At 38.5% G+C, this 56,125-nt stretch overlaps 3 protein-coding genes across 4 annotated transcripts; 1 reads left to right on the top strand and 2 right to left on the bottom strand.

The window, feature by feature from the left end:
* Positions 1-1,537: 1,537 nt before the first annotated feature.
* Positions 1,538-8,285, bottom strand: LOC140930935 (protein obstructor-E-like). Its single transcript, XM_073380650.1, has 7 exons — positions 8,148-8,285; positions 6,586-6,670; positions 5,599-5,763; positions 4,248-4,418; positions 3,596-3,760; positions 2,678-2,854; positions 1,538-2,247 (listed from the first exon to the last, which is right to left on the bottom strand). The coding sequence occupies exons 2-7, from the start codon at positions 6,650-6,652 to the stop codon at positions 2,084-2,086; spliced, it is 909 nt and encodes a 302-aa protein (XP_073236751.1). The 5' UTR covers positions 6,653-6,670; positions 8,148-8,285; the 3' UTR covers positions 1,538-2,083.
* A 3,419-nt stretch (positions 8,286-11,704) lies between these two features.
* LOC140932159 (chondroitin proteoglycan 2-like) lies at positions 11,705-29,018 on the bottom strand. The gene is made up of 12 exons (XM_073381804.1): positions 28,808-29,018; positions 28,051-28,227; positions 27,040-27,204; positions 24,943-25,119; positions 24,278-24,443; positions 21,314-21,331; positions 20,855-20,919; positions 15,831-16,009; positions 15,029-15,245; positions 14,045-14,209; positions 12,755-12,931; positions 11,705-12,174 (listed from the first exon to the last, which is right to left on the bottom strand). Exons 1-12 carry the CDS (start codon positions 28,878-28,880, stop codon positions 12,008-12,010), a joined length of 1,746 nt encoding a protein of 581 aa, XP_073237905.1. The 5' UTR covers positions 28,881-29,018; the 3' UTR covers positions 11,705-12,007.
* A 13,412-nt stretch (positions 29,019-42,430) lies between these two features.
* Positions 42,431-51,606, top strand: LOC140930937 (carbohydrate sulfotransferase 1-like). Of its 2 annotated transcripts, none has more exons than XM_073380651.1 (2): positions 42,431-42,486; positions 49,579-51,606. In XM_073380651.1, exon 2 carries the CDS (start codon positions 49,631-49,633, stop codon positions 50,831-50,833), a length of 1,203 nt encoding a protein of 400 aa, XP_073236752.1. In that variant the 5' UTR covers positions 42,431-42,486; positions 49,579-49,630; the 3' UTR covers positions 50,834-51,606. The 2 variants fall into 2 exon arrangements, with proteins under 2 accessions (XP_073236752.1, XP_073236753.1); XM_073380652.1 differs by lacking the exon at positions 42,431-42,486 and adding an exon at positions 48,625-48,645.
* Positions 51,607-56,125: the final 4,519 nt, after the last annotated feature.

Here is a 56,125-nt window from a genome sequence, read left to right on the forward strand (position 1 = left end):
GAAGATTCTCGGTTAAAAAATCAGAAAGTGGTTGTTTATTAAATTTAACAATAAGCTCGCATTGACCGCATTACATTCCACCGCTTGAAACCACATTGATAAGGTCAGGATGCATAAATAAAAAGTGACTAAGTTGGGATCGCGAAAATTACATTTGGCAAAAAGTGACTAAGACAGGGTCTATAATTGGCCAAAAAATAGACTATAGTGGGGTAGGGGCTCTGAGAGGACAGCGGCACATACCCAGCAAGCATTAATCCAAGTACTCCCCCCCCCCTCCCCCCACCTGGGTTACGGCAGACTCTCCAACCTCTCCACGGCAGCCGTGGCTTGAGATTTCTCTACCATCTTGTGAAAATTTAATTTGAAATCGATAAGTAAGCGTTTCTGGACTTCATTCTAAACACTCTAAGCTTTGTAAAGTGATTAGAACAAGTAGAACTGTACTCAAAACAAAGAACATGTGAATCGTTCATACCGCCGCGCCATGATTGTTCTGTTGACTTCCGTTGCCATAGAAACGGTGCTTATTTACGGTAATCTGTCAGCGGCCGGCCATATCTTGTTAGGCTCGCAATCAGTGCAAAACGTGCAAAAGCAAATAGCGACTTCAAAGAACGGGAATCGCCACCGCATCCTCAGGACTTTTTCCCTTACTGAGACCTGAAGCTTGATATTTCGCTGTTAAAACGGAAAGCGAACTGATTTAAAAGTTTATGTTCCTGTCGAAAGACCTCATCACTTGAAAGCACTACATAGGCGATAGATAACTTCCGCCCAGTTGTTCGAAGGCCGATTAGCGCTGACTGGGGCTAAGTTTTATCCGACTTTTCTTTTCTTTTGTTTAAAAGCATTTTATCGGATAACTGTCTCTATTCTTTTTAGAGCATCCAATCATAAAAATGTAGACAAAGAGAATCAAAGTTAGTGCTAATTTGAAGCTGTCATATCTCAATTCAAATTCCACACACTATCCCCGCTGGGTTATCTTTTGTGAGACAGTCCATGCTCAATAACTAATCACGATCCCATATTCGCCACACCGTTCAGTTGAAACATCAACGTTTCGCCCGAAACCAAGTCATATTACAACAAGGAGCTTCAATTCTATGCTTATATTTCGCAAGTACCTTGGACGGTGTGTTTTGAACGTTTTCGACAATCCTAAAGACAAACTGAATGCATAATTTCAATCTATTATTCAATAATGTAATAGACAAGCATACTCCTTAAACGACAGTCAAACTTCGTGGGTGCCCAAACTCCTTTGTAACGAGCGAAATACGGAACCTTATGGGATAAGTGGAAGAAAGTAGCCAAATATACAAAAGATCCCCTGGGGAGGAATTCGGGACGAGCCGAAGGAAATTCCGAGCCGGAGGTTAGAAAAATCTCACAAGGAGCCCCTGGTTAATGGTAATTGCATAAAATCTCTGATAATTAAAGACATATTTCCGATGATTAGAAATTATTCTTTCAATAAATGAAATTTGAAAAAAAAAATTAAAATAAAAATAACAGGTAAATACATAAGAGATGAAGCGTTAAAGAATAGGCTTTATTTTTTGTTGATATTCTCCATTACACATTTATTGACCCTTGTAGGAATGACTATTTAAGGAGACCTAAACCATTTAAAACGCCTATGCTCGCTTACTTCCATGAGGATGATAAAACTATTGCACAAAGCATTTAAAACTTCTTCATTAAAGCAATGAAATTCTGAAATTAAAGCGGGAATCTGAATCAAGCAGATTTGGTTCTATTTTACGTGCTTTTGTATTTTGAAGCAGTAGCGCTACACTGAATATATTTTTTTAAACTCCTTTGTTTTACTAAATTATCTATCAGAAGAAAAAAAAAGGAATCATTTAAGAATAAGATTTAGCAGTTCAGGGAAAGAAAGGGAAGCAGAAAAGCTAAAGAAAAAAAAACTAACTAAACAAATGAATTTAACAAAAAACATGCATGCTATTTAAAATATTGACGCTGCAGGTTGCTTCTCCACCTTTTCTAACCCCTGATAACATTAGCCGTTTGCCGTTTGCCGTTTCGATTCCATGGCCGGTCACAAAAGCTTCACTTAACACTTCACGAATTGGGGCCAATCACACTTATCCAAGGCTGCATTGAATCTAAGGCCAGCTGGACATTGCATATAATACGCTATACCATTACTGCAGCTTATGAACCCATAGCAGTTGTTGGGATCCTTGTAATCTCCATTTGGTTTTCCTCGGCAAGTGACTGAAAGGAAACGCAGATTGGAAAATCACATAATTATGGGTCACTTTGAAAAAAATACCATAATACTCTCAAATTGTCGTTTGGGCGGAGCTTCGTGTGGACTTGAAGTTCGAATTATCCTTTGTTCTCCCATCACGTAAGTTGCACGAACTGCATGTTTAATGGCCGATTTCCAAAATGAGTACCATTGTAATATAGAATGTCTTATTATTATTATTTTTTGGTTACAATGGTACAGACAAGTTTAGAGTACATATAGGGGGCTGGTAGTAGAACCTATAACCTTGTCTCTTGTCTAAGTCATTAAACTGCTATCCTTTAGCCAACGCTGAACGTTAAAACGTTAGGACCCGATGTCGTGTCACAGAAATAACAAAACGAGGTTATAAAGATAAATTTACCTGCACAATTGCTACTGTTCAATACTTACAGGGGCAATGTTGCTGGTTGCAAGCTCTCGACTCCACGCTCGGGCCACAGCAAGGCTTTCCACCGTAAGACGGAGGGGGGTTGGTGCAAGTGCGGACCCTGATTTGGATGCCTCCCCCACATGAAACAGAACAGGGATACCAAGGGCTCCAGGGAGACCAACCACCATCAACTGGATCTATACGGAGGTACACAGGAAAGTATGTACAATGCGGGCTAAAGTGATAGACAATAGGACAATTGCACGATGACGTCATTTTACTACAACTACCAGAATCCTTGAGTTTGTTGTTCTCTTGTGCAAATTAAGGCTATTGTTCTTTAATCCTCAGCGGGATTGACAAATTTAAATAACAAAGAAAAACCGAAATGAATTCTGTTAGTTGTAGTCAAATATCGTCATCGTGCAATTGTCCTATTTGCATGTCCGGAAAAAGTGATTTTAACTGGTTAGGTAAAACAGCTAGACTAGTGGGCCAAGTTTCAGTATATGTCAGTTTTGTTAGCAAAATCTAAGACACGCAAGTGCTAATTCTGCATTATGTATCCCTACTCTAACTCACAAAGGTGACAATGCAAGATGGCTGTTTCACATGATCGTCGTCGAAAGCTGCCATGACAACTAGCGCACACATTTTCATTAAGCGGTGGTAAGCTCGAAAGCTAAGCTAATCTGACCGCCGTACACCTCTAGCAAAGCCATTAATTTCTTCCTTTTCGTTTCTTCTCCTGTTCGTTGTTTCATTCCTACGTTACTATATGCAATGTCAGAATGTGATAAATATTAAAGTGTAAATGAAAAACTGAACTGAACTGAACTATTCTGCGAATGTTTTTGTTCTCAGGAGAGGCTGTAGTCCACAGTCCCCAATTTTGAACTGCTGACCGCGATAATGGTGAATAAAAATTAAAGGCTTACCACATGGCACGTTTTTACAGTAGTCACATTGATCCTTTCTTTCATTAAAGCACAGGTTAGCTGGACAAGGCATTTTGTACGGAATCCCATTTGAACATGAGATAAAACCATGGCAGGTATCGGGGTCTTTGTAGTCACCATTAGGTTTTCCATCACAGAAATTATCTAAAAGGAGGAGCATAATACATGTCTCAGTTAGTTCAAGAAGGCAAGGTATGCTAAGAATGAACTATGTCTATTAACCAGGGGCGGATCTAGGGGGAGGGTGCAGGGGTTGCGCACCCCACCCCCCCGCCCCCCACCTGAGATGACCTGTCGTTTTCTAATACAACTGGTATTCTGCCAAAAAAAAAAAAAAACTATGCGGTTTATTGGTGTTGAAGTAGAGCAAGTTAGAGACGAGTGCAGCCCCTCCTAATCTCTAAAATAGAACGTTTTCTAGAGTTTATAAAGCTATAAAATTCATCTGCCAGCCCTTTTGGGCCCTTCACAGACCAAAATGACAGATTTCCCTACCCTTTTATATACTTCAACTAATAAAATCCCTACCCTTTCATAAACCTGAAGCCTGAAAAAGATGTCCCTTTCGGGCGGAGCCTCCCTGTAAAGGCCAACATAGGGAGTATCCCCCAGAAGGGTGGCGTAGACTTACCACACGCAACTTTAAATGGGTAGTCACACTGGTGCGTCAATATGTTGAACCGCCAACCTGATGGGCAAAGCATTTTGTATGCCCTCCCGTTGTCGCATCTGATAAAACCATAACAGTTGTTGGGATCTTTATAGTCTCCATTGGATTTTCCATCGCAAAAATGTCTCAAAGCTACAAGAGAAACTTATTGTTAGACCTCTTGTTAGATCAGAGCTTTCGTTCGTTTCGTTAAAAAATTCCAAGACAGTCTTGCATTCTGGATTTCACGCTGTGCATTCCGGAATCAAGGTACTGCATTCTGGATTCTTTTTCAGTGAAACTTAGATTTTGGATTCGAATCGTTAGTTGAGCTGTATTCTCGGTTTTCACTCACGTGAGGAAAGCAGAAATAAAAATGGAAACCTTTTAATACAGAAAGTCTAGAATCTGGGAAATGAATAAAGATAAATATACAAAAAGCCTCGTCAAGAATCACGTCTATGCAATAGTTCATATGCGAGATATTCGGAAAAACGTTTTACCCAAATTTACAAAGCTTTGTATGGAGACGCCGTGTTTGTGTCCCTTTCAGGGGCACAAATATGGCCGCCGGGAACCAACAGAAACATCTGTTTTTGAGTTTTCCTACTTATGCGTGAATTCTTTGCTTGAGGAACTCATAAATACTAAGGCAATATTTATTCTAAGACAAGGAATGTTCAGATAGCAAAATCTCCAAAAATCCGTAATGTCATTAACCCACATAAGAGCTTTCCCGGCCGCCAGCTAAATGCCGCGTCACGCAAAAGCCTGGAAATTCAAGAGTCATGTATCGCAAAACAAAGAACCCTTTTGAACCGAAAATTTGTTTGTATGAAGGTTTTAAGGTGCTCTAAAATCACATGAAAGTAGAAACTCAGAAGAAGCGATAGTTTCTTAGTTTTAATTTTGGTGACGTCATGTGAAAACCAAGAATTCGGTATTCCAAAGCCCAGTATTCCTGATTTTACAGCAAACATTTTCTGGATTCTGGAATTCTGATTCACTTACGTTGTACATGGGACGATTTCGTCACAATAATGCGAGAACTCAAGAAGCCGTCTATCTTAAAATCGTCACGATGCTCACTTGCATGTCTACATTACCTATAGTTCCTCATGCCATTACCAAGGGTATCTTCTTTCTCCCACTGCCCTTTTTTTTTCCTAGGCAAAAATGCTCCCATAGGTTTATAGTTGATTAACAGCATTTCTTTTGGAGCATGGGTAAGGCCCATGTTTGGGAGCTAAAAGTGCGCATAAGAGGAACCATCAATATCAGTGATGATATGATAATGATGATGATGATGATGATGATTGACTTTAATACTTACGACATTGCACGTTTTCTGGGTAGTCGCACTTATCTTCTTTTTCATTAAACATTAGGCCTGCTGGACATGGCATTTTATATGGAATTCCGTTGGAGCATGCGATGAAACCATAACAAGTATCAGGATCGCTGTAATCACCATTGGGCCTTGCATCGCAAAAACGCCCTGTATCCGAACAGAAAATTTCAGTTAATAGAAAATAGGAGAATAGATTGTGCATCTATGTCTTTTTTTTTTTCCTCTCAATTTTTTTTTTTTTTTGCCATGTTGTATGGTATTTCTGCCTCTCACTCAGATATCCATCTAAACAGGAGACTGGATAAATAATTGTAATAAAAAATAATAACATATAAAAATAAAAATTTGTAGAAATGCATGAACTTTGGACAAGGATGGATTTAAGCAGATGGAAATTTTGAGTTGGTCTCAAGTTTCGCACGGAGTGGAGGGATAATCACATCCCCCTGTAGCAGACCCAATGAAACCCAACCAAGTAGTTTAATTTAGTCTAGCCATCAATAATTTAGCCTTCCCGATACCTGGCGAATAGTTTTTTTCTACCCGGCTATTTTTCTTTGTTTTTTTTTGTTGTTGTTTTTTTTTGTTGTTGTTGTTGTTTCCTCCGTGACTTTCATAGTGACCTTTTCAAAACCAGTGTATTTTGTTATTCATATTTATTTAAAAGAAGCAAAAATATAAAACATTATTACCACTTACCAAAAAAAAAAAAGGAAAGGAAAAAGAAAAACATCAGAGAGTAAATGTAATCGATCTCGCATAAAAAAAGTGTACATCTTTTAGTGCTTTCGTTAGAGTGATGTAATGTAATGTATAAATGATATCACTGCTTTGTTTTACAAGGCTTTTGTAGAGATCGTGACGCACTGGCGAGATACAGTGCCCTTGAACTGAGACCTTTTTTTTTACACCGCCCTCCCAAGTGCATTTTTACTCAAATAAGGCTAAAATAAGTAAAAATAACTGGACCTGTTATAGGCTGTACATGGCACAACACTGTGCTTATGAAGATGAAACCAACAATGTTCGCAATCATATTCACTTGGTTAATGTCCTGTGTAAGAAAGAAGAAATAAATGTTGAAATAAATGATGATAAACGATTTTTTACGCGGTGTGCATAGTGCAATGATCAGATCATATAAATATTTTACGTTGTAACTTATCAAATGTTTACTTTCAAAATATAGTCTACCCCCTCCCCACCCCTCTTCCTCTACCACACTACCTACTACCAAGGAGAGTAGAGTAGATAGGCAAGTCTCGACAGGCATTAAGTCTGAATGTATTAACATTGTATTTGGCGGGAAATGATTCATCGGTAATGTAAGCAGCTCGTTAGGTTGATTCAGTATTACTTTTAATTTTGTTTCGGCCGATAGCCGCATAACAACTGGCCGTAATCAATAATTTTTTTCACTTCTACTCATCTTCTGCCGGTAGCTCTCGGCCAAAGTTACTTTGTTTTGGTTTTGATCTCAACCAATCACAACGCACGATACCTATATCCAGAAATGGTTATTTCCCCGACTGTTAACATAGGACAGAGTAAAATTTTCCCCAAATGACTAGCCTGAAGTGTCTTGATATCTGCCTCAATGTGCAATTGGTGTCACGTTAGGAAAGAATGGACACGCAGTAATCCTGCTGGCAAGAAATTCTTTGCATTCGACTTTGCCAATATCCTTTTAACTTATACATAAACCATTTTTCTTAGTTGCTAACCAGATTTAAATTGCGTGAGCGCCAACACTGACTTCGGCCAGAAAGAAAGAAAAAAGGGATAAACAAGAGCAACATCTTCAACTCGTGACACAGCGGAAATGCGGAAGTAACAACCTGAAAGGAGACTATTGCGTTCCAAAAGAAGCAGTGCAAGAAATCGAGAGACCAGAACTCAGCAATTTAGCAGCTGAAAATATGGTCAACAAAACTAATTCGGAAGAGAATGATTCGGCCCAGAAGACTTGAAATCAAAATGAAACCCGCTAAGTCGATCAAGATCGCGAAGGACTTCAATTCCTAGGCTCAAAAGGTTAAGGGGGCGTATCCTTTGATTTTACTTCTATTTGTTTGCAGCTAGGGGAAATGGATAGGAAGGTGGGTCTAGCTTATTCAGGACAGGCTCAATCACCACACTGAGATAAATTAGAATTTAGCTCATCCATTTTTTTGCACGCGCTAGGGATAAAACGATAACACGAGCCAACGTCGAACCACGCAGGCCTTCTCGTACTATATGGTGTCCTTGCCACCATCATCCGCCTCCCCCTTTCCAGGGGTGCGATTTGTCACACTAACCAGATTGTTGCGTACTCCATACAGTAGATTTAAAAAAATAAGTGAGCACTGGATGTACGTTCTTAAATCTCATCTACATGGCCATGGTTAATGTTGACCAGCAGGGCTTGAGCAATCACAATCCCGTTGCTAATAATGATTGTCTAGCTGTTAAATACGACAATACGAAAAATGTATTTGTAGTTTAAGAGTGCAGAGAGCTGGCGTGAAAGAAAATCTGATTAGACTTACCTTTCAAAATGTTGGTGCAGCTCTGAAGTTGTAGTCTATCTGTAGATGATCACAAGGAGCGACAAAAAGCTGCTGGAGAATCAGCCGTCCTTTTATAATCTATCTTGAGCTCCACGGATCAGCAATTCTTGGAAGACTTTGGCTCGATGCCCTTCCGTTGTGTTTTCTTTGTGACAAGAGGTCTAAAAATATATTATTATGTTTCAAATAACCCTTGCTTTCGTAAGTTGCTATATGTGTATATATAGCAAGGCATATACTAAAATAATACATGTAGATACGTAAATTGTGTCTTTAATATTTTAAATTTAACGGTGATCGGCATCAAAAGGTAAAACGCATAGACGATCACACATATAATATTTCGAGTGTATCACTTTTTATACGAAAGTAGATCCTCTTCAATTTTTGTTTTTGTTTGTCTGTTTGTTTAGTTATTTGTTTTTTTCAAATTTTTTTTTCCCTAGAAAGAAATTGATCATGCCACTTTGTCAGGAACAATCACCTGACCCATAAGACCACAACATATATTTGTTTATCAGATGGTTTCAAAAAGTGCTCTTGGACAATTAATTTGTAAATAAAATAAATTAAACTGGTTTTCATTTCAATGCAGTACCGATAAATCCATTTCGTGACTCACATGTCGACTTGATCTGGGAAAGACTTTAAATTCTTCAAGAAGGTAATAAAAACATACGTGATTAATTGCAATGACCTTCCAACCCGAAGAGGTTAGGAAACCAGCCGAAGTTCCATTTATTAAAAGCCTTTTACATTGGTAGACCCGAAATCTAAAATGGCAACTCAGGACGCGGGTTACCCTAATAAAGGAAATTTCTACCTGTCTACCTGCATATCTTCCTCGTATATTTCAAATAAAGTTCATGAGAATAACAATTTATCAACTACACAGTTTCACTTTGTGTGTCTTATTTTTAGTCGATCTAATTACATTTCTGTGTACTCGGACGTTTCAACGGGCTATAACCACGTTACAAAAAGGGAAAATATACCTAACACGCCATAAAAATGATAATCAATATATTAAACTTGTCTGAAATCAGTTTTTTTCGAGTGAAAATAGGGTCATGTTGGTATTGAATCACCCTCTTCTAAAGACACATACACAGAATGTGAGGGTTTGCACGTTTGGGGTTACATACCACGTGGTCGCTTGCATTGAGTGCCATATAATATAACGTTTCTTGGAATAGCCGCAGCTGTGACAAAGACACGCTCACAAGCACATCACATGATTTGTTTTTAAGGGGAAATACCGGTTTCGTCGGATGATACTTTCGAAAACGTCACAGAGTTATTTGCAGCATACCATGAAGTATCTCGGAGCTGTGATGGAGTGGGAGGGGCGAGCCCCTGGCCCTATGTTTTAGAGCAATAACAGCAATAACAGCAAAAGCCAAAAGCTTAACGCGGTCATGGATAACAACTAAGCAAATAGCATATACTGGTTTTAATGGGGAGAGAGTGAAAGTAAAATGAATCTGAGGTCTATAACCCTCTTCTCTCTTTTAAGAGATCGTCGAGCCCTCGTACGAAAAAAAATAAATAAATAAAAAATAGACAGCGGGGGAGTTATTGACTGCTAGAGCACCGATTTTGCCAATCGTCAGAATGAAAGAATGAATGAATGAATCAATCAATCAATCAATAAATGATTCTGTGGACAGGCTACATTGGCCACTTAGATTAAAGGCAAGACTGATCGGACAGCCATGGATGAGTAATTTATTAGCCCCCATAATTTTCCCACGGAAAGAGTCACTGCATTCACACCCCCAAACTGAAAATCCTCCGATTTTTTAAGGCTAACGAATTTGGCGGACTTTTGTCTTGAACCAATCAGTATAAAGCCACTTAGTAGCTCTGGACAGGAGCCTATCAAATGGAGCCTCCATCTCCCATACAAGCCCTTGGAGTCAACCCTTTCCCGAGTAGATTTATAATTAGAACGGTTCCCAGGGGAGACTTCGCGCGCCGACGGTGGGAAGAGCCAATCACAACGACGAAATGACACTGCTATTGTACTTCATCAAACAGCAGGAAATTCGGTGTTGACAAGCCAAACACAATCATAAGCTAGTGAAACGTGACTTTAGCGTTTTCATTTTTGTTTTCGTTTTACACTCTGACTATGTAAACTTAATTTTGGTAGCTTGTCTCACATTAAGAGGCCATGAAGCTGATCTGTTACATGCATAATGATTAACTACTTCCTGCAGTCTGTAGTTCTGACAGGATTCGTTTTCTTTAGCCAATTTTTTTGAGCGTTAAGGTTCTTATTTCGGCTAAATGACTCAATATTAATCAACTTTCTAGTTTTTCAAGGTTTTTTTTTCCGAAATGCGTTTATCTAAATAAATACTTGTAGTCCTTGTGGTTGTATTGTCCGGCAGCTAGTGTGATGATTCCATGCTATATTTTGTAACGCCGGGCCCCGGCCATTGTTTTCTCGCAAAAAAGTGATCTACAGATGCGAATTCGAAGGAAGGAATTGAGCCTAAACTTCTACATTAACTGTTGAGAATTGTCCTGTTAGTCAGTCATAATTGTTTTGGCGCAGATACAATCCATTTTGTTTTTCTTGAGATAAGTGGGTCTTTGGACTGGAGCGCGATGTCACAAATTCCTTCGTTAGCAAATTACTTTTGAGTTAGCTTCACGGTCGAGCAACTATTGTCTTCTGTTCAACTTTTCAAGTGCCAGTTTTATCAGGCAACTCTAATGGTGATACAAGTCAGTTGTAAAGGAAGACTGCAATTTCTCAAATTTCGGAACTGAAGCATTCCTCGTTAGTTGCTACTTAGGTCATCGCTTTTGCACGCGGTGCTTAACTGGCGAAATCCACTCCACGGTGATGACAAAAATCAAATGATCCTGGCACTTTTTCGGCGCTGATCATCGAAAACTTCCAAATCGTCCACAGAAGGCTTAATCGTCGACTCTTTTCTAGGTGCATGCTTAAATGTGGGATGTATGGCAGCCAAAACAAAAAAAGAAATACTCGCAAAGATAACCTTTCCGTGATCCTCAGTTCGCTGCCTTTGTCCCATCACCTCATGCTCAGTCTCAGTCGGGTAATTCATTAACTTTTATTTCATGATACCCAGATCCCAGCGGCCGTAAAATTGTGAAAATGGACGTAATTAAGAGAAAAAGGAAAACGGTCAAAGGACGGGCTTCTGAGTTCGACTTCATCCAATTGTATTTTTTCACCGTGACATACGAGACTTACGGAAATATGACACTTTTCGCGGTAAACAAGCCGTTCTATTTATAAATCTACTCGGGAAAGGGTTGACTCAAGAAATTAATGGAGATGGAGGCTCCATTTGATGGGCTCCTGCTCTGGAAAACCTTTTATATAGATTGTTGTCTGAGAACGACTACTAAAAGACGATTGAAACAGAACCGGGGCATCCCATTGTTTATACCCAAAGCGCATGTGTACACCAAAGGTAGGAAAAGAAACAAACAAAAATAATAAAATAAAATAAAATAAAAAACAGCAACAACAACAACAACAAAGCTCAGCATAAGGAGATAACTTAATGAATTTTATTTTCTCAATATTAAACTTGATGGAAATGTTAATAGTGGTTTATTGTAAAAGGTAGATGGAACTTTTTTAATTAAGACTCAGACGTATTTAAAACCACCAATTAAAAGCAGCAAGCTTATTACATTCAATGACTTAATTTGTTTTGCTCTTCACGTTATTATTATTTAGCCTTAGTTGTAATTAATATTTTTTTTTCCATATGGTGACACTACAGAGACCCTATGCCTCCAATTCATATTCTAACAACTGTTTGCCGTTTTCTTTGCTGAAAGCTTAACTAGTAACAATTGACATTTTTGGGCCAATCGCACTTATCATGGACTTCATTGTACTTAAGACCAGCGGGACAAGGCATATAGTAGGCAATTTGATTACTGCAACTTATGAAACCATAGCAGTTGCCAGGATCCTTGTAGTTTCCATTTGGTTTTCCCCAGCAAGTGACTGCAAAGAAAAGAGCATTTTGTCGTTAAGTCTTTATACTAATAAAGGCAAAATACCATGTCTAAGGTCAATCATCATCATCATCGTCGTTGTCGTCATCATCATCATCATCATCATCATCATCATCATCATCATCATCACTACCATTATCATCAAAATTGCTATCGACATCAGCAGTATTATTGCCGTTAAGAAACAAAGTGATGTATTCTAAAATCACCAAAACCTTTAGCCTATCACCAGTAAGGCTATTTTGTCTTTGCATAGAATGTGAAAATTTCCGTTTTTTTAAAGGTCTTGACGGCCAAAACGTTTGGGAACCTAAACAGCTTCATCTGTATGACGTCAAAAGTCCAATTACGCCTTTTTTCACAGTTCTATTGGCGATTAATGTCAAAAGTGATTTTTTAACGACTTAGAATCTTAGTTATCGCCGAACTTTGGAATCTGCGGAAGGCAGGACTTAAAAAACTTTGACATAAATATTGTTCAGGGCTTCCAATTCTTCCTCACAGTTTGGCTGTTGTTCTCACGTCAGTGATGAGTATATATATTAAGAAAGCCACGGCACAATACTTACAAGGACAATGCTGTGGGTTGCAAATTTGCCTCTTCACACTTTTGCCGACACAGAGATTTCCGCCTCTGGCAGGATAGGGTTTGGTACAAAAGCGGATACTGATTTGGATTCCTCCCCCGCAGGAGACTGAGCAGGGGAACCACGCGGTCCAGTCTGTCCATCCGCCATTAATTGGGTCTACACACACACACACAAACAAACAAACAAACAAACAAAAAAATAATAAATGATGCCCATGTCTCTAGATTCAGGGGAATGCCAAATGCAGGGTTATGGGCTCCTGCAAGTGAGACAATTAATGTAATGATTTGGGTCCCGTCACAGTCGTTACTATAGTTACGGTGCTTTTTATGAACCTCTTGAACGATAAACTGCTTACAGAAGTCCTCTTTTTTTTTTTTAGTCTGCGTAAGAGAAGCAATTAGGGAACGCGTACGAGTTGCAATCATTGACTATTGCAATCACTGAATGCAGTATTTACAAGCTTTAAGCAAATTGTTCCGCGTAAATTCAAAATATATTTTATTAGCTATGAAATGGTTATTTCTGTGAGTGAGATACAGTACACCACAAAGGGGTAATTATGGCGGTATCTTAAAGGAACAATGTACAGTCCGCTTTTATTCTAGGGCTGATTTTTGGACTCACTGACTGAAAAAAAACACCAGAGTGCGCGCTGGCGTAGATATTTGATGGCTGTTTGGGTGCGATTGTGGCTGCAAGTACCTACAAATTTTGAGATCAGTTTGGGTCTCTGAGAAAGTGCCCACCTACCCCTCCCCTAAGCCAACATTTTTCCCTAAGTGAGAAGTAAGTGTTAGTGTTAGCTTAGAGGAGGGGTAGGAGGAGACGAGTTTCCAAGAAATCTATCTTGATCCCAGTTTTGCCCTATGTAAGGTTATCCGGCAAATGTTAGTTTCTTGAAATCCGGAATCCTGGATTTGGACAATCCAGAATTGAGATCAAGGAACCAAATGCAGAATCCCCCTTACGATTGGAATCCGGAATCCAAATTTGTACAGACAGGGAGGACGGAATCCGGAAGGCGGAATCCAGAATCCAAGACTGACTTGGATAACCTTACATTAAACTGGTACTTTTTTTTTTTTGCACTTTTTTTTTTCAAATGGACTTTTTTACAGTGTTGAAACAGTTTAGAGATATGACCAATAACCTAAGACCAAATCCTAAAGCTCGTGTCTGCAGTCCGGCCGTCACTCAGCATGCAACCTCGCAAGTTAATTGACACCGATTAAATAAACAATAATGAAAATAAACTAAAAGACTTACGACAAGGTACGTTTTTGGGCCAGTCACATTGGTCCTTCTTTGCATTATAACGAAGTCCTGCTGGGCAAGCCATTTTATAGGCAATCCCATTTGAGCAGGAGATGAATCCATAGCAAGTATCGGGATCTTCGTAATTGCCGTTGGGTTTTCCATCACAGAAATTATCTGAAATTAGGAAAGAAATACGTGAAAAAGAGTTATAGTTCAAATAGACAGTAAACGCGTTCTCCAGAAACTTCATCGGTAGCGGAGGAGTTCGTTACAAGAAACATAACCCTTTGCAGTCAGCCAAATTTTTGGGAATAAAACCGCATTTTGGACCAAATCCCCCTTTTTGAACCGTTCTTCAGCCAGCTAGCACGGGAATGGCTTGAAAAGAGATTGCCAACACTCAGGACAAAATTCTCTGCTAATTGGATGTAATTATACAGCTTTTTTGTTTTTCGCGCATGCGCATAAGCCAAATTTGGACGTTTGGTTTGGGGAATCAATTCTTTTTTCTCGCTCTCTTCTTTTTCCCTTTGCCCTTTACTTTAAGGGCAGGTTTGTTGCCCACTTTCTTTCAAATGAAATTTTGGCTGGTTTTCTTTCAAACAAAGAGAGGAATTTAATATGTAAAGAGTCGTAGGTAAAAAGCAAAATTGGTCCGGTTGGGTGGATTTTTTCACCAAAAAATGTCTATACTCTGTAACTTGGGATTGGTCAAAATTTGTTAGAAGAGGTAGCAATGGAAAGCTCTATGCACGATAGCTAGCTTAAATGGAAATCTTAATGTGACCTGGAAGAATAATATGCATTGGTCTATATGGACCTAAAACTACCAAAGAGGACGAGAAAGAGTTTAAAAAGAACTTTCGAGATTTAATTAACTGGTTAGTATAATAACGATAATAACAACTTAGTTACGCTCTTTTCTCTTTTCTCTTCACAGCAGCGGCAGCTATGATATACAGTAGCAACTGTTACCAGTAGTAGGTTGCTTACCGCACGTGACGAAGTCTGGGTAGTAGCACCTTTTCGTCTTTGGGTTGAAACGCAGGGAATAAGGGCAAAAAAATCTCTGTGCGATTCCTTTTACACATGCGATGTAACCATAACAATTGTCAGGATCTTTATAGTCTCCATCAGGTTTACCATTACAAATGTTTACCCATGCTACAAGAGGAATAAGTTGATTCATCAGTACAGTCTTTAGAATATTCTATGCTTTTATAGCAAAGCTTGGAAAGCAAGCCTGCGGCGTAGTGAGTAGACTAGCCACCTGTCGTCCTTACGAGTTTCTAAGCGAGCGGAGCGAGCTTTTCAGGCCTATTGGTTAGAAAAACATACTCAGCGCTATTGGTTAGAAAAACATGCCCGACTATCATATCTCAAGGCACTTATTCTTACGTATTAAGTACAATACACTGGAATGAAATCCAAAATCAAATGGTAAAATAAAATTGAGAGAATATTTAAGTTTTTTTCGAAACCTACATGGGGGGAGGGCAGGGGCGGGGGGGGGGGGGGGGGTGGGAAGCGTTCTGATTTAGGCGCCTTATTCAGCCAAATTAATGTAAGTTTTTAATTCCCGTTCACTATGTCTGTTGATTGCTTTCGACCGTTGTTTATCACTGTGTTATTTCCTAGAAGATATTCTTTAAATAAAAGCCACATCTTTTTCTGCTGTCATGGTATGTTACTATTGCCGAGGATGCTCTTTTGAAATGGTATTCATGTACATGTATTTATGCAATGTATGCTTTATAATTATGTACATGAATGCTTAATACTTACGACAATGCACGTTTTTGGGGTAGTCACATTGATCTTTTTTCTCATTGTACATTAGGCCTGCTGGACAAGGCATTTTATACGTATTCCCATTGGAGCATGCGATGTAACCATAACAGGTATCAGGATCTCTGTAATTGCCATTTGGTTTTCCATGACAAAAATCATAATTATACTTTCCAACATGTGTACCTGCATCAGAAAATATCAGTTTATCAAAACAATGAAAATGAACAGTCAAACACCATTAACACCCACACTTAGGGGGCCATAAAAAGTGTCCGTATTTAAGGGTCGGATTTCTTTCCCCAGGGACAAAGAAAAATGTCCGCAATAATGAGGTGTCTGCATTAAGTGGGTATATCTCATGCATCTTGTTGAGATCGATTGAGAAGATCGAGGGTCAAGAAAGCCGTGCCCACCCCTTTTCCTTGGAAATTTCGTCTTGTTGTTATAGAATTGTCAGAACAATGAAAAGTATCTTTATAGATGACAAATGGGTAAGTGTCCCGGCCACCCCTTCCTGAATTTCCCGGATCCGTTCTTGAATTCCAACCAAACCTGATTCCCAACCTCGTCCACAGGGCGCTTTTCTCTGTGGACTTGGTTGAAATGATCCCGTGAAAAGCTTGGATAGTGAATGATGCTGAGTACTTGAGCAACGCATTTATCCAGCGGATGTTTTGTTTCTAATAAATGTATTTGTGAAGGAAAATTTATGCAGTTCAATAGTTTGTGCTATAATCATAAACCTGAAACAACATGACTAAGTAACCTGAGTCCAAGTCGAGGATCATTTGTGGTCCGTTTTGGCTATCCATACGCGGTACTGTACGTATCTCTCCTCGGAGAACAAAGGAGTTTAGTTTTAACGAAGGTCTCGTAGGTGGAAAGTTAGAAGTTTGCCTGTGCACAGCAGAGAAGTAAGCATGAATACAGGCACGTCTTAATACGCTCATTCCACTTACAAACCCAAACGCCGTTTGCGGTAGACCCACTCTAAAAAATGCCGAGCATTCAGTTTGGAACGAGTCGGTCCGCGAACTTTGCCAGAGATCAATTTACGAGCTAACCATTATGAGTGAACTTATTGAGAATCACTGTATATCAATTGAGTTATCTATTGACTGCAAATTTTCTGATAGATTATTTGCTGACTGCAAATGACATGTTCTGAAACAGAAGTAGCCAGAAATCGAAATGATTATCAACACAGGACACCAGCATCCCAGTGTACAGTTGTAAGACTACGAGGATTTAAATAATATAAGTAAGTAAGTAAGTAAGTAAGTAAGTAAGTAAGTAAGTAAGTAAGTAAGTAAGTAAAGTAAGTAAGTAAGTAAGTAAGTAAGTAAGTAAGTAAGTAAGTAAGTAAGTAAGTAAGTAAGTAAGTTAGTTGGAAGCGAAGAGGACACAATTAGTCTCAAGTAAGTTTCCATCTTTATATCTCCTCAAAATGGTTTTGAAGATCAAACAAGCAAGACAACAACTACTTCAGTGATAATAAATTGGGTAAGCTTAGTTATTTTGTTTTCAATTGTTGCTTTTGTATTATTGCTTACAGGGACTATTTTATTCTTCAACAGTTTAATTATGAGCTTAACTGCAATTACTTTTAATCGCATGTTTGGTCAGGCATTTCATATCGCTAGACGCTCTTGTATTCCTGTTTGCAGGCCTGGGACTATTTTACATTTCAATTGTTTTGTTATTATCGTTGCAATCACTATATCGGCATATCTTGTCAAGTCTTTCATATCGTGTCCGAAAACAAATGCATGTACGGTAGCCGTTGACATTTCAGTATTCGATCATTGTGATTTATTAGAGGAAGCTAATCATTTGTCGGATGACTGTAAAGTTTAGCAACGATTGTTTAAAGCAATTTTCCTTAAAAGCATATAAAAAATGTCGTGTATCATTATTATTCAGCTAAGGGTATTATCCTCCGATATACCACCAAGCCAGAAAGGAGTTTATTTATTTTATAATCCTCTGATTACTTTTTTACATCTCTAACATATTGGGAGAGAAAAACAACAACAACAACAACAAATAAAAACAAACAAACAAAAGATGTGAGCGCACGTACAGATGACGGAAACAAGCTCACTGATTGGTTGAACCTATTTTTAATGAAACTGTGATTGGACCAGGGCTTGACAGGTTGTCATGTCAAATGAACTCTCGCAACGCGCCATAGAACAACAACAACAAGAAGAAAAAAAAACAGGGCTTTCAGTTTATATTTTGCCGACAGCACTGTTCGAGAACTACTCAGAAAAGCGTTTCTAATTGATGAGTAAGAGAATCCAATCATATCACTGCCGCTGCGAGCCCTAGAAAAGAAAAATACAACTATGAAAAACAGAATCTGACAAATCTGGAACAGCTGAACACTTTAAATCACGGAATAAACATCATCAAAGTCAACGTGGGCTGTAAGTACAACAAATGCTTATTGTGCATTAAATGCACATTTTCCCGCTCTGTGAATCTAAACAAAAAGAAGCCCGACTTCACGCACTTGTGTGTCTTCTTATGTAATGTTTCATAATCATTAAAACTGGAAGTTCTCAGAGAGAACGCTGGGAACGAGGTTGTCTTGGAGTTCGTGTTTTTAGTCACGCTTACAAAAATATTCGCCCGCACCTCGTGCTTTGAACGTCATAAAACACTTCAACTCATTAATTAAACATTGCATCTTTTGAACTTACTTGTTGCATGGTCAACAGCCAAAAGATTAAGAAGCACCAGAAATAACGGAATCATCTTCTAGTCTATTTTGACGACAAAACGATTTTCCACAAAACTGAAAGAAAAAGAAGTATGCAACATTATTGCCAACGAGCAATAGGAGCGAAGACGCTCCGGTTGCTAGGTGGCAGCATCATAGTGCCGCGCTGTAGGCTGAAAAGTTCTCGTGCGCGCTACAAAAGTGTAATGTAAGGTGTAAAAGTGTAATGTAAGGTGTATATTTCCTGGAGACTTTGGTTTGGGCCAATCACAAGGCCGTAACTATCACTTGTGAGCCGATTAGAGCCAATTTGGCGCCACCATTCTTAGCCAATCCGGAGGCGGTATTTGGCACGATTGATATATACAAGGCTTTGGTAAGAATTGTGCGGTCCTCTGTATTAACGCCCAAAGAAGTCTGTTCATTTGTTTTTCCAAATCTCCATTACCACAACGAAAGACGAATGAATCCCTTAGGGATTTTTTTGAGTAGGTAAGTTGTTTTCATTTTTTGCGTTTGTGTTTGTTAAACTGTGAATAATTGCGGTCTCAGACTAAAAGTATTTGAAGAAGGTGTGATACGAATAGCTGAGGGAAATTGATGTACAATACTCATGCAATCAGCTGATTCAGAAATCTAGTCAAAGTAATCTGAATGCAGAACGCCGAATACAAAAAGCCTACATTCGTATATCGGATTCATTAGATGCGTGTACGTGGATGAAAGCCGTATCCGCCAAGAAAAAGTTGCAGATTAAAAAATATCCGGATACGTGTGGACGGGGCCTAAGTACCATTTGACTTTATATATTCCTCGCGTAGCGAAGGTTTATAATTAGTTTTTGTCTTAACTGCAGCGCGCGGATCGCGCGTGGATCATAGCGGCCTGCAGATACAGGTGAAGCAATTTGAACCGGTAGCTTCAAAATAAAAGCGCAAAATCGAGATAAAAGAACATTAATGTCAGTGCGTTCACTTCGCAAACGAGTTCACGGCTTAGGTCGCGGGACTTGTATGTTTGTGGAAGTGCACTTCATTCCAGCCTTTAACCATCAAATCATTGCTTTTCCCAGAAATCTGCAGCTGTGAATTGAAAGTCAAAAGCGAGAAAACTCAATTAGAATACTTTACCTCAAAGGGCTACGCGAAGCTACACGGCAACCTTCTCGAATGGTGTCTCTGTAGATCACTGATTAGTAATGTGTACTCAGCCTTTTTTATCCTGGTTAGGAAGGCGTGGTTAAAGAATTCGAACGGATCACACAGCACGTTTCAGTCACCTAAGCTGGTCAATTTGAACAATATCTGCAATATTTCCGGATCACGTCCAAAATGATAGTAAACGTTTAAAGGACTTACAAACATTTTCGCATCTATTAAATCAAACACTCTTTAACTGTCACCTACATACAGGTACAACAAATGGCTGAACACAGATCATAAAATCGGTGTACGTAAATCGTAAAAGTTTCTAGTTTTCAAAGTTATCATTCGAAGTTAGTCTCAATTACTCCTGTGAGATTGCCTCCTTGATTACATTTTTTTGTAAGTGGTCATCAAGTGCTGAAGGGAGAACCATCTTGATTTCAAAAGGCTACAGCAACAATTCCGAGATCGATGCACAGCTAGGCGTTTTAACTGACATTAACCGACAGGCTTCTGATCCGTATAAGGGGTAAGGTTAGGCCGGGGCTAATCCAAGCGACCAAAGTTGGTGAGGTGGAAACATGTCGAACTCAGGCTCCTTTAAACAGTAGAAATAATATTGCCTATTAAATACTTTCACGGAAAGTGCATTTGTAAGAGATAACAATTCTGCCTGATGGCAAAAAGATACAAATCTATAATCATGAGTAGTATAGCTTCCGAGAGCTCCTTATTGTATCGGACTCGGTCTGCGTATTTTTCTTTTGCTTTTCAGCGTAAAAGACGAAAAACCATTCTCCCTACTCTTTAAAAGTGTTTCTTCTGTCTCGCAACATAACCTTGTTTTCTTCATATGTGCAAACTTTACCTTTTATTGATCTTTATTAAAGGAAAACTCTATTAAATGTGCTCCAATATCGACTTAAAAATATCCTGTGTAATATCGGCGATCATGTTGTACTGCTTATAATTACCCAAATAGTTTTGTCAGTCACGTTTCTCCCTTGCTATCAACGGCCTCTTATTCTTAACCCCAGGTCGCGAGTTGGTGGCGGGAGTGGGGTGGGTGCGCTGGGCACTCAGAAATGAAGTGACAGATTTCCCTACCCACCCTTTCCAGGTATACAGTAGAACCTTTGAGACTTCTCTATTCACGGGACACCAAATTTGGTCCAGGAGAATTGTTCACGTGATCTTTTAGACTCTCTGCAAGTCGACCTCTAGGAAAACAAATAAATAAATAAATAAAAATAGAGGGCTTTAAGAAAGTATTAGTAATCTCTGTAATCTTTGTTACCTCTATTAAAAGATCGACACATCTGTTCAGGGGAAAGGGACACTTTTTGTAGGTCCCGAAATCCGGATTTAATTAACCTTCATTCAAGGGACACCTTAGTACTCAAAAAGTGACCAACCACTTGTTGATATGTTTAAGTGTACACTAGTCACAATGGCGACAGCGTTCAAAACATAAACTATCTCGCTTGGAATTTCCACAAGTTTTTAAACTCGTTAAGAAATGCCTGCAAGGTCAATGTCCCCAGTATTTTAAACATTATTTTAAACGTAATAATACAATCCATGCGCGCGCTACTAGACAAAGCAACCTCTTACATCCGCCTGCTGTGAGAACTGAAATTGCAAAAAGATCCTTCTATTATTATGGTTGCACTCTTTTTAACGAATTATCTTAATGATATTTCGTGTTTTACATCTTTTAATCTTTTAATTGAAAATAGTTTTTCTATTTATATTATTACCTGTATTAGTGTAATGTTTATATGTTTAGTGTGTTTTTGTGCGTTGTTGCTCAGGGCTCCCATTGATAACAGACAGCTTTTTTGCGTCTGAAGGGGCTACCCTGTGCGGTATAAATTAATAAAGGTTCTTCTTCTTCTTCTTCTTCTTCTACCCCTTCATATTATATACCTGAAGCCTGGGCCCCAACTGTACTTTATCTTCTCTCACTTATTTGGCGAGTAAAAAAAGTTCGCGATTTTCAAAAGTCTTCCCGAAATTTCATGAATCTGAAGTTAGTTTTGACACAAAATGCGATGCTTTGCAAAATTTTGTCCTCAACAAGACAAGAATAGATCCGCGTGGATTCCTGCACCTTTTTCTCTGCAGATTAAGCTTCCGTCCACACGTATCTGGTGAATCTGGCATAGGAATCCCCAACTTTTTTGGATTTGCTCTCCAGAGTGGAAATTTTTGACTACGCTATGATCCGGAACTGTGTGGACGCTAAATCCGACGTCACAAGATCGAGCCCAGTTCTTCAACTTGAATATTCAAGACGGCGCCGAGCATAATGTTATCGCTTCTTTACTTCTTGGACTTCAGTTTCAAGACTTATAACGTGTGTGCAACCTAGCTATGATTACTGTACACTTCAATTATGCCAAACGGCGGTTCGACATTTTGAAGCTTCTTTCCATGTTGGACGGACGAACTAGACACCGTAAACTAGTTAAACGAGCGAAATAATGGTTGCTGGAACAATTTGGTCAGTCAGAAACAGTTATTGAAGACGATTGGCGATAAAATTTTCGCTCAAGCCGAAGATCGTTTTACACATTAGCTGACGAACTGAGAGTGAGTGTGGATACGTGTAGACGTGGAAATTTTTGGATCCGTAAAGAAAAAAAAAAAAAAATAAATAAATAAATTGCCGATTCGAAAATATCCGGCTACGTGCGGACTAGTCTGCGTAGTATGGCAGTTTTGGTTGGGCGCGTAAGGTAATAATAAAGGAGGGCTTGCCCCTCGTTAAAGGGCGCTCCGCGCGCGGATCTCGCGGCTTCGCCGCTCGCGCGCCTCGCTCGACAAAACCGCCATGCTACGCAGGCTATGTATGGACGGGGCCTGAATAAGAGTAGTCTCGAAAAAAAACGGCAGTCGCGGATTTTGCTGTTTGACATTTCAAATAATCTATTACGCCGACGCATAGACTATATTTCTAGAATTGTGTGGTAAATAAGTAAACAAATAACGGAGACCAATAATATTTCCATTTAAGGTGGCTCGATACAGTTTTTCAGGGTCAATACCTCTCAAGTTTGAGCATAAACTACGTCGCCAGAAACAAAGGTATGAAAAATATATATGTATATCACCACGGTTGTCTTAGATAAAAAATAAAAAAATTTTATCATCAGGGTTCAGCAACGAGATCGGAGTTGTCATTGGCAACAAAATGATATTTTACTTGCAGCAGTATATCTCGGTGCTGGGAACTATTCTTCCAAAATCGTTTACGAGAGCTTTTTCCTCCAACAGCGGCCTCGATATTCGTCAGGTTTAAGGGAAATCTGTAAGATCTTTATCGAGATATTTTGGGATGACGTTTTTATGGTTAAAAACATAGTAAAAAATGGACAATCTTGATGTTTGGCCATTATCTGAAGAAAAGAAAGCGTTTTTGACATGCAATTTTACCTCATAGTAGCTTCAATCTTTTTAAAACGTGTGTGAAAGATCATGAAGATAGCTCCAGCCGATTGCTAGAAAGAAGGATTTGATTAGTATGTATCGAAGCGCTCTTGTTAGCGGTTTTGTAAACATTTTGGTCTTCTTTAACAAATTACGTAGGGAATAAGTTTTAAACCGCTCCATAGATTTTTCAAAAAAAATAAGATTCTTGAGACTAACTTTCCTTTAATATGACCTTTTAGTTTCAAGATTATCGATATATTGTAACGCAATGAAATAAGGGCTACAATTGGATAATTTTTTATCGGAAGTTTCGTCATTACCAGTGAAACGCCTCTCATTATTCAAGGTATTGTCTCCAAGTTTCATTTTCACGTCAACAGCAGTAAATAACAATGCATTTCAAATATGCATAAGTGCTAGCTATTGTTGTGCACGAAAATATGAAACTTGCAGACAATACCATGAATAATGAGAGGCTCTTCCTTGTAAACACAAAATTTCTGACAAACAAAAAAAAAAGAGAGAGAGAGAGAGAGACAGCACTAACAACAAGAACAAAACTCGGGATAGGGAGATAACTCAATGAATTTTATTTCCTCCACATAAAAGATGATGGAGATGTCAAAGGTCAGTAACATTTCTCGTACTGGGAAACAGTCTTACACGATCTAAAACCCCTCTCACAGTGAAAAATTCTTTAACTACGCAACTTTGAAATTGCTGTTTATTCTAAAAGGTAGATATAACGTTTTTTTTTTCGATTTAGAATTAGACTTATTTAAAACCACCAATTAAAAGCAGCAAGCTTATCATATTCAATGATTTAATTGGTTTTGCTCTCCACGTTATTATCATTATTCTTTATTGTAATTCTTCTTCTTCTTATTACTATTATTGTTGTTGTTTTTGAAATGGTGGCACTACAGACAGCCAGTACTGATACTGACAAATCATACTGACAGATTGTGTACCTCGAATATTGTCTCATGGAGGTGACAGAGGAAAGTAGATTGTTATCATATTTCATTTTTGCAAATTCTTTGATTTGGCTTCGCCTCCTAAGATCGACCCTATGCCGCCATTTCATATTCTAACAACTGTTTCCAAAAGCAAATTTGGCGTGTTCTTTGCTGAAAACTTAACTAGTAACAATTAACATTTTTGGGCCAATCGCACTTATCATGAACTTCATTGTACTTAAGACCAGAGGGACAAGGCATATAGAAGGCAATTTGATTACTGCAACTTATGAAACCATAGCAGTTGCCAGGATCCTTGTAGTTTCCATTTGGTTTTCCCCAGCAAGTGACTGCAATGAAAAGAACATTTTGTTGTACTAAATAAATATAGGCAAACTACCATGTTTCAGGTCAATCGTCATCATCATCATCATCATCATCATTATCATCATCACTACCATTATCATAAAAGAATTGCTATCGACATCAGCAGTCTCATTGCCGTTACAAAACAAACTGATGTATTCTAACATCACCAAAATCTCCAGCCTATCACCAGTACGGCTATTTTGTCTTTGCATAGAATGAGAAAATTTCTGTCTTGTTAAAGGTCTTGACGGCCAAAACATTGAGGTCCCTAAGCGTCCCTATGACGTCAAAAGTTTAATTACGCCTTTTTTCGCAGTTATATTGGCGATTGTTGTCAATAGTGAATTTTTTAAATTGATTAAGAATCTAGTTATCGCCGAACTTTGGCATTTGCGGAAGGCAGGAATTGCAAACTTTGACAAAAATATGATTCAAGGCTTCGAATCATGTATATTAAGAAAGCCACCGCACAATACTTACAAGGGCAATGCTGTGGGTTGCAAATTTGCTTCTTCACACTTGGGCCGACACAATGTTTTCCACCTCTGGCAGGATAGGGCTTGGTACAATAGCGGCTGCTGATTTGGATTCCTCCCCCGCAGGAGACTGAGCAGGGGAACCACGAGCTCCAGCCGGTCCATCCGCCATCAATTGGATCTACACAGAAAAACAAAGAAAGAATGAATAACGTCCATGTCTCTAGATGCATGGGAATGCCGGACCAATTTAGGTTTCGGGAAACTGCCCACCTAACCCTCCCCTAACCCAACATTTTGCCCCAAATGACACACAAATGATAACGTTGAGTTAGGGGAGAGGTAGGTGGGTAGTTTCCCAAAAAGATCCAGAATGCCAAGTGCAGGGTTATGGGCTTCTGCAAGTGCATGAGGCAATGCAATGAGTTGGGTTCTGTCACAGTCGTTATCATAGTTACAGAGCTTTTGCATGAATCTCTTGAACGATAGATTGCTTACAGAAGTCCTCTGTTTTATTTTTTTTAGTCTAGCTGCGTAAGAGAAGCATTTAGGGAACGCGTACGTGTGGCAATCATTGACTTTTGCGATCACTGAAGGCAGTATTTAACCGTTTTAAGAAAATTATTCCGCGTAGATTCAAAATACCTTTTTAGCCATGAAATGGTTATTTCTGTGAGCGAGATACAGTACACCGTAAGAGTGCAATTACGGGTATCTTGATTAGGGCCAATGTACGATCTACATCTGGGGTGGGGGGGGGGGGGGGGGTGGGGGAGGGGGCTGATTTATGGACCCACTTGCTGAAACAAAACACCAGAGTGTGTGCTGGCGTGTGTGCTGGTGTAGATATTTGATGGCTGTTTGGGTGCGAATGCGGCTCCGAGTAGCTACAAATTTTGGGATCAATTTAGGTTTCTGACAAACTGCCCTCCTATCCCTCCCCTAAGCCAACGTTTTGCCCTAAGGGAGTAGTAAGTGTTAATGTTGGTTTAAGGGAGGGGTAGAAGGGGAGTTTTGCCTTATGTAAAGTTATCAGGATTCCAGAATCCGGGAAATTTTCGGTTCGTGGAACCCAGAATCCTGGGTTTTAGACAATCCGGAATTGAGATCAAGGAACTTAATACAGAATTCCCCTTACAATTAGAATCCGGAATAGGTTCCAACTGACAAGGAACAGGCAATCCAGAAGGCGTAATCCAGAATCCATGACTGACTTGGATAACCTTGGATCATTTTACGCTTCTAGGAAACTGCCCACCTACCCCTCCCCTAAGCCAACATTAACCCTTACTTCTCACTTAGGGCAATATGCTGGCTTAGGGGAGGGGTAGGTGGGCAGTTTCCCAGAAACGTAAAATGATAACCTTACATTGAACTCTGGCTTGCAACAACTGGTACTTTTTTTTCAATTTTTTTTTTTTTCACAGTGTTACAACAGTTTAAAACTATGATCGATAACCTAAGACTAAATCCTAAAGCTGACTGACTGAAAGAAAAATAAGATAGATAGATAGATAGATAGATAGATAGATGCTTTATTGTCTTAATACCTTGCAGCCATAGGCTGAATTACGAAAGACATTACAATAAAAGGACATTACAATAAAGACATTACAAGAAAAAAAAAAGTATATAAAATATAACAATAAAAAGGTAAAAAGTATAAAATAGCTACCATAACTAACTAATTAAACACTACTAAGCGCAGAAAACGTGAGTAAAAATGAAAGATTTTTTGCATCGATTGGTCTTGCACAAAGGTAAGGCAAAGTTCCGATTCCTCCTTAGAAAGTAATTTGCTGGATTCTTGGAAGGAAGGAGTTTGTGAAGAGTGTGCCCGGGGTCACCCACGACTTCATTGAAGAGCTTTGATGAAATCTCTTCTCTCCTTTTAAAGAGGGTTGGCAAACCTGAAAATTCTAGGGCCTGATTGTATGACATACCGGGGTAAATAATTCGCAATGCACGTTTTTGCAGTCTCTCCAGGTCCTCGCTGAGGTAACCCGGTAGGGCGCGATGGAACACGGGACATGCATATTCGAGAATAGAACGAATGCATGTGATGTAAAAAAGTAAAATAAGAAAATAAATTAAGACTTACAACATGGTACGTTTCGGGGCCAGTCACATTGGTCCTTCTTTGCATTATAACGAAGTCCTGCTGGGCAAGCCATTTTATAAGCAATCCCATTTGAGCAGGAAATAAATCCATAGCAAGTATCGGGATCTTCGTAATTGCCATTGGGCTTTCCATCACAGAAGTTATCTTAAAATAGGAAAGAAATACGTGAAAAAGACATTAAAAACGTTTTATCAGACTCTTCATCGTTAACGGAGATCGTTATGACAAACTTAACCCTTTGTCATCAGGCAATTTTAAGGGATAAAACCGCATTCTTACCAAATCCTTTTTTTTAAACCGTTCTTCAGCCATTTAGCATGAGAATGGCTTAAAAAGAGATTGCCAACACTCAGGACATAATTCTCTGCTAACTGGATGTATTAAGCAGCTTTGTTGTTTTTGGCGCATGCGCTTAAGCCAAATTTAGACTTTTGGTTTGGCGAATCTATTTCGATTCTTTTTTCTCGCTCTCTTCTTTTCCCCTTTGCCCTTTATTTTATAGGCAGGTTTGATGCCCAATTCTTTCGCATGAAATTTTGGCTGGTTTTCTTTCAAACAAAGGGAGAAATGATATGTAAAGAGTAGTAGGTAAATGGCAAAATTTGTTGGTGGAGTTTTTCCCCAATAAATGTTGCTGGTTTGTTTGTCTGTGACTCTGTCAGGATTGGTCAAAATTTGCTAAATGAGGTACCAGTGGAAAGCTCTATCCACCGCCTAGCTAGCTTAAATGGAAATCTTAATGTGGCCAGGAAGAATAATATACATGGGTTTATACGGACCTAAAACGATCAAAGCGGACGACAAAGAGTTTTAAAAGAACTCTCGAGTTTGAATTGACTGGTTACTAGTAGTATAATAACAATACCAACAACGGCAACGATAACAATAATAAAAACACACTTAGTTAAGCTCTTTTCTCTTTTCTCTTCACAGCAGCGGTAGCAATTATATACAGTAGCAACTGTTGCCAGTACAAGGCTAAATGCTTACCACACGCGACAAACTCTGGGTAGTCGCACTGTTTTGTCTTTGGGTTGAAACGCAGGAAATAAGGGCAATGATATTTTTGTGCGATTCCATTTACGCATGCGATGTAACCATAACAATTGTCAGGATCTTTATAGTGTCCATCAGGTTTACCATTACAAATGTCTACCCATGGCCATGCTAAAAGAGAAATAAGTTGATACATCGGTACAGTCTATAGAATATTCCATGTTTTCATAGCAAGCTCCGAAAGCACTCGTGCAGCGTGCAGCGTGCAGAGTAGACTACTAACAAGTCGACCTTACGAGTTTCTAAGCGAGCGGAGCGAACATTTCAGAGGGAAATCAAACGAATAAGATTTTTTGAAGGTCTACATACTGAGCTCTATTGGTTCGAAATCATGCCGGACTATCATACTTCAAGGCCCTTATTTCTTACATGTTAAATACAATAAATTATAATGAAATAAAAAATCAAATGGTAAAATAAAATAGTCAAGAAAAATGAATGTTACAGTTCTGTTATAAACCTATGGGGGAAGAGGGAGGGGGAGTGAGGGGCACTTATTTAGGGACCTTAGGCAGCCAATGTAAGTTTTTACTTCCCGTTCACTGCTTTCCGACCGTTGTTTATCACTGTGTTATATCCTATGTCACGGTATATTACTATTCCCGAGGAAGCTCTTTTGAAATGGTATACATGTACATGTATATATGCAATGTATGCTTTATAATTATGTACATGAATGCTTAATACTTACGACAATGCACGTTTTTGGGGTAGTCACATTGATCTTTTTTCTCATTGTACATCAGGCCTGCTGGACAAGGCATTTTGTATGGAATCCCATTGGAGCATGCGATGTAACCATAACAAGTATCAGGATCTCTGTAGTTGCCATTGGGTTTTCCATGACAATAGTAATAATAATAATACTTTCCAACATGTTTACCTGCATCAGGAAATATCAGTTTATCAAGAGAATGAAAATGTATAGTCAAACACTATTAACATCGACACTTTGGGGGCCAAGAAAGTGTCCGTATTAACGGGCTGTTCTTGTTACAGGCCTGTAAGCCGGCTGAATACTGAGAGAAAACGCAAGGGCTTTCCTTCCCAACGGGCGAAGCAAGCTGTCGGTAATAAAGAGGGTTCCGTATTAAGCAGGTGTCCGTAAGGCAGGATTTGACAGTACAGTCAAAACCCATTAACACGGGCATTGAGGGGGCCGTAGAAAGTGTGCATAAAGAAAAAGAAAAAAAAAGTAGGCAAAACTGTCTGTAATAACGAGAAGTCCGTAGTCTTGAATTGTCGCAGTGTACTGGTCACGCGTGATGGAGCATTGCTGTAAGCTGGTTGAATAGAGAGAAAATGTAAGGCTTTCCTTCCCAAGGGCGAAGCAAGCTGTCCGTAATAAAGAGGGGTCCGTATTAAGCAGGTGTCTGTAAGGGGGAATTTGACAGTACGGCCCAGTTACATTAATACGAACATTGAGGGGGACGTAGAAAGTGCCCATATTGACGGGGTGTCCGTATTTAGCGGGTTGAATTTAGAGAAAATGTAAGAACTTTCTTTCCCCAGGGACAAAGCAAACTGTCCGTAATAATGAGGAGTCCGTATTTTTAGTTGTCCTTAAGGCGAGTTTGACTGCACCGTTAAACCCTATTAATACAGACACTGAGAAGGGCATAGAAAGGTTGTTGAAGTAATTAGAGAAATGTAAGGGCCGGATTTCTTTCCTCAGGGACAAAACAAACTATCCGTATTAAACGGGTGTCCATAGAGCGGACAAAATGAGTTCATTAGACTTCAAAGCAACTAAAACAAGAGATCTTAACGCCCCACAAAACACGCTTATACTTTTCAAGACCCTCTAATCTTAAGATATGGACGGTTAAAAGTCAAAGCTGAACCTGTTGTGGGCTGGATCAGGCACATCGCAGCACTCAAGATGACGAAACAGATAATGTGCAGTGTCATGTTTGCCAGGTAATGTCCTGTTAAGAAAATAAAATAAATAACTTAATAAATCAATGTTAAAGGATTGATAAACTTCGGGCGTTAGAAAAAAACCGTAACGGCTTTTGAATAGTAACAATTCACTAAAAGACGTGAACAACCGTAACCAGTTTTACCGCAACACTTATGCAGTGACGATATTTTAATGCCCACAACCATGTGGTTTAGTTAAAAGTCATATGTGTCCGCAGTTGTTGAGACATCCGGAACGTGAATATTTTATGGTTAGCCAAATATATGTGCACCCAATATTCCTCCCTTGTCGTTCTTTTGTGAGGCTTCAAAGAAAACAATCGTGGTGTATAATTATGTGCATAGATTCCGCGTTCTTTTTTCTTTTTCTTTCTGGAACCGGATTTTCGTATTTCGGATTGGCTTCCCGTGCTCACTTTCGGAGTGAGAAACGATTTGAAAATGGTTCCAGATACTTCTCCAGAGCTGATGTTTTTTCTTCAGAAAATTTAGCTTTTCGGTGTTCGTGTGGAAAGATAATGACGTCACGGTATCTGAACTTTTGTGCATGCAGTGCAACGCTGACTTTTTGGTTTTACCTTAAGCTTAAAGCTTCCGGCTTCTCCGTCATGTAAGACCTCCAAAGTTGTTATCTCAGATGGGACTTAATCTACCATATTGGCCTCAAGAACCAAGGGGTCAAATACTTGAGACAAGCTCATCAAAAGAGGTTCTTCACTTGAAATCTAAAGTTTACTTGTGGTCTTATTACATGCGAATTAGCCCCTGTAAGATGTACTATCTATAGCTGATTTATAGTGTTGGTTAGTATACTTAGCTCTTTTATAAGCAAATTTTCTTTACCAGAAATAAGAGAAGTCACAGAAGCCAATACCCAAACTCCCCGTTTTGATTGACACAGCACAGTTAGCCTGAGAAATCAGCTGACATTTCGAGAAGCAACCACCGGACTCCCAGCGAAATGACATTTGAGCAACAAGCGTGCAGTGTTTATTTTCGCGAGAACAAAAATCAGTATGTCCTTACTCTTAAGTCTTGTAAACTTAAGATTAGTGATAAATGGAACGAACACATTGGTGTAGTTACGAGGATTTTCCAAACATCAATATAGAAATTGTAAAATGTCTAATTATGACGGAAAGATAAAGATAATAATGATGATGATACTACTACTACTACTACTACTACTACTACTACTACTACTAATAATAATTTTAAAATATTTCTACAGGATTACTGCATCAGTTTTAAGGAAAAAACTGCTATCAATGAAGCTACTGATGATAGTTTTACAGTTTGAGAGTAAAAATTGTTTTGTCCTCGCGCGAATTATTAAAAAAAAAAAAAAATTATAAAAAAAATACAAAACAAAACAAAACAAGAAAACAGCAAAAGAAACAAATGAAAAAATCGCGTAAAGTAGTAAAAATAATGTACACAATAGAAGCTCTGATAATCGTGACTGTCTCCTGTGTACAAAAGCTACAAAACCTATCCAAATGTCTTCCCCAAAGGAACATGTGAAGTCTTTCAGCACTTACCAGAAAGTACGCCAATACAATCCTTTTCCCTTTGAATGTAGCTTGATGTTCTTGCGACTTGTTTCTGCAGTGTTTTGGCGTTTTCAGCAAGTACACACTAATTTATATAGCTACTTGATGCTACATAATTTTTGACGCCACAGTTTCAATTCGCCACAATGTGACCTATGATTGGTTTGTTGGTCAATTGTGGCAATGATTGCATTGGCTTACTTGAAAATCATTTTGTTTCTAGAGAGAAAGGAAATTTCAAACGTTTCAAAGGAAGTTTGCTGGCGTCAAACTGATAAGAGTTTCAAAATTAAGTGTTATTTTTCAACTGTGGCCATTGTTTAAAAACCTTAAACAATAGTTCAAGTTGTAGTGTGCACTTGTGACTATTTTACGAAATTTTATATGTCGTACGTGCAGGAAAAATGTTGCCAACGCTGTTTCATGTTGTTCCTTGTTGCAAAACACGTTAAGGAAAGGAATTTTCCGGCATAGAAGCCCTTGACCAGAAATTTTGTCACAAAAGCCAGTAGCCCATAAAACCAACAAGAGCAGTGTCACTGAACACTGAACAAGAAACGAACGGCAGTCATCCTTAACTGAACACAAAATTATGATTATGGAGGAGATTCATATCAAAAAGCCAAAAAAAACAAATAAATAGATAAGTAAATAAATAAATAATAATAATAATAATAATAATAACAATAATAATACAAATAAAACAAAAAGTAAACCAATTTAAACTTTTAAGTTTAATCAGGGTTTGACGTTGTTTATTGGAGTGTTTTTTTTTATGTTTTCGTTTTGTACTTCATGGCCAAATTTTGCAAACTGACAACAATTTTCCTTGTTTTACTCTTTTATTGATCATTAACATGACGTAAAAATGATTAAAACTCAAGTGAGCCCACAAGACTCCAAGGAGTGGTTTACTGGAAAGGTTTGAACGTTTTCATGTCATCTTTCGTCCCCAATCTATAAGAGTTTATACACGTACAATAAGCTGAAAGTTATTCGTTCTTGTATTCGTCAGTTGTACATGATCTGTCAGTATTCAGAAGTTACATGGTTTTTTTTCGTTTGTTCAACATGGCCAAGAGTTTGAAATATGATGACGAGATAGACTACTTCTGATTGCATAAATAAGACCTTAAAAACGCGGAGTTGTAGCTCGAGGTCTTTCGAGTAAGAGATGGAAAAGCCGCGAAAAAAGAAATAATCATCTAAGCGTAGAGGTGTCCGGAAAATAGTTGAATCACCTGAACCACAATCTTAGATCACCTATACTAGGCCTTAAACCGAACTTTACTCCGTCTTTTATTTGTTCCCAACTAATTTCCACTCCGGAATTTGTATGATTTTACGTCACAAGCAGCTCTCCTTTTCTTCGTAGTCTGTCGAGCGAAATAAGGGAGATGAGAGAGATGACCTGACTGTGGTGTTTTTATATTTTAAATTATTTTATCTTTAGTTTTTGTAGTTTTTTTATTGTGGTTTTAAAGTTTTGAATATTTTAAACATGGATCCTGAGAAAGGGCGCTTTATAAATGTCTTCTTCTTATCATTATTATTATTATGTCCATTCCCTGCAGACTCAGGCAGGATGTTCGGCCTGGTTTATAGTTCTTGGAAGCGGGTTACAACAAGTCACTACGGGTCCCAGGTCTCTCTTTCCCTTCTTCTTACAGGGACAGGACTTTCCTTAGTATCTTTGCTGTTCCCAACAGTGCTGTTTTCTGGACAACTTCCAACCTCACGTTCACGCCGATTCGCTTCACGTACTCCTTAAAGTTGACTGATACAGCTCCAAGGGCCCCAATAACAACGGGCACTACAATGACTTTTCGCACGCGCCAGACTTTTGCAATTTCATCTTTCAATAGTTGGTATTTCTCTAACTTCTCTCACTAGTTCACTATCTTTCACCCTGTCATCACCTGGGATGCCAACATCAATTATGACAACCTATTATAATTATTATCTCTCTGCATAAAACTTTGGAATGCTGTCCACATTATGATTGTTATTGTTATTATTAATATTATTATTATTAAAGATACTGCTCGCAGCCTGCTTTGACTTTGATCGAGGTCTACTAGTCAGACGCGCGAATCAAAGGATCATCATGATTACCATCCGTCTTTATGGCTTTGAGTTTTGTCACCACGAACAAGTCAAAATAGTGAAGTAAAAAAAGAACACCCAAAAGTCGTCTCAATAAAAAGTGGGAAATGGTTAACATGCATAGATAGCAAGCTTTGCTACATTGTAGGGAAAAAATCTAAAGGAATGCAGTATGCGTTAAGTAGTACCAATTTTAAATTTTTGTAGTTCATGATGAAAAACACGCCACTGATGCAGAACGAACTCTAACAAAGTATGCACTGGTGGGCATTAATTACTGTTAATTGGCGGATTGCACTTATGTTGTACTCTAGAAGATAAGGGCCAACAAAGAGGAAAAAAAGCTGTAAGAGGCTCAATCGTGCGAATCATCAGATAGTGTGTATTATGAAGAACTGCGTACTTTTTGAAAAGAACCGTACTTGAAAAAAAGTCTTATTTTATCGAGTAAAATCCTATTCCGTCAAGGCGACAAGAAACCACAAAAACCATTTTACCCCCCTTTTATAACAAATGGCGATATAAAGAGCTGCATTCATGACTATCAGACAGTAAAAAACGCTTGATGAGTTGCAATCTCTGACATTCCTTTCCGTCTTGAATCCCCAAAGACTTACCAGCATTTAAAAATAAAACGATCTCCAATTAGAAAAGGTGTTGCTTGTTACATGTAATAGGCTCTTAACAGAGTTAAAGAGTTCTAGGTTATTGATATGTTTGTTTTGATAAATACAAAGTTGGGCAAATGTAAATTGAAAGATATTAACAACAAACTCGAGAAAACAAAATACTGTTGACGTTCTTTCTGTCTTTTAAGATCGTTGCAAATATAAACCGCAAATTAAGTTTTTCAGATGTATGGATATAGAATTTGAAAAATTCCAAGATTTGATTTCATTTTAGACCACATAAGACAGAGACAGAGGGTGAGGGCGTTGGAACGAGAGTTTCCATCAATCGATACTGGTAGACAAGATTGCTGCATGAATAGCACTCCTGACTGTGGTCTGCGGACGTATAAAGGACTTCGCTAGGTCTGAACTTTCTAAGAGATGTAAATCATTTCTTTCAACTGGGCCTAACGTTTAGTACTTTTGAATTCGCCAAACATCTCAAACGCTTTAGATTCGGTTCTGACTGCTTCTCTCCTCAGTCAGTGGAGAAAGGTAGTAAATGTATACTTAAAGCTTTCTTCACATGATTTGTTTCTCGTTTATTGATTATTTTCTAGTTCATTCTAAAGGCACAAGCATTTCTAGACTATATAAGAAACTACAAGTGGAAAAAGATGACTGTATGCTCACTTAGGTATAACAGTGGTCCCAAGAGAAATTGAATGCAATGCTTATGAAAAATTTTAAAAGACAAAATTTGGTTGACTGTTATTTCTGGCGTTAAAAGTTTGGCAATTCATAAATAAAATATTGCAATAGTAAAACTTTAGTGGTGTTTTTTAAAAAAATTCTATTAATATTAGATGGTCGGGTTGAAGACTAGATTGCAAATGACCTTTGTCAAAATAATTTTCTTTGGAAGCGAGGTTAAGTAAACAAGGAAATACCATGAAATGAAAGGGTCTCCAAAGTGCCAAACAGCATGTATGTTCCGCGTTACATGGGTTCGGTGAACGGGAGGTTTTGCGGTTAAACTACATTGACCTCTGCTGTTGACAGGAAGGCCATTCAGTAGGGTGTGAATGCGGTTAACCGACTAGCGACAAATTCCGTTTTGTTGATACACGTACATGTATATTGCTACAACCAATATCAAATTCACAGAAGTCGTACATTGAAAATACTACCGACTTAACATATTTTATTGAAAAGGCAAAGGTGAAAAACCGAAAATTTCTTGTTTCGATGGACGTCACAAGTATTTTTATTCAAATACACCACAAAACCAGGGTATTGAATGAGTTTGTAGAGCGTATGAAAATTTCTACGGAGACAATCCTCCTCCTCCTAATATATATAAACCTTCGAGAAATGCTTAATAGCTTCAGTTGGCTCGATAAGGCTTTCATTGATTTCGCTTAAACTTCCCAAACATCGAGGCGGCGAGTATTGGAGGATAAAGCTCCCGTGAACGATTTTGGAATTATAAGTTCCCAGTGGCGAGGAATACGGATGCAAGTGAAATAGGCAATGGCGTTATTTCGTTGCTATGACAACTCCACTTGTAATCCTGACCATAACAAAATTTTCATGTTCATCGGGGGGAGGGGGGGAGGGGTATCTCCAAGTCCGCCTGCCGGTATGACGTCACGTCTTGCGTCAGTAACTTTCAAAATGGCTAGCAAAGTGTTCATCGAAGAGACGGATAAAAATTTCGATTTAATCACGGAAATACTGTTCCGATATTTTGGATTTGGAGATTTTAAGGTTGCTATTGTCATAGAAAACTAGACTTAAGAACTTTTTTGGAATGAAATGTCCAGTGGTGTAATGAATTTTAAAGATTCCTTTCTATAGTCGAGCAAATTTTACGGGCAATCATACCGACCGGTCACACTCTTTGAGGGCCAGTGCACAGCAAGATTGAGGAGTTTAGACACAGCAATAGGAGGTTCATGAAAGGATGTATTATGCTTTACATTTTGCGTATTTTCAGCTCTTCAGAGCTGGTGAAACCCCATATTATTTCTCCCAAAGCTCGAGCTTAAGCAACAGCGTTTTTGAGCGACGGACGTCAACCGGAAGTGGACTTTTTGCATCATTGGGCAGTGGATTGGTTCAAACTCTCGGGCAAATCGTTTTTATAAGAGAAAAGAAACTTAGCAATACAAATTTGTTAGAGTCAAGGCGTATAAAAGAGAAGAAGGCCTCACTTCCGGTTGACGTGCGTCGCTCAAAAACGTCTTTGCTTAAGCTCCCTACTGTGAGCATTGAATCTCGTTGCTTTACCGGCGCATGTTAATAATGTATTGGGCATACACCTGTAATTCTAATAACAGACGCTTTCGATAAACATTTAAGAATAAAAATCAACGATAAAAATTTTGAATGACGTTTCGATGACTCGCTCATCATTTTCAAATTCTAAAAAGATAGATTGTTAAAAGTTCTTTATATATTAAGAATGCGTGTGAAGTCTCGTTGCATGTGATTAAAAACTACAATGTGGAATGTAGTGAGTGTTAATTAGGTACTAGATAGTTTCGCTTTTATTGAGTCTGATTGAGTGTTCAGTTTGGGTTTCATTTCCTGGATAAAAAGCATTTCGTAGATCAAGCATTCAAATTTCCCACGACATTTCTTCAGTATAGTGAATTGTTCAGTGAGGTCTTTGTTCTTTTGATTGTGAGAGTCACGCAGGTGTTTTCCAATAGCTGAGTGCTTGTGTTCATCAATGCGTTGGAAAAGGTGTCGGCGAGTATAACCAACACAATCCGCATCACACAGATCACATTTGAATTTGTAAACAACGCATCGTTGATTTATTAACGGTGGCTTGGCTTCAGCTACTCTGATGTCGTCGGCAATTTTCTTGCTTCTGAAAACTGGGCGTATATCACTGTTTATTTTCTTTCCAAGATCGGACAGCTGTCTACGTACAATGTCGGCTGATCTTTGATCCTTGAATGGCAGAATAATCCGAACGGGTGCATTTCTTTGAACGTCGCGAATTTGAAAATGATGAGCGAGTCATCGAAACGTAATTCTGTAATTAGATCCCGAAAGCCAATAAAAGGTTTCGTTTAATTATTTTTTTGGGGCGAACCCAGTGGAGATTTTAGGGTAATAATATTGATGATTAAGACGATGTACAAAAGGCAAGTTTAACTTTCGCCACTGGGTCACTCGTGGGTGTTGGGTGTAAATTAGTACAGTTTGTGGTGTACTGTGTGTTATTTGTCGTGATGTGAACTAACACTGAGAAAAATTCAGCTGTTTCAGAGGAGGGACATGTCTTGACAGCTTATGGTTTTCATCTGGTCGTAGGCTTGGCCAGTATGCAGAGCAAGAGCTTTTGAAATCCCTTTGCCAAAATAAAACTCCGGACTTTAACTTAAAATATATTGATCCAAGTGCATGACCAGCAGGGTCAGCAGTAAGAATAAAGAAAAAACGGTCTAAAGGAAAATTAGTGTTTAAAAAAAGAGACCAAACAGAAAAAAAAAAAAGAAAAAAAGAAAAAAAGACGGTACTATTAAGAAACAGAAAACAGCGTCGCTCGCCGGGAGTCGAACCCGGTTTATCTGCACGTGCAAGCAACCTCCTTGACCAATGCACCACAGTGACACACATGATTTAAAAAAAAATAATTTTGTCATATCAAAACAATTTTTCTCTGCCATAGACGCTGTTTGAAGCTGGTGGAGCTTTTTTATTATTAATTCAAGTATACATTTGAGGAAAATTAGCTTAAGCGCGTATTTCACAGCTATTTCGCATTATTTCGTTTTCAACGGGCCGACTCGATGTAGACAATCCATCCAACTAGCTTTATTGAATCTGGTGGAGAATTAGTCGATCAACAGAGGCCTACACTCGAAAGGAATGATATGAAGTAAGGAACATTAAATTAGAAAAAGAATAGATGAAATATGAACATGGGTGATCTGTGAATGGAACCTTCTATTCTGGAGACTAGACCTCGCCTCCTTTAGAGAAAAAAAAAAAAAAAAAACGATTTAAGTTTTCAGATGACTTTGCTGGTCCCGTCAAATAGATGGCGATCCCGCAACACGGCCCGCAAAACAAATTAACAAAATTATACAATCACGGACACAAAATATCAAAATGGTTTACACAAGCAGATTATAGCAACACCAAAGCTCACACTCATTCGATCAAATTAGCGATATATAGCGATATTTGTTAGCTTCTTAGCTTTCCCTCGACCTCTCTCGTCCAAATAGCTGTCGTATCCCTTGCTAATTTGCACAAGCGACCCGAGGCTCTTGCCCGTTACTATGTGACGTCATATTGGCAGGCGGACTGGGTCAAGAAACTTAGGTGGAAAACAATAGAGAAAAAGACACAATACCAGCCCTTAGCGCAGTGCCGTAACATGCGGAGGGGCCGGGGGGCCAGGAGGGAGGGGGCGGGGGGGGGGGCTGGCTCCCCCAATAATTGTGACAAGCACGTTTAATTTGGTCAGCGGTCACGCTCTTTACGCTTCTCTTCGGTTCAATGTGTTCATTTCGGTTCAATAAAGCATGAAAATGATTTATTTATGTCTTCAACAAAGAAAAATCAAGCGGGTATTAAACAAAGTCAGGAGAGAGTGTCCGGGGGAGAATGCTCCCGGACACCCCTAGCAACCGTGATTGGACCCCAACCCCCCCCCAATAAATCCAACCTTGCTATAGCACTGTAGCGTGTCTACAATAAAAGAAGCTTTAATGAAAAAGTGGAATCTCATACAAAACCAACCACTACTTTGCAAAAATTTTTAAAGAAACGCCTATTATTTTCTACAAGAAAGGAAAATCATGGCAAAGGATGTGCTGAAGAGCAAAAATATCAAAAGTCAACTCACAGTTTCACGCCGGTATACAGACATCAATCGTCAAGCCAGGTATCAGAAATCTCAATAATACGGAATTTCACTCGAAGTTGGCCTAGTCCATAAAAAACCACAACGTGCATGGTTTACCACACGTTTTAGAAAAAAATTGAATCTCTCTCTCTCTCTTGTAGTATATTTGTCCCTAAGGACAGAACGTAAAATAAAATGAGATTCACAGTATCTTAACTAGTCAGGACTACATGTTTCTGATCTAAACCTGTTTACTGAGGTAGTTATGTATAGCCGAAAGTTAGTAATTAAAATGTTTAAAAGTGCATACGGGATTGCTATATTCCTAGACTTTCACTTAACTAAACAGGGACTGCTATTGGTTGATTCTTGGTCACGTGGCCTTAACTAAAATCAAATGTATCCCGATCGTGATACATTAAACAATGTACCCCGCTCGGGCTACATTACAGCACGTGATCAAAGCTAGTGGAAAGTGGCGTGATAGAAGGCGGGAAAAACACAGCCAGGTCCTGCCAGTTTTCTTTTTTCGTGAATGAACACAACAACGCAAATACGAAGCCTCAAGCTAAAAAGCAACGATTTTTACAGTTATACCAGAAGTTCCCAGAAGAGAAAAATAAATAAATAAAGAAAAAAAAAAAAAACAGAAGCTAGTAGAGCAAAAAGATGCAAATAATATAAGGAAAGTACTTTGTGAATTATTCATTCCATGGTTTAGAGAATTAAATTTGTGTTGTTATAAGTACCGAGTCGACTGTTTTGGTTCGCTCTGGTTATTCCTTGGTTGCTGTTGAAGTGAAAGTCTAGAAAAATCGAGTCTCGAGTCATTATGTCTCTCTCGACTTCGTCTCGGGAAAAACAAAACCAACTGTTTCCCTCGAGATCTGACCTTAAGTGTATAATGTTTAAAAAAAAAAAAAAAAAAAGGAAAAAAAAAAGAAAAAAAAGAAAAAGAATAAACAAAAGCAGCCGTGTTTTGGTTCGTTCGCTTTTCCGTTGCACGTTTTCCCCGCAGAGCATATTTCTGCGAACTAGAGCGTCGTGGATCGAGTGACCTGCTGTGTTGAAATTCCGTGGCAGGGAGACTAGGCAAGTTCTTCTCTATGCTTCGAAGGTGCTCGCCAAAGCGTTGTCTAGGTGTACGCCCCATTACGCCGATGTAGATGGAAGCGCAACGACCACAAGAGATGCAATAGACCAAGCAAGATGTTTGGCAAGAAAACGCCTTCTTGACAACAAAAGAGCATTGAGGGGCACAGATTTTGCTGTCGCTGGAAACATGCTGGTAGGTGTGACAGCGAGAGTTTAAGCACGGAGATGTACCCGCGTGAGAATTGAGTTGGTTGCCGTGTCCGAAGTGCGCACAAGGATATCATGGAAGTTGCCGTCGCGGTGATAGGCGACCAGCGATAGTTTTTAAAAGATTTCTTGTTTCAGGGTCAACAGTCAATATGTTAAAGTTGCGAATTAGGAGTATTTTTTATTCTTTCATTTAATGGATGGTAAGTGAGAACCAAGGGAATCCTATCCAAACTTTAATTAGAAGGGCGGTGATTGTTCAAGACATCAATCCGGTCAATCTGTCAGATGGTTTGCAGATCGTTCCGCAGCAAGGCGTGGGATTATCCACGTTGTTCAAATAAGGGGCTCCATTTCACCACCCTTTTCCAGAAAGTCTGATTCTTTAGAACAAAGATGGCGAAGTCGCAAGAGTTGACTGCGAGGGAGATGATAAAGGTAGGTGTGAGTATTGGTTTCCTTGTAGTAAACAGACGTGCTGATGTGATCATCAGTAACGCTAAGCGTGATGTCGAGGAAAGAGAGCTAATTGTCGGAGATTTTGTGTAAATTAAAGAGCAGGATGGAAGTTAGATACAAAGTAAATATAGTCTTCCAGTTCCACGCGGCTACAACATGCGACTCCGATGACGGTGTCGATGTATCTCTTGTGCAGTTGAGGTACAAAGCCTTGGTCGTAAGGCGGAATTTCACTGCTGTAACAGGCAGTAACAATATCTAGCTTCTATATAGTTTTATAAAATAACTAAGATAGTACGCGCGCTCTGATTGGCCGAGAGCAGTGTTTGCATGAGAGTATGTAAACATGGTTGTGGCGACAAGTTGTTTGGCTTTTCGCGCGCTAATCACGCAAGCACGAATTTGAAAAAGTTTTCGAGTTCAAAACTCGACAAGTTTACTTTATTTACTCATTCCTTCGTCGGCTGAAACATGGAAAATCGTTACAAAGAAGGTGAGTCAATTTTTCTTCGCTTAAGCTGACATTTTAAGCGAGAAAAATCCGTATTTTGCAAAGCATCTTTTTGCAAAACAAGACCTGATTACGCGTGCAAGACTTCGTGGACAAGATTTTGCGACTGGTAAGAATTTTTCTTTTAATCAGTGCCATACAAAGAGTTTTGCGTTTTTTTCTAGGGAAAGTTGTTTTATAAAAGCAATAGAAAACTTTTTTCCTGTGTTTGCATAGCCTGATATAAACACTCGAGGCGTTGGGAGAATTTTCGACGGTTATGCAAACCCTCGACTTCGTCTCGGGTTTGCATAACTGTCTCGAATTCTCCCAACCCCTCTCGTGTTTATATCAGGCTATGCAAACACGGAAAACGTTTTCTATTGCTTAAGTAGTAATTTCTATTTAAGAGATTCTTAATAAATGAAATTATTATTGTCATTTTTTCATGTCACGAAAAACAAAGAATAATCCATTAAAAGAATAATCCGAAAAAGACATATGCCAACCCAAAGTATTATATTGTATTTCAATATCTGAACATTGACCTCAGATGCATGTAGAAGCTGCTATTTTTGGTTCTCGATATAGTTGCATCTCACATCCATCCCTTTGCCCCGTCTATACGAACCCGGATTTTTTATTATTATTATTTTCGTCCACACAAAACCAATAAATACGCTCACCAAAACCGCAGCTTCTTAAAACCTCTCTCCAGAGATTTTTAAAGCCCCGTCCACACGCATCTGAAAAAAAAGGCGGTTTCAAACCTGTCCAGATTCGTGTGGACATTGCCTTAGTAACATCTCTGTCGTTAAGCTAAACAAAAATGTTGTAACCAATTATTACGTATTGGGGACATCGGATATAAATTAAAGTACCTTTATATTATTGAAATTTTGAAATATTGAAATTTGAAATTTTCATTTATATTCCCGTCGCTTAAAGATCTGTCAAAAGTGCTACTCGCATGATCAAATCAAGGCCAAAGTAGCTGCAAGTGGAAACACACCGAAAGCCAACAAAAAGAGATTCAATTGAGCAGGCGCCGAGGTAAAGTAGAGCATCTACGTTCAAACTTAGCAATCTGTTTATAATAGTTCCCTCTTTGCCGTCTATATTTAAGCGTCGAAAACAATATGTTTCAATTCCATTTCATGTAGGTTAGATTAGTATATATTTGAGACAGTCCTCGACTCTACGGGTTGGCTGTTAAACTATTTCAAACGACGACATCTTCAATTAAGACAAGCCATAGTGGTTATCATGCCCTGTATATTATCTAGGCTAATCACCGATGCCAGAAAGTGTTTACAGCGCATTTGAGCTACAATTAATTTGCAAGTTCGGGATTGTAAAGGACGTTGGAATATACGTTGCATACACATCCTCGACATTCACCGATGCTTCTGCAATAATTCTAAATTTTGGTCAATCGATTAAGTGCTGGCTAAGCGAAGAATCGACAACGTGCGGTTTAAATAATTACTCAAGCCAGTATGCTTACACACTTACTCAGAGTTCTTATCCAGAACAATAAAAAAATATTGAGCCGCCCTCTAAAGAGAGATATAATAGTGCATTTCAAATGTGCATGCACTTTGCAAACAGATTTTGATATCATTTCTTTTTTTATTTTGTTTTTTCCTTATTACATCTTTGTGTTTTCCTTAAGCGGTCTACATAAATTATGCAAATTAAGAGATTTCCTAAATTAACATCTCAAGTGCCGTGAGCTGTTTGGATACGTGGTAAGCTTAAATGTGAAGAGAAAATTAACAATAAATCGATCTGGAATCATACAAAACAATACAGATACGAAACAATACACGGAACAATACAGATGCCTTTTAAATAAGGTTTAAGCCGAAAAATATTGCGTAGCCCTCTAAATTGAGGTGTCATATAGTGTAGTGATATTATGCATGCACTTTAAGGAAACAGTTTGATATCATTTCTTATCTGCATATTTTGATTTTGTTCTAATTATATCTTTTTGTCTTTTGTCGGCGTTCTAATGCAAGTCAAGAGGTTTCTTCCATCGATATTTCGTAACTTAGTTGTTTAAATACGTGGCAAGCTAAAATGTGCTGATAAGTTTGATAGGAAAATTATGATTTACAAACCTAAATACAATAGAGAAAAATATAATCATCAAAATAAAAACAATAAATAACTAAATAAAAACTGATGGTTGGTTCATCACCATAAGGTCGAGTCACCAAATGCACTAAGAATGGCGCTACTCATTATTTTCAACATTTAGTTATGATTAGCATGATGACGCAGTTTGCCGTCATTATGACGTCATGATCATGTAAACCTCTAACAATTTTCGATGAAACTCAACATTTAACCCTTCTTTACTATAAAGGTATAAAGTGAAAAACGCCTAAACACGAGCGTGTATGATAAAATCATAAACTTTGCTAGGAGGATGTCTCACGCGAGCAGTCAGGTCACGATGATGTCATTTATAATAAACGTTGGGCTTGGAGCCTTACGCCATCTTGGGTCGGCCATTATTGATTGATGTGTTTATTTTGCTTTACTATCCTTTAAATTGAGGTAATTAAATCAATAGTTTAGAAGCAAAGTAAATCTGGCAGTGATGAAATTACGAGAAAAAAGCATGCATGGCACATTGTGGTGAGGTTAACTCAATTATTGTCATTTATTATACATGGTACTCACTATCTATCTTCTCATTGGCTGAGATCCTACAGTTAATTTTGGAAATCAGCGTAACCTACAGATTAGTTAGTTATCAGCTAGCAGCAGACAACTGACTACCGGTAATCTGTAGGTTGCTCGCGCAATGCATGATTTCCAAGAGCAATGTCAAATCGGTTCCGTGTAACGGTGTATTTGTCGTTATCTATTTCAAAACAATGTATAATAAAACAATTATCAGATTTGGTTTCTGTGATATCCGGAATAATCAAGGTCTCGCCTCGGCCTTCGGTTCGGCACTCTTACCTCGACCTTGATTATTCTGGATATCACAAAAACCTCATCCAATACAGCCAATAATTGTTTATTGTTAACCTAAATTTAAATTTATTAGGTATTAAGTTCATTGATGTCAAGATATGTGGCTTATTTTTTTTCCAGAAAAAAAGAGTATTTTCTGGCAAATAAAATCTAAAGCGATTTCAAATTTCCTTAATTTCTTCAAAAAGAAAAGCAGGATTGTTTCTTTACGCCTAATTCCGTTCACTTGCCAGGAAATGTGAAACGTTTTTTACATCGTGCAGGTCTTGCATCATGTTTTTGTCAATTTGTTTTGTTTTCCTTGAAAGTTTGATTAATATTGTTGTTGGTAGGCTGCGTAGCTGGCAGTTCTTGGTGTGTTTGTTTGCTTTTTTTTTTGTGGTTCGCAAAGTAAAGGTTACAGCCGCACGAAAGCTGAACCGAAGTCGATGTGTAGAAAAAATAGTTGATAATGTTTTGTAATATTTTCATTGTTGGCTTAATGAAGTTAATAGTATAAAAAAACATATATTCAAACAACATTTTTTATTTGGGCTCAGTTGTACAATCAGTGTCCCTATTCTTTCAAAGCATTTAATCCCCAAATTGCAATCCTAATTCTGGGTTTGTCTTTAAAACTTTCAGCAACCTGGCACAGTTATGTAAGAAATAGTGATTGCCTGTATTGTTGGCTTTGACTATTTTCTAAAATATTGATTCAATTTATCCTGAATCAGCTGCAATAAGGATGAGTAACTAAAACGGATGATATGGAAAATGTGGAAATTGGTAGAGGGAAATACTTACACGATTCTTCCCATGTGATACTCCTTTTTATGCATTTTAGCTGAATGTTGATTGAAGAACGAAGCATACACAGATTGATATCACAGTATTTTTTACTAACAGTAAATAGTCTCACGTTTGTAACTGATGATTTCCTTTTCGCGAAAATGGAGCGCATTACAAAATTACTGGACAAGAACGTATCCCAGTTAAGATAACCCTTAGTATTAGGAAAAAACAGTGATGCGCGGGTGTTCTTGGTCCCTTTCTTGCGTACTTCAACAATTCTTGTATATTCTTGTTAGTCTAGCGTAATTTGTTGCATTCTTCATGGCCTTCTTTATCTTTTTCTTTACAAGCCTGAACTTTTGCAAATTGGAACAATTTTGGTTGTTGCAATGAAATTCTTGTTACCTCGCGAAATTGGCGGACCATAAGAGGTCCCTCTTTACCTTTATTCTGTTGCTAAATTTGTTATTCTTGCGATTTTGGTTACTTTTTTTCTTTCATAGCAATGCAAAGTTTTCGTTGCGATTTTTGCAAAAGTTGTGGGCTTTTTAGGACAATCCTTTGCTTTGTAGCTTTAGTTTACAATTGACTTTTTTTTTTTTCAGAACAGCCGTTTTACGGAAATTTTTCGACATTAGATTCTCATACAAACACTGTAATTTCTCGTACGTTTGATTACTCGACAAGATGGCGTCGAAAACCGTGACGAGGTCTATTATTTTTCGTCATTCCGGAGAGCGAGATCATGAAGCAGTTCTTCTAACCCTAAAAGCCGAATGATTTGCTATCCTAACCTAAAACAAAGGAAATAATGATGAACAATGTTGTGTTAATTTTTTCCCCGACTAATGAAAAGACACCTTTAATACGAGCAAGGAGAGAATCGTACGGTCATAAGGTTCAGTCGGTAGCCGCGCGATCGATAGTTAATACATTACTTAAACGTTCCCCGGCATGGACCAAGCCTGAAAGAGTATTGGTATATGTAATAGGACTACATGCTGGCCAATTTGGAAATAATTGTGTGAAAAAAATTCCGAGGACAGCCAAAATTGGACGAGGCGGTTCGCCGAGTCCAATTTGGCTGTCAGATGAATTTTTTGAATTCAATAAATTCTAAATTGAACAAGCATGTAGTCCTCTTACTTTTTAGTTATATAACTGGTTAGTTAATCCAGATTTTCTGGCGTGTCTCAGACGCAAAATATTGTACACTGGAACCGTTTGTAGTTGAAACAAAAGGCACTCTGCAAGATCTAACGGAGGTTTATTCTTCTGTTGTCATTAAATTTATTCTTTACAAATAAACAAACGTAGCACTAGTATCGCTCTTTCATACTTCATGGCATTTTGTTGCCAAATAAAATTTTGAAATTAAAGCTCCTTTAATGATCTGAATGATACGGTGCTACAGGTGAAAACCGCAATTTCAAGTACAAAGAAGACACAGCAACAACGCAAATGCTTAATTTAAATTTAAAAAAGTATTGAAAATAAACATGTCATTCATTACCCCAAACGATTTCCGCAGACTTTGTCCGTTTGTTTTTGTAATGCCAACATCTAAACAGAAGTATCAGTGTTTTCTTATTCTTGTCCAAAGTTTCAGTGCTTGCACATTTTCAGGAATCTATGCGTTGATTGTTTCCGATACAAACTTTCATCAGTTTGGTCATATACTTTCCTTTTAAAAGGCCCAGAACTTTTTTTGGCGCGTTGTCACATGAAATTTGCGCTGATTGGCTAGTTTGCATTGCCTATTGCATTTTCTGGCATTTGACTGGCTCAGACCAGCTGTCCTGTTTTTTCTTAAATTGGACAGTTTTCCTTTTTGAAAGGAAAGCCCTATCTGAAACTATCCAAATTAATCCTTAATTGGACAGTTCGTAAAAATTAAAGGATAACAGCTAGCTTTGGTGACAGTATAGGATTAACTAACAGCTACAGCTGTATAAAATAATGGGTTTATTGTGAGCTTTGCGTCTGGCTCCGATCAGTTAAGATTTATTATAACATAGCGCGCGTGCTTGCCCTATATAAGTCCTACTAAGCCACCATGAACAGAATCTTTATTTACCTACGCCCGTGCGTAAATAAAGATTTTGTTCATGATGACGTGTTCAGCTGTGTTTTTCGTCTCTTTTCCTAAGCACTAAGAGCCCAAAAAGCGACGGCAATGATAAAAAACGCTGTAGCAAGTTCGGAAGTGAGCTCCTGGCCACTCAAAGCAACAGTAAAAGCGGTGAAGAGGTGTCGCAAATAATAGAGCCTGAGTCGTTAAAAAGCCTGCCGTATTTAAAGGCTGACATTCAGTCTTTTAAATCAACACAAATTGGTCTGTGTCGGGAAATATCCAATTTGTATAAAGTGTCCTCCGTTTTTGACCTTTGTTTATCCTTTACAATACAAGTTAACTATAAAGTAAGCTCAATATCGAAAAAGTTTGCACTTTTGTTATCGCCGAGCAATCCGACTGTCAAAGCAGGAAAATTTATCTTGCAATAAAAAGACAAATCACACAAGAAGACATAAATTTATTACTCACAAAAACTACTGCTGCCCGGTCTTCTAAAGAGGCCGTAATGACCAGCCATGGTTCGTGAATGTTGTTCACTAATTCGAGAGCACTCAAGAAGCTAGAGTTGCCTTCGGCTGCGTCTCGAGCAATTCTCACACATCTTCCGTGCTCGCCAAACTTCCCGCGTGCATCCATGACTCGAAATACGCACGCTAAGCGTGAACAAATTCTTAAATTCTACACGGAAACCGAAAGAGTCATCTTTGAAATCTGTCAATCACCATAGAGAAGGAGTGTCAGTGCTTACTAAGTTGGTCCAGGGCCGGGATAGAGGAATTTAATTCTAACTGATTCGGAGGGTTCGGGTTTGATACCCTTAATTGAAGCAAATTTTTTGTAAACTTATTATTTTTTTTTTTTATTTTTTACTCTATTTTTACCTCTGTGGTGCATATAGCTAGTAACATAATGTCGTAAATTAGGAGCAAAGTTTACAGGAATATAACAAAATGCCGTATGTATCGTAGCGTACCTACCGGTATTTTAGTAATACTGGACACTGTTATCATTACCCAGTTCAAACGTCGAATTTCACACGTGGCTATAAATTTAATTCGAGAGGTAACTGCTTTGAGATGCGACGTCTAAATCAACTAAATTCGACAGTTTCAAATTAAATACGACTTTGCCTAATCTACGACTGAAACAGTCGAGAATTCGACTTAGGTTCAACATTTGATTTAGAAGTCGCATTTTAAATTTGCCGAATGTGCATTAATTATAGAAACTGATCCATATTGGATAATTTTTTTGTTCTAGAGACAGGGAATATTTACAACAAACGGATTTAAATTCGGCACCATTATATCCGACGTCTGAATCAACTGCTGTATGTAATTATTTTCATCGAATAAAATAGGTGTTCGGTACTCATAAGAAATGACATAAGTTTCAGCTTCTGAGTAGTTTGCAGGCCGTTCGTTATAAGTTGTCCTTTTTGTTTTTTTGTTTTCACTAAGAGCAATTCCTAAGTTCATTTTATCAATGACCTTGTGCCACGACTTAAGAAATTAGTTATCAGCTGTAATAGTTGATTTTACTTTCTCTTTGACATGATTTTTCAGTGAGTTTTCAATTTACAAGACAAGTTTCGGCAATCTTATGTCATCTTCAGTTCTAGAAGCTCGTTACCCAGTCTCCTTGATACCACCGCATCTAGATTTAGGAGGCGATGTATTTAAAGTGGGAGAAACCTATTCTAAATTAACAGGAGAAACATGTAAACCTGTCACTTTCCATGTAGATTAGCTGTTATTCATGCTGTTTTTTTTCTCTCTCTCTCTCTCTCCTCATTGTTCTTCTGTCACATCTAGCTTTCACTGAAATCGTTGTAATTAACAAATCTAAATTGTAATTTCATTACTCCTTCAACTTAAAATACTCAAATTGTAACGAGCTTCTATAACTGAAGATGGCATAAGTTTGTCAAAACATGACTTGTAAATGAAATTGTTGGTTTTCATTTAACATTGAAAATAAAACTTTCTCAATGGATCTTCCATACCACGCCGCTTTTTTTTTTGGGGGGGGGGGGGAGGGGGGAGGTTAGGGCACCTTTTTGCTGTTGTTTGGAGCAGCATTGTCAAATGCATCGAGGCATCGAGGTTCTCTTTCATATGCATTATGTACTTGGGTAAAGAAAATCGTTCGCTATTCCGAGGACTTGGTTACGTGATATCGAGGTTACACTTTATCTCGTAGATAATATAGCCATTTCTAAGCGATGTACTCAGAAAATGCTAAGATGTCAAACAAACGTCATGTGACAAATTATGTGCCCATTTTATTTTCTTCTTCAGGTTTCATGGAGCGATCAGACCTCCATAATTACTGATAAACCTGAGATTCACGATGCTGCACTTACTCCGCATTCACACGACGCTCGCCTTTGCCTGTTTAATTGCAATGGTCTGTCTTTCTCTGGCTTTCATGTACACAATTAGAGACACGCAGCTGGAATCAATGTATTTTGCCCGTGACAGTAACGAAACAATACAGTTACAGAAATATGGATATGAAAGAGCTGAAAGGCGAGCATTTGTAGAGTCAAATCCTTCTCGAAGGACCAACATTGTGATATTGTCTTTACCAAGATCAGGATCATCCTTCCTAGGTGACGTGTTCAATCATCATCCTCAAGTCTTGTATTTGTTTGAACCACTTCATTCGCTTCAGCTCAATATTCAGGAAAGCTCAATCTTCCACTTTGATTTTACAAGAGAATCTTATAAAAGGTCCGCATTTAAATTTCTAGATGATGCGATGTCTTGCAAATTTGTCCACGGTGAATTTGCAAGTAACATATACGTAAATGATCGATATAGAAGTTTTGCGTTGACTTCAACAGAATTTTGTTCTGGTAACGCAACATCACGTGTTTGCAAGGATGTGGATCCAGTTCGACTCGAGGCCCTTTGCAAGAATAATTACAGCGTCCTTTCACTGAAAATACTCACACCAAGGTTACCAGATTTCCAAGCTAAAGGGCAGCTTCTACCAGGCTGCAGTAATCCCTACAGTGAATGCAAAATAATCCATATAGTACGCGATCCAAGAGCAGTAATCGCGTCGTTGATGTTTTCGGTGCATTTTTTTTCCAGACCATGGGAAACCAGACATCAACTAAGTTGGTATGCGCAGAAAATCTGCCACCAGTTAGAGACTGACGTTACATCGGGGAAGTTGAGGGTTAATTCGCAGGGTTCAAGATACAGGTTGATTCGGTTTGAAGATCTCGCCAAAAATCCCTTGTCACAAGTCAATGAACTTTTAAAATTCGCAGGAATTGAAATGACAGATGGCGTTAGAAAATGGTTGAACGAGGCAACCCATTCTGGTGACATATCGCAAACAAACGTTCAACAGGCTTATCTAACTAGTAGAGACTCCAAAAAAGTTGTTTCCGGGTGGAGGAGCAGAATGGAAAGTGCTACAGTGCAGATTATCGAAAGATACTGTGGAAGGGTCATGAGCCAGTTGGGATATAAGTTAATAGGATTATCCCCAGACAAACAACGAAATTTTGACATCTCTCTAATCGATCCCATTGCCTGATTCACTTTATTTAATACCATGAGTGACAAACTGGTTCTTACTTTTGGCGCGAAAACTCGTCGTGAATTTAAAGTTTCACATTCGGATTACAAATTTGCTACCGCAACGTCATTCATGATGGTTTCATTGTTTTAAATTATTATGAGTGAAGATGAAAGGGCATTAAAGACGCTTTAGAAAACCCACAACATATTAACAAGGATTCTAACAGGCATTCTGTCGAGAAAAAAATATATATATAGATTTGCGAATTTAAGCTAGCCAAAATTTATGCTATAAACGTTTTAGTGTGTGCAGTTCTTGATATCATGAACAAGTCAAAAACCTACTATTGTGAGCTCAATTTGCCATCCATAATATCAAAAGGTGATCAAATGGCATACATACTTGTAAAATTACCGAATAATTTCAATTGAATTTTGTCCCAATTCTGTTTTTTCCCCATAATTTCACACGTTTGCTTACTGGTGATAGAGGAACGTTTCTTTTTAATTTCGATCAAGTAAGCCTTAGAAATTATTAATTAAATGTTTGATATATAAATCCACGCTCGAGGGTTCTAGTCATTTTTAATCTAAAGACAATACTTTAAACTTTATAGAAGGACATCAGTGAACAGGGAATTTGTCAGCAGAGAATTTAATTGTCGGCGAATTTCTGTAACGTCCATCGTTCTGCTTGTGATAAGCTAGCCGTTGATTCACCCGTCTTGCATGTGTGTGGACTGAGTCAAAGAGAGAGAAATGATAAACTTGTGCCTGGCAAACTCTCCAAGTGTTTATTGCCTGTTGGGGGTAATGAGAAGAATAATACGATTGTCATATTTGTCTTCATCTTTATCCCCAAGTGGTAAACGTCCCGTACGATCTAAAAAGCTTGAATTAATTACCAAATACAAGGGTTTTCATTGCAGCTGAAAAATGGATGGTTGGAAGTACTGGAGTTGGTGGCCTTATTTCTATTGAAAACGGGAACCTGCGACGCTAAAAACTCTTGGGAGTTTTTCGTAGATGCTATCTTTTGCTTTGTTAAGATTTGTTTCCAAACGAGAGCGACAAAGATGGATAGACGTTTTTTAATATCACCGCGCACTCAGCATAAAGTTGGTCTTCTTGTAGTGCTAACTATGTTCGCCGTAGGTTTCCGATTACTCAGTGTCTTGCAATAAAGCTTTGGGTAGGAATATCCTTTCAGATAGAAGATACGGTCTGTCGGCACTCTTCCTCTATTTCTGCGTCAACTTTCACAAATGCGTTAGCGTAGCATTTTAAGGTTAAATTTGACCAGCATTTTGAGCAGGGAGTTCTACGGTCACGATTGCCTTCAAACTTGCAGATGTAAAACTAGAGAGCTCTGAGGCTTTTTTGCTGAAGTTACAATCGGCGACAAAATTGCTGAGACATTGTACTTAAATAGGGTAGTTTCGGAGAACAAAGGAATCCGCACCCCTCCCCTGTCCCCTCCATTCAAAGTTGGGGTGTTTGTTGTTTTCTATAGGCAGCTAGAACAAGGGCACAACATTGCACGGAGGGGATGGGGGAGGAAAGCTCTATTTCCTCCTTTTGAAGTTAATAAAACGTAAAAAAGCCCAGTTTTGGGCGAAGTGTCTCAACTCATTTTGTCGCCGATTGTCTGAATCGAAATCTACGCGCTGTTGTCTTATTAGCACCGGTTAGGAGACGGTAACTAGTTGAGATTACTATATACACCAGGTCGTTTTTCAGAAAATAGATAAGATACCCATATAATCCCTTTCCTGTGTTTTTCGAGGGAAAATTAGTTTTGACAATCTTTGTACTTGGTAGTGTTTTCAAGTAATTACGCAGCATACCCACGTACGGAATGATTGATTTTCCTCTGGTAACTAACACAGGTAACCCAGGCTCTGTGATAGTACCACAGTACGGTTCCAGTAAAATTACAGTGTTTGTATGGGGTAAAAATATCATCCTAAAATTTCTAGGAAATACTAAATAAAGATCAATGAAACTTACTCTGCAGTTAATTGTTGTTGTCCTTATTGCTCCAACGAAGTTTCGTGATAATTTGCAGTAATTTGTTCAAATTCACTCTATCTACAATAATAATATACAAGGTAGGAAACACGAGGTGCCATTTTCGCCGACATGCTCTCATTCAACACAACTTTTTCCACGAAATTCGAACTCCAACGGAAAATAAACAATCCAGGATCGTAGAAATAGGATAGCAGCAGATATAGAAACCAATGAAGCTTTCCCAGATAGAGAAACGAATCCCACAGACTTTGACAAACTCGAAGAATATAATCTAAACACACCGAGAATACGCTCGCCGAAGCAGCCGGGCCAGATCAACGCGCGGCCAAGAAAATGAAGCCTGGGCACAGTACAAAAAAATTCCATCCCGGGGGTCCTGGGGTGACCTTTCTAGGGACCGATACATCATTTGCCCAAAGCCACCCTTCCCTGCTGGAAAAATACTTGATAGAAGGCAATTGTTCTTCCTAGCCAATCACCATTTGCCAGACCAAACCCCGCACACGCGCCTGAATTTAAATGGCTAAAAAAAAAGTAATATAATCAGGAGAGTCTGCGGAGTTACAAGGCGTCCCATTTCTTTTACTAAGGAATGCAAATAACAGTAATGAAACTAATGAAATAACAACGCGAAATGCTTACAAGGCGGGCTAAAAACAAGGTTGAACAAAAGGTAGATGATGACTGAGATACTGTTGCTGTGAACTCTCGAGCGAAACTATCGTAAATAAACGGTGAAGCTTACAAAATAATGTCAAAAATTATACAGAAAATTGCGACAGAATATGAATTGCGATAACTGAGACGAATGTGAAAGGCACGTGCACTAGTAAACAAAGAACTAGCGCGATTAACATATTTAGCGATTAATGCGGCAGTAACACGCCGACTTCTTGTCAATACAAGTGAACGCTCTATCGGTTAAATATGTGAATCATCGTGATACACCTCTCTTTGAATTTGGTCCTGTTGTACAAATGCCTCGGTAAGAGCCAAAATTCACTTATATCTTTTGCTCGTTTTAAGTTTTGTAAATCGTCCTTCGTTGTTCTTTCCTTTGCCCTTATAACCTTGCCCTATTGATGTTTGATAAACTTTCTGAGGACCAGCGCTAGGAGCTGAATATAGTTCGAGAGGAAAATAATCTCTTTATAACAGGCCATAGTGATTGGCTAGGAAGAACAATTGCCTTCTATCAAGTATTTTTCCAGCAGGGGAGGGTGGCTTTGGGCAAATGATGTATCGGTCCCTAGAAAGGTCACCCCAGGACCCCCGGGATGGAATTTTTTTGTACAGTGCCCAGGCTTCATTTTCTTGGCCGCGCGTTGATCTGGCCCGGCTGCTTCGGCGAGCGTATTCTCGGTGTGTTTAGATTATATTCTTCGAGTTTGTCAAAGTCTGTGGGATTCGTTTCTCTATCTGGGAAAGCTTCATTGGTTTCTTTATCTGCTGCTATCCTATTTCTACGATCCTGGATTGTTTATTTTCCGTTGGAGTTCGAATTTCGTGGAAAAAGTTGTGTTGAATGAGAGCATGTCGGCGAAAATGGCACCTCGTGTTTCCTACCTTGTATATTATTATTGTAGATAGAGTGAATTTGAACAAATTACTGCAAATTATCACGAAACTTCGTTGGAGCAATAAGGACAACAACAATTAACTGCAGAGTAAGTTTCATTGATCTTTATTTAGTATTTCCTAGAAATTTTAGGATGATATTTTTACCCCATACAAACACTGTAATTTTACTGGAACTGTACTGTGGTACTATCACAGAGCCTGGGTTACCTGTGGTAACTAAGTGTGATCGGTAGGAATCGATGGCAGCTCATATATTGTATCTGAATATATCCCTAGTAAGTTCGAAGTGTTTATTCGAAATTTGGCTATTTGATAAGGGTGGGATGGACGATAAAATAGCCATGATTGCTATGCGCAGGAGAATTTTCAGGAAAAATGTTCCAACTTCTAACGCACAGCAAAGCTGTATAGCATCGCTAAATCTGTGCAGCAGATTTGTTGCCCATATACCCATAAGGGTCTTTGAAGAATGTACTTTACAGTAGAAACTATGAGGTCAGGAGGGGACTGGCCACGAGTAACCACGAGTAACCAACTTTGTTCTTAAAAGATAATTAGATTTATTTTCTCTTATACTCATCGTGGTTACTCGTAGTTACTCGTGGAAATTCCTCCTAAAGAGCAATTTTAGCCATTATAACTACCTTAATGCCTAGAAATCTATTAAGTTTCCTATCCTTTTCACTTTGTTCTTTGTTTCGATGCGTTTCGATAAAGGAGAGAATAAGAAATCGTGAGCGACGCGCCTCATTGCACGATGTCAAGGCAGGGTTAAGCGTGACACGAAATGTCACGCACTGAAAATAACGAAATCGCCTTATTCTAATTGTTCTAAAATAGGTATGATGAAGTCCAACACAACAAATAAAAAGCCACCAGGGGTCTTACATCCCAGCATAAAGAAATGAATTCAATTACCTTTCTAAAGGACGTACGGCCACTTTTGAGATTCAGACACACAATGTGGGGAAAAATCTGTCGTGGATTTCGAAGTTATATACATTTTTCGTAAAAATACGGTTTTAAATATATGCCGATATCTCAAAAGTTTTTATATCTCAAGAAAATAAATAACATTTTCAAAACCATTTAAATCGGTTGAATCTTTTATTCTAAAAAACGGAAATCGAAAACATAACACGCACGCATATAAATAGATAGGTTCGGGCCAATTTAAGGAAAATTAGCAAGGTTTTGACGGCAAAAGCAGAAATTTGCATGCTGCCGTAATTGTTATTGTTGTTGTTAACATTCCGCACTTCTTTTCAAAACAACTCTATCAATCGTGTTGAACTGGTAAGAATTTACTATGTCCATCTACTTATAAGAAAGCAATGAGTGTGCTCTCCTGGGCGTCTTAATCATACATTCTCAGTGTGACACCAGTGACGTGCCTTCAAAATCACATCGTAAATGCCTGGGATCTTAAGATGCGAGGACGGCGACGGCAGTCAAAAGGTCGCCTAGGAGCTTTGTCCAAGTTCAGAAAGAGAAAGGCAAATTAGCAGATGCTAACTAATTTTCGCCCTTCATAAAACATGAAATTTTCACGTCGTAGTCGTGAAAAAATGGCAAAGAAATGTGCAAAAAAGGTAGGGTGCACGTGCAAAGATGTTATTTTGCTTATTAAACCTTTTTGCGTTTCTGACGTTCTCTCGTTGCCGTCGATGTCGTCGGATCTTGTGCAACTAGG

This window comes from Porites lutea, chromosome 3, assembly GCF_958299795.1.
Source record: "Porites lutea chromosome 3, jaPorLute2.1, whole genome shotgun sequence".
Taxonomy (NCBI): Eukaryota; Metazoa; Cnidaria; class Anthozoa; order Scleractinia; family Poritidae; genus Porites; species Porites lutea.

Coding starts and splice junctions, on each gene's coding strand:
- LOC140930937 (XM_073380651.1), top strand. CDS start 49,631: ATGCTGCACTTACTCCGCATTCACACGACGCTCGCCTTTGCCTGTTTA.
- LOC140930935 (XM_073380650.1), bottom strand. CDS start 6,652: ATGATTGCGAACATTGTTGGTTTCATCTTCATAAGCACAGTGTTGTGC. Junction 5,764..6,585: donor CCATGTACAGCCTATAACAG/GTCCAGTTATTT, acceptor GTTCGGATACAG/GGCGTTTTTGCGATGCAAGG. Junction 2,855..3,595: donor CTGTAAAAACGTGCCATGTG/GTAAGCCTTTAA, acceptor ACCTCCGTATAG/ATCCAGTTGATGGTGGTTGG.
- LOC140932159 (XM_073381804.1), bottom strand. CDS start 28,880: ATGCCTTGTCCAGCAGGCCTGATGTACAATGAGAAAAAAGATCAATGT. Junction 27,205..28,050: donor CCCAGAGTTTGTCGCGTGTG/GTAAGCATTTAG, acceptor TCCTATTTTAAG/ATAACTTCTGTGATGGAAAG. Junction 15,246..15,830: donor AATGTGACTACCCCAAAAAC/GTGCATTGTCGT, acceptor ATAAAAGCATAG/AATATTCTAAAGACTGTACT.